At 37.7% G+C, this 72,089-nt stretch overlaps 1 long non-coding RNA gene and 1 other non-coding gene across 2 annotated transcripts; both read left to right on the top strand.

Moving 5' to 3' along the window:
- Window positions 1-31,991: 31,991 nt before the first annotated feature.
- LOC117077057 lies at window positions 31,992-32,178 on the top strand. Its single transcript, XR_004434646.1, has one exon.
- A 30,250-nt stretch (window positions 32,179-62,428) lies between these two features.
- LOC117075264 lies at window positions 62,429-66,372 on the top strand. Its single transcript, XR_004433927.1, has 4 exons — window positions 62,429-62,652; window positions 63,160-63,222; window positions 63,881-63,918; window positions 65,802-66,372. It is a non-coding gene; the product is annotated as an uncharacterized LOC117075264 (long non-coding RNA).
- The last annotated feature ends 5,717 nt before the right edge of the window (window positions 66,373-72,089 follow it).

Here is a 72,089-nt window from a genome sequence, read left to right as displayed (position 1 = left end):
TGCAGTGAACATCCTGCACAACTGTGTATGACAGCTCTGCCTTGATCTTCCTCTTTTCCCCAAACTCAATTAATTCACAAATACTGCCAAGCTTATCTCCAAAATATGTCTTGAAACCACTCTCTTTTCTTCCTCACTCCTTCCACCTTAGTTCAAGCCACCATCACGTCTCACCTTCACTACTATATAACACCATTGTAGCTGGTCACTCCATTTCTGTTCCTGCTCCCTCAATTTCCCCATAGCATGTGAAGTGATCATCTTAAGACATAAATCCAATAACATTCATCTCCTGCTGAAATTCTTTAATAGGTTCCCGTTTAACTTAGAGAAAAGTCCCAGCTCTTTACTATGAGCCACAAGACCCAGCATGATCTGATCCTATGTTTCTCATCTCATCTGTGCCACTGCCTCTTTGCTCTTCTGCTCCAGCGGCATTCATCTTATTTCAGTTTAATTAACACACCAAAGATCTTTCCTACCTCAGGCTTTTGCGCATGCTGGTCCCTTTTTGTGAATAAAAACATAATATTATAATTAATAACTAGTATTTGTTTTGTTCATGCTATGTGCCATGTACTGTTCGAAGCACCCTACAATCATTAACACGTTTTATCTTTACAATAGTTTTATGGAATAGGTAATACTGCCCTCCATATTTCACAGATGGGGAAACTAAGGCATAGAGAGGTTAAATAGGTTGCCCCAGGTCTCACAACTTGTAATCAGTGAAACCAGGATGAGCTTCTTCACATTCTTTGTACAGTAGCCTCTTCTCATCCTCCAAGTCTCAGGATATTAGTCCTGTACCTGGGGAGGCCTTTCCTGCCCACTATATGCAGGATAGGTCCCACTATCTCAGCTCCTAGCCTGTGTCTTTCATAGTGTGGACTACAACTTATTGTTATTATTTTTATTTTTCCCCATCTTCCCCACTAAAATGTAAGTTCCATGAAGACAGAAACGTGATATTCAAGCATCAATATGCCAAACACTTTAAAATATAAAATGATGAATGAGAACACCTTTTCAACATCTAGCACCCTACTTTGGACACAATAACCACTCAATAAATGTTCGCTGAATTTATAAGAGTGATATCCCTTTCCTATTCAGATATTATTGACTTGCAGAAAAATAAATGTTTTATAATTTAAAACAAAATAAAAAATGCTACTGAAATTACTCCTCGTTCAACTTAACGGGTTTTGCTAGAAACGTCCTACCTATGCTGACTCACTGTAGAGAGTATAAACCAGACAGGAAGCAATGTGTCTTGCTGTGAACTAAAGATAAGCTAATAAAATTATCTTTTAAAAATAACTAACTCACTGTTGAGATTTTTTCTGATTATGGGCCGCATTCCATGGGTTTAGTAGTAATCATTACTTTATTTCAATTGTAGATTTACTTAGGAAATAAATAGTATTTTCTTATTGATTGAATGACTTAATTTATTCTGATGTTCAGCCAGGTTTCTTATCAAAAGTGGCAGAAACTAATTGGCTAATTGAAGTGAAGGAAATTTCTTATTTTTATTTCTTGAGAAGGCTTCAGGGTCATAGAATTTAGAGGAGACTGGGGCACGGGAGGCTTGGAAATAGGCAGGAACCAAAAGGTCACCAGAGCCAAAAAGCGTGAAGCAGCCTGGAGTTACTGTGTCCTCGCTGGATGGCCTGATCAGGGTGCCACCACCACTGCTGCCACCGTCCTCCAGTCCTGGCATCACTCATACATACGAAATGCCATGAGCAACCATCTGACTCACCTCACTCATGCGTTGGGCTGCCCAAGTCTTAGTTCTCACTTTGAGACTACTCAGTTAATTCCCCACAAAGAAACTAAGTGTGTTTTACATAGGGAAAAGCGGAAACATATGTTTTCATCTTTTAAAAATAATTTTGAATTGTGTTAATGACATAGGTTTTACCCAAGCATACAGATCACAACATTAGAAGGGACTTTACTCTTCCTTTAGCCAAAACTCTTATGTCGAATTAGGCAAGCAAGAAATAAAAGTGAGTATTATCATTGAAGAGTGAAATATTAATACATGATGAACCTTTGTGAATAAGTCATGTGTGAAACAGCCTTGCAGGAATCAGAAGGTAAGAGTGCCATCCACATTCTTTGCAGAACTAGAGAAGAGTCTTGCATTCAGGTCATGCCCCAGCCGTATTTTCAATTACCTAACTAGCCTCTTCACATGATTTCCCACATCCACACATTCAATTTGGGACATTCTGAGTTTGAGCTCAAGCTCAACATGTATAAAACTGAACTCATCTCTTCCACACCTGCTACTTCTCCTGTTTTCCCAATATTGATAAATGCACCACTATCGAATCTAGTCACATAATCCAGAAACTCAGGATTCATAGATGACCATTCTATATCTCACCCTACACATGCCATCATATCACTACATTCTGTCAATTCTTCCTCCATCTTGCTTTTTGAATGTGTGCCTTCCTCCATTCCCTTTTGCTAGTATCTTGGTTCAAATTCATGGTATCTGTATTTCTCACTACCCAACTTATCTTGCAGTTTAGCTTAATTTTAGTAGGTCCCATTGTTGCCAGTAAGCCGGTTCAGGTTCTTGTTTTTGCTTCACAAAGTAATTTGAGAATGAGTCCAAAGTAAGAGTAAGCAAAGAAGTTTATTGCAAAGCAAAAGTGCACTTTGAGAGGCAGAATGGGTTGCTCTGAGGGAGCGACAGCAGTTAGTGCCTTAGGAGGAATTTCTTTTATGGGAGTAGTATATGCATATGCAAAAAATACTGGTGAGGTCAAGTATGTGAAGGTAGACCTGCAGCTGGCACATGTGCTCAATATCCACAAGCTTTAACAGGCATCACATGTAACATTAGCAAATAAAATCTCCACCTAGGGCTGTCCTTTTTACTATTAAAATGAGGAAAATGTTACTATTAATATAAGCTAAAACTTGACACTTGTTGCACATGCGGGATCCTGGAGAAGTCCCTGCCCCCAACCTCCAGGCAGGAATTTGTAGCTAATAGCTTCTTGGGCTTTTGGTGCTGATTGGCTGGAGACTGGGGAAGCTACATCAGGAATATGGGGCTTCTGTTCTCTTTCCCAGGCCATACTGGGTATCAGAAACATGTAACCATCTGGCAGTCTGCTCATATACTGTAGGATCACCTATCTTGCAAAAGAGTTAGGTGCCGATGCACGAAGGTGCAGGTGAAAAGGACCCGTGCGAAAGGTGCCTGCTAGGCTTCACACAAGGAGACAAGTCTGTATGGCCTTCTACCCTCACTTATCCTGCCTCACCATAGGATATCAAGTTTAGGCTATTAGTTACAGTGTCAGCCATATATCCCACAACTTATTCCCATTTTACCTGGACTACCTAAATTCTGAATATATCCTGCATTTTCATGTGACTTAGATTTTAATATGCTGCTGTTTAGTTAGTTAATCTTTCTACCTGCTTCAATCACTCCTGTCCTTCTTGTTTGCTTGGTAAACTTCTACTCCAAACTTCCAGTTTCAGTTTTATTGAATTTTCCCTGAAGACCTTCCCATATCAACCACCACCTTCCCAAGTAGTCTCAGGTGTTTCCTCTGAGCTCCCATAGCACCTGTACAAACTTCCCTAGATCGCTTCCTTACTCATTATTTGTTTATACGTCTGCTTTTCCTTTTGGACTGGAAGCTTCTTAAGTGCTGGGACTGTTGCTTATTTACAGTTGTGTTTTCTCCCCTTAACACATTCATTTAGTGCCTGGTTCACCACAGGCAATGAAACATATTTGTTTAATAAATGAATGAAGCATGCATCATTGAATAGAGCATGTAGACAAAGATGAGACTGTAGAAAACTCCAGAAGCCAAGCTGAGGGAGTGCCTCTGTACCCTGACTGTGTCCTGCCTTTTACCCAAGCTGCACTCAAAATGGAGGAACTTCAGGAAAGCAGCCCTTATCAATCCCAGATTATAAAACCTCTTCTCCCTTGCTTTCCCCTATTATTATTACCTCATTACATTTACCTAGAATACAAACTCTGCCTTCTGCTCCCATTTCTAGCCTAGTACTTGCCTCAAACACCTCACCATGGATTTGGTCCATTCACCTGTGAGCCTCAGTGTTCCTCTTTACACACAGTTTATTTTCTTCTTGCCATTTTGTCTCAAGTGACTACACCCTGAGCCAGCCTTTGACTCCCAGACTATGCTTCAGTGTTGGTTCTTACAGCCCACATTGCTTTGGGGGGTCAGGCCTAAAGGTTGGGAGAGATATATAAGGCAGTGCCATGATAAATATCAGCCTAACTTCACACGAGAAATAAAAGAGTCATAGGGGAGACAGTCCAGAGTACAACCCGGACAGTTTTATCTGAAAACATCTCTTTGTTTTCATGCCGCTTTTCATAGCCTAGTATACACATACCACATGAGTCCACACATGCATGCCTTCTTCCTTTCATTTACTTCTTTTGGCCTTTATTGAGCTCTTTCTGATCACCAATCACTATGCTAGGCTCTAGAATAAAATATTTTAGAATGAAGAAGTTTCCCCTGCTCTTCCGATTGCTTATCATCTGGGACGGAGGGATAGTTCCATAAGTGATCATTATAGGATAATAAAATAAAATGTCAACTGAACACAGGCCCAATAGTAACAAAGCAAAGGGAAATGCAGTCATAACGGTAACACCAAGTGCCTGACGAACCAAGAACATTAAATAGTTCATCCGAGGCTCCCCATAACCTGCCCTATCTTATCTTTTCCAACCTTAATGCTTTATATTGTTACATACTCTAAACTCCAACCAAATGTAAGACTACCATAGAAGACGCTCATTATGAAATTTAGACAGTTTATTTTTGGGATACATTTTCTTATAGTTCCATGAATACCAAAAGGGCTATGGCAACAGCTTATAATTTCTATAGTCTTGTATTTCAACGTGGCAAAGTAAGGTTGATTTATTTTGGGAAGGTCTTTTGATAGGGTAACTTTGTGTTAAATATAGTCAACCTTCTGCTAGCATTATGTATAATGACAAATAATCTAAATGTAGTTTCACAGATAATCTAAAGTCACGTGTAGATTTACGATGTATTTTCTGCTTTTCTGCTCTGCCTTCTCTCCTAGGAAGGATATCCCATAGTTTTGCCCCTTTTAAGGCTAATGTCAACAATTAAAATGTAATATTAACAAACATTTTCTAACCACATGCCACTGTTGATATGTTTCTGATGGATAATGAGGAAGGAAACTGTTTAACGACTAAACATTGTCTTGCATTATCCCTAAAAGCATAATTAGATATATGTTAAAATGACACATTTTTCTCGTGTGTGTGTGTGCAAACAACTTGCATAAAAATAGTCTAACTTCTGTACCAAAGAGGTGTACAATACATGTAACTATAGTGTTCACTTGTAGTATGTTAGAACCCACCTTTGGGTGGGGTTACATTACTGCCAACGGATTTAGTTGTTGTGGTTTATTCTAACACTTTCGGTCACTTTGAACAATCAAGGTTGTTTGATCCAACGTTAGAAGACTGCATTTCATGAGAACCAAGACAACATCTACTACAGCTGTCTGGGCCAGCAGCGTGCGTCACACCACAGACAGCCTGCCCAGCCACTTCTTTCCGGTTCCTGTTTTTGTCTGAAAATGGCAAAGTTGGGAATTAAAACTTAGTTGTAAGAGCCCCCAAATGTAATACTTTGTAATCAAATGTAATTGTTAGCAAAAGCACATTTGTTTCTGAAATCAAATATAAATGTGCATACAGTATTGATTCCTTTTTAAAATAAATTTGGATACATCTGATGAAGCAGCACAGTTACACCATTTTCCTTCTGTATTTTTAACCTTTATCAGAACACTAGCTCTCCAGACTTAGATTACAAGTGTGCTCTGTTTCCCTTTGCCTCAAACACTTTCCTTGGTAACTAACTGCACTGCTGCTTCTGTGTCCTCATTTTAATCTCATGCCTCAGCAAATGCAATCTGGCCCTGCTCTCAACAAACTGCTTAATCAAAGCTTGGCCATCTCCCAACCTCATTGGCCACTTTCAGGTCATCATTTTATCAATCTTTGTTTAAGTCTTCAACACCAACTATCTATGCACTCTTCTCTTGACTGTTGTTAACTTGCAAATATATTTCAGTCCTCTTTTCCACTCTAACTCTTAGACTTGTGCTGAATGTCTTTGACCTTTTTCTTTCCCCTCTCACTTATTTTCTTCCACAGCTTTTTTTAAGTGCTAAAATGAACTTAAAAACACAAAAGTAATGAATGTCTGTTATAACAATACAAAGAGTGCAGTAAGCTATCCAGTAACAAATGAGCAATCTTTCCTTCTTCTCATATGTATACACACGTACATTTATATATTTGTATTTACATACATGTATATCATATATTCATACATATATGTATTTACCAATCACTTTCTTCACAGAATTGGAAAAAACTACTTGAAAGTTCATATGGAACCAAAAAAGAGCATGCATTGCCAAGACAATCCTAAGCAAAAAGAACAAAGCTGAAATCATCACGCTACCTGACTTCAAACTATTCTACAAGGCTATAGTAACCAAAACAGCATGGTACTGGTACCAAAACAGAGATATAGACCAATGGAACAGAGCAGAGACCTCAGAAATAACACCACACATCTACAAGCATCTGATCTGTGACAAACCTGACGAAAACAAGCAATGGGGAAAGGATTTCCTGTATAATAAATGGCACTGGGAAAACTGGCTAGCTATATGTAGAATGCTGAAACTGCATCCCTTCCTTACACCTTATACAAAAATTAATTCAAGATGGATTAAAGACTTAAATGTTAGACCTAAAACTATAAAAACCCTAGAAGAAAACCTAGGCAATACCATTCAAGACATAGGCATGGGCAAGAACTTCATGACTAAAACACCAAAAGCAATGGCAACAAAAGCCAAAATTGACAAATGGGATCTAATTAAACTGAAGAGCTTCTGCACAGCAAAATAAACTACCGACAGAATGGGAGAAAATTTTTGCAATCTACTCACGTGACAAAGGGCTAATACCCAGAATCTATAAAGAACTTAAACAATTTTACAAGAAAAAAAATCAAACAACCTCATCTACAAGTGGGCAAAGGATATGAACAGACACTTCTCAAAAGAAGACATTTATGCAGCCAACAGACACATGAAGAAATGCTCATCATCACTGGTTATCAGAAAAATGCAAATCACAACCACAATGAGATACCATCTCACACCAGTTAGAATGGCGATCATTAAAAAGTCAGGAAACAACAGGTGCTGGAGAGGATGTGGAGAAATAGGAACACTTTTCCACTGTTGGTGGGACTGTAAACTAGTTCAACCATTGTGGAAGACAGTCTGGCGATTTCTCAAGGATCTAGAACTAAAAATACCATTTGACCCAGCCATCCCATCACTGGGTATATACCCAAAGAACTATAAATCATGCTACTATAAAGACACGTGCACATGTATGTTTATTGTGGCACTATTCACAATAGCAAAGATTTGTAACCAACCCAAATGTCCATCAGTGATAGACTGAATTAAGAAAATGTGACACATGTACACCATGGAATACTATGAAACCATAAAAAAGGATGAGTTCATGTCCTTTGTAGGGACATGGATGAAGCTGGAAACCATCATTCTCAGCAAACAATCACAAGGACAGAAAACCAAACACTGCATGTTCTCACTCATAGGTAGGAATTGAATAATGAGAACACTTGGACACAGGGTGGGGAACATCACACACCAGGGCCTGTAGTGGGGTGAGGGGAGGGGAGAGGGATAGCATTAAGAGAAATGCCTAATGTAAATGACGAGTTAATGGGTGCAGCACACCAACATGGCACATGTATACATATGTATACTTTGTGCACATGTACCCTAGAACTTAAAGTATAATAAAAAATAGGTAAATAAAAAATAAAAATAAATTCCATTTTTATCAAAGAAAAAAACATACAAAAGTAATGAATGTCTGCTGTAATAATGCAGAGTACAGCAAACTATCCAGTAAAAAAATTAACTATCTTTCCTTCTTCCCATATGTATACACACATATATTTATATATTTGTATTTACATATATGTATATCATATATTTATACATCTATGTATCTACATGTATATTTTGTTACAAAAGTTGAGTCATACTAAGTACAACTTATTTTTTCCTTTAGAGAAAATCATGAATATCTTTACTAATCAATGCATATGAAGACACCTAATTCTTTAAAAGACTGCATAGTACTATACTTCTAAATTATTTATGCTCATCTCCACATGGTTATTCCACTAGCTAATCAAACTCAACAAACAAAACTCCAAGTTAAAATTTTCATTCTAAACTGTATATCTCTAAACTATATTACATATTTAGTTAATAGTATCTCTATCCTTTGATGTATGTAACTTGAAAATGAGCACTACAATTTTCCCTAAGTCATGAGCATGGATTTCTCTGTTAGAAATGTTCCCTTGGGTGTGCCACAGATGCTTCGGGCTCTGCATTTTCCAAATTGGGTCTTCATTTGGTGGCACCATTCTCAGCCTGGTAGTTCAAGCCAAAAATCTGGGAATCAGCTGTTTCACATTCCATGTCCCTGAGTGTGTCCAGTTTTGCCACCTATCTCCTGATTTTGTTCTATCCACTCTATTATTACTGTCTTAAATAGGGATTTCATTATTATTCATCTGACTTGTTGCAGCAGTCTCTTTACCATTTTCCTCTCAATCCCACCCCCTATCCATTCACCAAGCTTTCATCAATGTGTTTCTCATCTGCCCTAAAGGGCAAAATTGCCAGCTGCCAGGCAGTTTAAAAACCTTTACTGACTCCCATTCACCCAGGGAATAAAATTCATGCTCTTTAGCTTGCAACACAAGGACTTTTTATTCCCTACTCAGCTCTCCAATTTCATTTCCCATTAGGTTCCTGTTACCTTTTGCATTTTATGCTTTTGCAATATCAAAATGCCTACATATACACATGCACATACACACACACACACGAAAAAATTTTGGGGGGATCGCTACCTGCTTACAAATATTAATTTCTTTGTGTGAGATGGCCCCCTGTACCTCCTTATCTGGACAATTCCTATTTATTTTTCAAAGTCCTGCAGAACCATCCCTTCCTCAAAGAAGTCTTCCCTCACTCTTCCCAGACAAAATACATTACTTATTTCTTTACCTTTTGTAAGCATTGTATGCACATTACTGCCTATGCATGCAGTATTATTGCATATTATTTTTATATATGTGTTATTACATACCTTTACTTGAGTGTCACCTCTAGCTGTTTGATAGTGAGGGTCAGATATTAACTCATCTTTGGATATTTAGCACCTACCAAGCTTCCGGCACAAAGTAAGTGCTCCATGAATTTTTATTGTGATAAATTGCATAGCATTTTTATTCCTTTGCCTTCCTCAGCAGCTATATCCAGCCAGTTAACATCTCTTTACAATGCTATCTCAATAGTAGTATTTCTCTTTTTCCCAAGCTGGTCTTAAACTGGGCTAGCATGATCCTCCTGCCTCAGCCTTTTGAATAGCTGGGATTACAGGCATGTGCTTCCATGCCTAGCTTCCCTCAGAGCCATCTTCATGTGATCAAACTATTATTTTTTGCCCAAAATCCTATAGCTTCCTATTTATTGCAAAATAAAAACTCACCATTTAGATTGGCAGTCAGGACTCTATGCCTTTTATATCTTATTCCACAGCTCTCCCTTCCTCCTCTACTTCCTGATTTCTTGCCCATTTGTCAAAGATTAATTAAGATAATACCTTTTTCATGAAGTCCTCCAGGATCCTTCCAGGAATAATAAGCATGTCACTTCTTTCGTTACAACATGAATGTGCATCCTGCTTTGTGCTATAATTATTTAGGTATGTATCTATCTTTATTATAAATTGGGACAAGAAAAGGATTTGAGAAGGTTTTTTTTTTTTTGACATCACAAAATGAGTACTAACAGAAATATAGTGGGCTTTGAATTTGAAGCTTATGTGTTATTCCGTGTAAAGGTTATTCTATTTTTGTATTACATAGTTCTCAATGACATTTCCATCTATGAGCCTTACAGAATCAAACACCATGATGGTAAAATTTATTTTATTTATAAAGAATATGATTATTTTATGAAATAACTTCACACCAAATATAACTTAATTCTCTAGAAAGGATTTTATTGCCTAGAGTCACAGTGGAATTACATAGCAACGAGCCTTCATTAATGAAGAGTAATCATTTTACTGTGGTAATCTCAAATGCCAAGTAGTGTTACAATTGGTATATATATTATACTTGCCAAATGAATTAATACTGCTTACCCTTCTGATTAAAAGATCAAAGATTTTTTAATCATGTCTTTGCACATTTTGCATATAATCTGCTGAATCCTGTAATAAGTGATAACAAACCTATCATTTATGTAAATGTTCAGAAGCTTGACAATAAAGTAATGAAACTTGAATTAGCTCTTATGGAAGAACGAGGAGTCCAAATATACAATCTTTGCATATGCATGCAAGGTAGGATAATTCTTTTTTTCTCCCTAGTTGAGAGCCCTTTTCTGATGCAAAAGTGATTTTACGTTGCTTTTAGATCTTTATTTGATACATTGGGCTGGAGGGCAGATTACTGGAAAGAGTTGTGGTGAAATGCAAGCAGAAACATTGGCAACTATGGAAGAACTGCATAATAGAGATTAGTTTTCCATGTATATATCAGTTAAAATTAAATAGTATTTATCTGAATACACTATATTTCTTAGTGTTAGAATTAAATATTCTGATATGATATATATTTTGTTAAAATATTTTATTTCTACATTTTATTGAGATGCAATTTGCTGTTGTAGGAAAAGGAGCATGGACTTTAGAGTCAGATAATCAACTGTGGCTTTGGGCAAGGTACTTATATTCGCTTTATTTCAGCTTCTTTTTTTTTTTTTTTTTTAATTTTGGTGATGCTGTTTTTCTTTTTTTTTTTTTTTTTTTTTTATTATACTTTAAGTTCTAGGGTACATGTGCATGACGTTTATATCATGTATAACTCCCCAATGCAATCCCTCCCTCCTCCCCCCTCCCCATGATAGGCCCCAGTGTGTGATGTTCCCCTTCCCGAGTCCAAGTGATCTCATTGTTCAGTTCCCACCTATGAGTGAGAACATGCGGTGTTTGGTTTTCTGTTCTTGTGATAGTTTGCTAAGAATGATGGTTTCCAGTTGCATCCATGTCCCTACAAAGGACGCAAACTCATCCTTTTTGATGGCTGCATAGTATTCCATGGTGTATATGTGCCACATTTTCTTAATCCAGTCTGTCACAGATGGACATTTGGGTTGATTCCAAGTCTTTGCTATTGTGAATAGTGCCGCAATAAACAAACGTGTGCATGTGTCTTTGTAGTAGAGTAATTTATAATCCTTTGGGTATATACCCAGTAGTGGGATGGCTGGGTCATATGGTACATCTAGTTCTAGATCCTTGAGGAATCGCCATACTGTTTTCCATAATGGTTGAACTAGTTTACAATCCCACCAACAGTGTAAAAGTGTTCCTATTTCTCCACATCCTCTCCAACACCTGTTGTTTCCTGACTTCTTAATGATTGCCATTCTAACTGGTGTGAGATGGTATCTCATTGTGGTTTTGATTTGCATTTCTCTGATGGCCAGTGATGATGAGCATTTTTTCATGTGTCTGTTGGCTGTATGGATGTCTTCTTTTGAGAAATGTCTGTTCATATCCTTTCCCCACTTTTTGATGGGGTTGTTTGCTTTTTTCTTGTATATTTGTTTGAGTTCTTGGTAGATTCTGGATATTAGCCCTTTGTCAGATGAGTAGGTTGCAAAAATTTTTTCCCATTCTGTAGGTTGCCTGTTCACTCTGATGGTGGTTTCTTTGGCTGTGCAAAAGCTCTTTAGTTTAATTAGATCCCATGTGTCAATTTTTGCTTTTGCTGCCGTTGCTTTTGGTGTTTTAGACATGAAGTCCTTGCCCATGCCTATGTCCTGAATGGTACTACCTAGATTTTCTTCTAGGGTTTTTATGGTATTAGGTCTAACATTTAAGTCTCTAATCCATCTTGAATTAATTTTCGTATAAGGGGTAAGGAAAGGATCCAGTTTCAGCTTTCTACTTATGGCTAGCCAATTTTCCCAGCACCATTTATTAAATAGGGAATCCTTTCCCCATTTCTTGTTTCTCTCAGGTTTGTCAAAGATCAGATGGCTGTAGATGTGTGGTATTATTTCTGAGGACTCTGTTCTGTTCCATTGGTCTATATCTCTGTTGTGGTACCAGTACCATGCTGTTTTGGTTACTGTAGCCTTGTAGTATAGTTTGAAGTCAGGTAGCGTGACGCCTCCAGCTTTGTCCTTTTGACTTAGGATTGTCTTGGCAGTGCGGGCTCTTTTTTGGTTCCATATGAACTTTAAAGCCGTTTTTTCCAATTCTGTGAAGAAAGTCATTGGTAGCTTGATGGGGATGGCATTGAATCTATAAATCACCTTGGGCAGTATGGCCATTTTCACGATATTGATTCTTCCTATCCATGAGCATGGTATGTTCTTCCATTTGTTTGTGTCCTCTTTGATTTCACTGAGCAGTGGTTTGTAGTTCTCCTTGAAGAGGTCCTTTACATCCCTTGTAAGCTGGATTCCTAGGTATTTGATTCTCTTTGAAGCAATTGTGAATGGAAGTTCATTCCTGATTTGGCTCTCTGCTTGTCTGTTACTGGTGTATAAGAATGCTTGTGATTTTTGCACATTGATTTTGTATCCTGAGACTTTGCTGAAGTTGCTTATCAGCTTAAGGAGATTTTGGGCTGAGACAATGGGGTTTTCTAAATATACAATCATGTCATCTGCAAACAGGGACAATTTGACTTCTTCTTTTCCTAACTGGATACCCTTGATTTCTTTCTCTTGCCTGATTGCCCTAGCCAGAACTTCCAACACTATGTTGAATAGGAGTGGTGAGAGAGGGCATCCCTGTCTTGTGCCAGTTTTCAAAGGGAATTTTTCCAGTTTTTGCCCATTCAGTATGATATTAGCTGTGGGTTTGTCATAAATAGCTCTTATTATTTTGAGGTACGTTCCATCAATACCAAATTTATTGAGCGTTTTTAGCATAAAGGGCTGTTGAATTTTGTCAAAAGCCTTTTCTGCATCTATTGAGCTAATCATGTGGTTCTTGTCTTTGGTTCTGTTTATATGCTGGATTACGTTTATTGATTTGCGAATGTTGAACCAGCCTTGCATCCCAGGGATGAAGCCCACTTGATCATGGTGGATAAGCTTTTTGATGTGCTGCTGAATCCGGTTTGCCAGTATTTTATTGAGGATTTTTGCATCGATGTTCATCAGGGATATTGGTCTAAAATTCTCTCTTTTTGTTGTGTCTCTGCCAGGCTTTGGTATCAGGATGATGTTGGCCTCATAAAAAGAGTTAGGGAGGATTCCCTCTTTTTCTATTGATTGAAATAGTTTCAGAAGGAATGGTACCAGCTCCACCTTGTACCTCTGGTAGAATTCAGCTGTGAATCCATCTGGTCCTGGACTTTTTTTGGTGGGTAGGCTATTAATTGTTGCCTCAATTTCAGAGCCTGCTATTGGTCTATTCAGGGATTCAACTTCTTCCTGGTTTAGTCTTGGGAGAGTGTAAGTGTCCAGGAATTATCCATTTCTTCTAGATTTTCTAGTTGATTTGCGTAGAGGCATTTATAGTATTCTCTGATGGTAGTTTGTATTTCTGTGGGGTCGGTGGTGATATCCCCTTTATCATTTTTTATTGCGTCTATTTGATTCCTCTCTCTTTTCTTCTTTATTAGTCTAGCTAGCGGTCTGTCAATTTTGTTGATCTTTTCAAAAAACCAACTCCTGGATTCATTGATTTTTTGGAGGGTTTTTTGTGTCTCTATCTCCTTCAGTTCTGCTCTGATCTTAGTTATTTCTTGCCTTCTGCTAGCTTTTGAATGTGTTTGCTCTTGCCTCTCTAGTTCTTTTAATTGTGATGTTAGAGTGTCAATTTTAGATCTCTCCTGCTTTCTCTTGTGGGCATTTAGTGCTATAAATTTCCCTCTACACACTGCTTTAAATGTGTCCCAGAGATTCTGGTATGTTGTATCTTTGTTCTCATTGGTTTCAAAGAACATCTTTATTTCTGCTTTCATTTCGTTATGTACCCAGTAGTCATTCAGGAGCAGGTTGTTCAGTTTCCATGTAGTTGAGCGGTTTGGATTGAGTTTCTTAGTCCTGAGTTCTAGTTTGATTGCACTGTGGTCTGAGAGACAGTTTGTTATAATTTCTGTTCTTGTACATTTGCTGAGGAGTGCTTTACTTCCAATTATGTGGTCAATTTTGGAATAAGTGCCATGTGGTGCTGAGAAGAATGTATATTCTGTTGATTTGGGGTGGAGAGTTCTATAGATGTCTATTAGGTCCGCTTGGTGCAGAGATGAGTTCAATTCCTGGATATCCTTGTTAACTTTCTGTCTCGTTGATCTGTCTAATGTTGACAGTGGAGTGTTGAAGTCTCCCATTATTATTGTATGGGAGTCTAAGTCTCTTTGTAGGTCTCTAAGGACTTGCTTTATGAATCTGGGTGCTCCTGTATTGGGTGCATATATATTTAGGAGAGTTAGCTCTTCCTGTTGAATTGATCCCTTTACCATGATGTAATGGCCTTCTTTGTCTCTTTTGATCTTTGATGGTTTAAAGTCTGTTTTATCAGAGACTAGGATTGCAACCCCTGCTTTTTTTTGTTCTCCATTTGCTTGGTAGATCTTCCTCCATCCCTTTATTTTGAGCCTATGTATGTCTCTGCATGTGAGATGGGTCTCCTGAATACAGCAGACTGATGGGTCTTGACTCTTGATCCAGTTTGCCAGTCTGTGTCTTTTAATTGGAGCATTTAGTCCATTGACATTTAAGGTTAATATTGTTATGTGTGAACTTGATCCTGTCATTATGATATTAACTGGTTATTTTGCTCGTTAGTTGATGCAGTTTCTTCCTAGCCTCGATGGTCTTTACATTTTGGCATGTTTTTGCAATGGCTGGTACCGCTTGTTCCTTTCCATGTTTAGGGCTTCCTTCAGGGTCTCTTGTAAGGCAGGCCTGGTGGTGACAAAATCTCTAAGCATTTGCTTATCTGTAAAGGATTTTATTTCTCCTTCACTGATGAAGCTTAGTTTGGCTGGATATGAAATTCTGGGTTGAAAATTCTTTTCTTTAAGAACGTTGAATATTGGCCCCCACTCTCTTCTGGCTTGTAGAGTTTCTGCCGAGAGGTCTGCTGTTATTCTGATGGGCTTCCCTTTGTGGGTAACCCAACCTTTCTCTCTGGCTGCCCTTAAGATTTTTTCCTTCATTTCAACTTTGGTGAATCTGGCAATTATGTGTCTTGGAGTTGCTCTTCTGGAGGAGTATCTTTGTGGCGTTCTCTGTATTTCCTGAATTTGAATGTTGGCCTGCCCTACTAGGTTGGGGAAGTTCTCCTGGATGATATCCTGAAGAGTGTTTTCCAACTTGGTTCCATTTTCCCCCTCACTTTCAGGCACCCCAATCAGACGTAGATTTGGTCTTTTTACATAATCCCATACTTCTTGCAGGCTTTGTTCATTTCTTTTTCTTCTTTTTTCTTTTGGTTTCTCTTCTCGCTTCATTTCATTCATTTGATCCTCAATCGCTGATACTCTTTCTTCCAGTTGATCGAGTCGGTTACTGAAGCTTGTGCATTTGTCACGTATTTCTCGTGTCATGGTTTTCATCTCTGTCATTTCGTTTATGATCTTCTCTGCATTAATTAATCTAGCTGTCAATTCTTCCACTTTTTTTTCAAGATTTTTAGTTTCTTTGCGCTGGGTACGTAATTCCTCCTTTAGCTCTGAGAGGTTTGATGGAGTGAAGCCTTCTTCTCTCATCTCGTCAAAGTCATTCTCTGACCAGCTTTGATCCGTTGCTGGCGATGGGCTGCGCTCCTTTGCAGGGGGAGATGCGCTCTTATTTTTTGAATTTCCAGCTTTTCTGCCCTGCTTCTTCCCCATCTTTGTGGTTTTATCTGTCTCTGGACTTTGATGATGGTGACGTACGGATGGGGTTTTGGTATAGGTGTCCTTCCTGTTCGATAGTTTTCCGTCTGACAGTCAGAAGGACTGTCTGTTGGTCTGTTGGAGATTGCTTGAGGTCCACTCCAGACCCTGTTTGCCTGGGTATCAGCAGCAGAGGTTGCCGAAGATAGAATATTGCTGAACAGCGAGTGTACCTGTCTGATTCTTTCTTTGGAAGTTTCCTCTCAGGGGTGATGCCACCCTGTAAGGTGTGGGGTGTCAGACTGCCCCTAGTGGGGGATGTCTCCCAGCTAGGCTACTCAGGGGTCAGGGACCCACCTGAGCAGGCAGTCTGTCCGTTCTCGGATCTCAACCTCCGCGTTAGGAGATCCACGGCTCTCCCCAAAGCTGTCAGACAGAGTCGTTCGCGTCTGCACCGCCCCCGCTCTTTCCCCTAATGGGCTGCAGCTGTGCGCTGTCCGCAGAGGTAGAGTCTACAGAGACAGGCAGGCTTCCTTGAGCTGCTGTGAGCTCCACCCAGTTCGAGCTTCCCAGCGGCTTTGTTTACCTACTTAAGCCTCAGCAATGGCGGGCGCCCCTCCCCCAGCCTCGCTGCTGCCTTGCGGATAGATCCCCGCAGACGGCTGTGTTAGCAGTGAGGGAGGCTCCGTGGGCGTGGGACCCTCCCGGCCAGGTGTGGGATATATTCTCCTGGTGTGCCTGTTTCCTTAAAGCGCAGTATTGGGGTGGGAGTTACCCGATTTTCCAGGTGTGTGTGTCTCAGTTCCCCTGGCTAGGAAAAAGGGATTCCTTTCCCCCTTGCGCTTCCAGGTGAGGCGATGCCTCGCCCTGCTTCAGCTCACGCTGGTCAGGCTGCAGCAGCTGACCAGCACCGATTGTCCGGCACTCCCTAGCGAGATGACCCCAGTACCTCAGTTGAAAATGCAGAAATCACCGGTCTTCTGTGTCGCTCGCGCTGGGAGTTGGAGACTGGAGCTGCTCCTATTCGGCCATCTTGCTCCGCCCCTCTCAGCTTCTTAATTTATACATCTTTAAAGGATTGTTGTGAGGATTAAATCAGATAAGATATGTAAAGCATCTAGCACAACCCTTGGCAGCACTCCTTTTCTGTTTCTATGTGTTATATACATATAAATTTTATTTGAGGGTAAGTTGCCTCTAGCCCTTATATTCTTGAATGCATATTTTCTTAGAAATAGGGATGTTCTCTTACATGAACACAGCAGTTATATGCTTCAATAAATTTGATCTTCATGTAATACTTTAATCTACCATTTGTATTCTTATTTTTTTATTTTGTAAAGACTAGGTCTCACTATGTTGCCTGGTTAGTCTTGAACTCCTGGACTCAACAGATCCTCCTGCCTTGGCCTCCCAAAGGGCTAGGATTACAGGCATGAGTCACTGCACCCGGTCTGTATTCTAATTTTGTCAATTGGTCCAGTGATGTTCTTTATAGTACTTTTTCCTCTCCAGCACAGATTCCAGCCTAAGTTCATAAAATTGAATTTAATTGTCATGTTTCTTTAGTCTCTTGTAATCTAGAGCCTTTCTACAGCTTTTGTCTTTCATAACATTAATATTTTTGAAGAATATAACTTCCCTACCCCCTTTCATAGATCGTGCCTCATTTACATGTTTTATTTCACAGATGTAAATTTCATGCCTCAAAGATCTTATCTATCCCTAGATTATAAAAATATTCAAGTATTTTTTCTAGTTTTTCTAATAGCCCATTTTGAAAGATCTTTGATTCATTAACTGATGATCAATAAACAAAATGTGGTATCTTCATATAAAAGAATATTATTCAGCCACAAAAAAGAATGAGGTACTGATACATAGTGTAACATGGGTGAACATTGAAAACGTTATGCTAAAGGAAAGAAGGCAGACAAAACATACAAGTAATGAGTCTGTGTTATAATAATACAAAGAATATAGTAACTATTCAGTAAAACATTAGCTATCTTTCCCTCTTCCCATGTGTATACGCACATACATTTATATATTTGTATGATGTGTATACAAATATATATAGGGCACATATTATGTGATTCCATTTACATGACATATACAGAATAGGTAAATCCATATAGACAGAAAGAAGATAAGTGATTACCAGAGGCTGTTGGGAGGGGAGGGACTGCTTATTCGGTACGGAGTTTCTCTTTGGGATAATAAATAGTTTCTGGTTGTGATGATTATACAACACAGTAAACTGTATACCTTAAAATGCTAAGTATTATGTTATATCTATTTAATCACACTGTATAAAAAATCTTTGGTCCATTTACAATTGGTTTAAGGAATCAGATAGGAATGAGCTTTCAGCTTCTTTTTATTTTTATTTTTGCTAGCTGACTATCCCGTCACCCCAGTGTCTAAATGATTAACCTGTTTTGATCTACTTATTGGAAATGTCTCCTTTAATCATATTATATGTTCTTATATACACTTGAATCTTTCTCTAGACATTCTTTTCTATCCCAGAGTTCCATTTGCCTCTCCCAATTCCAACACCATAGCATTTTATGCAATGTAGGTTTATATCATATATTATATATATAGATTCATATCATATGTCATGATATTTTATAGGGCCAGTTTTCTTGCTTGATTCTTCACTCCCAGAACTCTTCCTTTTCAGAATTTTCCTGAAAATTCTTCTATGTTTATTATACAAGATAAATATTATAATCTTTTATTCAAGTTCCTTGTTAAGGCTGTTTATCTTTTTTACAGAGACTTTATTTTTTATAGTAGTTTTAGGTTCACAGCAAAACTGAGCAAAAGGTATAGAGATTTCCAATATATCCCCTGCCCTACACATGTACAGCTTCCTCCATGATCAACAACCAGCACCACCGTGGTACATTTCTTACAATGAATGAACCTATACTGACACATCATTATTGCCAGGTATTTATTGTTTATGTTATGTTAGGGCTCACTCTCGGTGCTGTACATTCTGTGGATTTGGACAAACGTAGAACGATATGTATCTGGCATTGTATTATCACATGAAGCAGTTTAACAACCCTAAAAATTATCTGTGCTCTGCCTATTCATTTCTCCCTGACCTCTAATCCCTGGCAACTACTGATCTTTTTACTGTCTCCACAGTTTTTCCTTTTCCAGAATATCACGTAGTTGGAATCAGACACTGTGGAGTCTTTTCAGACTGACTTCTTTCACTTGGTAATATGCATTTAAGTTTCTTCTATGTCTTTTCCTGGCTTGATCACTCGTTTCTTTTTAATACTGAAATATTCCATGGTCTGGATGTACCACAATTTATTTATCTATCAACCTAATGAAGGACATCTTGGTTGCTTGCAAGCCTTGGCAATTATTAATAAAGCTGTTATAAATACCTGTATGTATGGGGGTTTTTGTGTGGATATAAGTTTTCGATTTATTCATTTGAGGACCACAATTGCTGGGTTGCATGGTTAAGATTATGTTTAATTTTGTAAGAAACTGCCAAACTGTCTTTCAAAGTGGCTGTGCCATTTTGCATTCCCACCAGCGATGAATGAGAGTTCCTGTTACTCCACATTCTTGCCAGCATTGGTGGTGTCAGTGTTTTGGATTCTGGCTATTCTAATAAAATGTATAATGGTCCGTTGAAATCTTGATTTCAAAGTTTATCATCTAATTTGAGGTTAGCTCTCCATTATTCAACTCTTTTATGTCTTTTAGTGGGGATTTGTAGTTTTTTCCAGTAAGTCCTGAATATTTTTGTGAAATTTATTTCTACTTATTTATATATGTATGCTACTATCAATGACACATTTTATTTCACATGTTCAAACTAATTTTGTGTCTGAGAGTCATCGATTTTTATATATTTCTTTTGTGCTAATTGCCTTATTGAACACTACTTATAGATGACATAATATATCCTCCTTCCAAGTTCGTATCTCGTATCTATATGCATTCTTGAGTACTTCTCATTCTATACACTCTTCTTCCATTTGTCATGAATCCTTCTTTTTAGCTGTGATCCTCAAACCTATTTTGCATTCCAGACTTCTCTCCAGAATTTTAGATTCGTGTATTCTTTTATTATTCCTCCAGCAAATATTTACTGGGCCCTGGCTGTGTACTAGACCCTGTTCTAGATATATCTCTTGGGAGAGAAAAACAACTAACTCCTAACAAATAAAGTTCTACTTATAAGAGAATAGCACTGCTCCTTTGTTATTATGATGGTAAGTTTTGAAAGATAAAACATTAGATAACAGAGAACTTACAGTTTTTCAAATAGTTTATTTTATAAAAGTATGCCAAAATGACATTGAACCATTATCTTGCAATGTATTTTGATGTCCCTATCACTCTTTTGATCTTAGAAGCCTATTTTTACATATTTCAATTTTACATCACAGTAAGGAACTTCGAAATGTAATGTTGTCTTACCAAAAGAATATATGGTGTTAACTGTCATGGAGATTTAAACCAGTGATCCCAAATAAATGTGTTAAATCCTTTACTTGCATGGTTAACCAAGCAGATTTTAAATTGAAGATTAAAATTTATTTTTTATATTTTTCCATTGGCTTGCTTTGATGAGTCATCTAAAGTCGGATTAGCTCATCTTCATACCTCTGTCAGAATATTAAATAACTAATATCTTTACTAAGAAAAAAAAGTGTTTAGGAAGCTGATTATAAGCTACTATGGTTATTCTGTAAGAAGAGAAAGTCAGAAAACCAAGATTTAGGATCCAGATCTACAGGGAATAGTTAGGTCATCTGGAAGAAGTTATAGCTCTTTTCTTTAGCTATAAGATGAGATTAAGTGTATATTAAGTACTTGCTCCTTTAGTGCCGAGGAAGGTTAAAAGAATAAATAAAATAATACATGAAGACCTTATGATCTCCTTGTTATTGATGAATCCTAGGAAAGGTCACCTAGTTAAGCCTTCTTTTCAGTGCAAAGAATCCCGTCTCTTGTCTTCCTAACAAGTAGATAGCAAGGCTCTCCTTGTGTATTACAGAAATCAAAGGTTATAAAGTCTTCTATTTAAAAAAAGGAGAGTTATTAATACAAATCACTTTAACGTATCCTCTAGTGGCTAGGGCTAAAATGAGGAAAATCATCTTGACTATCAATTATTTCTTTATAAAAAATATTCTGAGGGTGCATGGAATTATCTCATGTAAGACCTTCTGGAGCCAATGCCAAGTGATATGGAAAATATAAATAACACAATAGATGTCAACCTAGTTTTAGCCACTGTACACTTAGAAGGGTTTTATTTCCACAAAAACAAAGAACTTCGATTTATTAATATTTAAATTTTGGGATAATTATGGGTTATATTTAACAAATGTAACATTTTTTACTCCAGTGTAACTCAGTAAACATAAAATGTAGTAAGATTCTGAAAGCAAAATATTTGCTATCAGTGTAAGTAAAATGTGTTAAAGTTTTTGCTTTATATTCCCAAAATGAAAAAACAAAGCAACATTTAAAGTAGTCACAAAAAAAAGTGCTTAAGGTAATGAAAACATTAATAATGGCTCAGCTAATATATTATCTATCAACCACTTCTATCAGTTAAATGAGAGCATGGAACATATACTATTTTCATTATAAAAACTATTGAATAAAAACTGGAAAGCATGACTACATAGGTAAAGCTGTAGAAAAACTTGCTTTTTCTGGTTTCAGCATCACTAACATCATTCCTCCTACAATAAATAAATAGCACATTTAACTAATGAATTTTCATTGTCTCTCGCCCACAACCAAATTGGCAAACTAAAGACTCACATAAAATTCCCTTATAGTATTTTCCTTCCTCTACAAAAAATTTCAAATACAATCAGTTATTACCAAATACATCCTAAAATACTGTTTTCTTAAAATTATGCACGTTTTCTTTATAGCATTTACTAAACACAATTCTACATTCTTAGGAAGAAAGTAATGAAGCTTTATTGCTTCTTAAAATGGTTTCAGAGAAACTCTTGAAAGTTCCTTTACTATCTTTTTCTTTTCAGATGAAGTACATCCTGTCTGAAGCAGAATTACTCACAAACTGAAAGCAAGCACTTCAGGGTAACTGGATTAAAAAATATATTACATTTTAAAAGGTAGCTCTGAACATACCAGAGGAAAGCCTTTGGTATAATAATAGAAAAAAAAAAAAAAACCCTTTGAGGGCTGTGGTAAGCCACAGTCTTTTTTAAAAATACCTGTTAAACAGAAAGAGTGGCTCATACTAGTGGTCAGTGTGTGAGAAATTCAAAATGCTTAGGGTTTCAAGAAATCAAATCTCAGAATTGGTGATCACAGGTATTTTTCTCTACATGGTAACTCAATTTATAGAATTTTATCGTTTGTGATAAAGGGAATATGTTTTCTGACAAGTTTAACAAAATTATGAATCTATGCTTTATACTTTGGCAGAAGCAATAGGGAGCTTATATTGAAGAAGGTTTGCATCCCTTGGTGTTATTTCCCTAAAAATGAGACGACTCAGGGACCATTATTATCAAGGAATGGACAGAGCAGAACCCTGACACCATTTGTCACCCACACCCGAAACATGGACAACAGTGATGCTTTACCTTTCTCTTCTTCACTCCCCGAATCCAGATATTCACCGGTCTGCAAATGATGCCTATTCAGTATTTCTTGAGAGTATCCACTTTTCTCTCTCCCTGCCTCTCTAACATAAATTAGGCCACCATTGCATCTCACCTGAAATTTTGTAATAGCCTCTGGATCGCAGCCACTCTCACCTCATCCGGCCCATTCTCCTTGTGGCAAAGTGATTTTTCTAAACTGCAAATCTCCCTCATGTAAAACTTTTCAATAATTTGCAGCTGCTGTCATGAAGTCCATTCTTCCTTACATGGCTTACAAGGCCCTCCAAGATCTTAACCTCCCTGAACAAATACCTCACCAGACTCACTCCTTTACCCTCTTAATTACTAAAACTGCACTTCCTTGAATAAGTGATGTTCTTGCCTCCGAGTCTTTGCACATTTCCCTCTTGCCTCCCCAGTGTCATCTCAGCATCTCCTCGCTGGAGCATCACTCCACATGTGTCCTGAATGCATTAAATGTGTTCTGTCTCAGGGCTAAGTGTGTCTTCTCTGACTCGAATGTCCCCCCCCAACACAGTTATAAAGTATATTTATGTGACCCCGACATGTTACTCTCAACAGCTGTATGGAAAAACCGAAATGAGGAAGAGCATATACTTTGATCATATCCTGAAAACAGATTCAAAAATTCAAACTTCTAAGAAACTGTAGTGGAGAACTAGTAAACAGACTACTAGAAACGTGACAGTAGAGAGACTCTCTTTTCAGTAGCATTGAGAAAACTAAGGGGCTAAGCCAGAATGTAGACAGGTTTTTCAGGTAGTGCTAGTAGTTGCAAAACAATTTCAAATAATGAATTGCTTATATTACACTATAAGAACTTGCTCATGGTCACTGAGCTGGGATGTTCCCAGACCAGTGGGAGGAGCGGAGGTATCCTTAACCAACTAGGAAGTCTGCACAGCAATAGCCCCCGATGCTTACTCTGTCATGTTTGCCTACATCATCTCCAGACCTGTATCTCTAGTCATGTGTTGCATACCACTTCTTGGGCGGGGGTCCCACAAGCACCTCAAAAACAACCTGTCTAGAACAGAATTTGTCATCTTTGCCACAATACCTTTTCCTGTGTTCCCTCTCCTAGTTATGGCACCACCATCCACTCAAATAACCAAGCAAGAAAGCTAGATATTCATTATACCTCCCATCTTACCATTGACTTCCAACATTTTACCCTATCCTGTTGATGTGACTTTTAAAATGTCTTCATAATGCTCAAATCCATTTACTTCTCTTCATCCTCACTGCCTCTGCTTTTGCGTGAAAGCTACACTTGTCTCTGGGCAATAGCAGGTCTTAACTGGTTTCCCTCCAATCTTACCTCACCCTCATTCGTTCTCCATACTGCAGCCAGGGTGATATTTCCAAAGTTCAATCATGTTACTTTTCCTGTTTAAGACCTACAGTGATTGCCTATTACCCTCAGGATAAAGCAGTTGGCGGATATTTGCAGAGTGAATGATCAACTTTTACCTTTTCAAATCATCAGAATAACTTTAAGGTTGGACATTATTCCATTTTTCAGGTAAGGGCACTAAGGCTAAAAGAGCTTTAAGAACTTACCCCACAGTCAAATGGCCAGGTTTATCTGACTTCTGAAGCTGTGCCCTTTCTATATCACACTGCCTGTCTTTTCTATTCAAAGATGGCCTTTTCAAGCAGACGGTGAAGAAAGACTGCTGATTGCATAGTGGATTTCTGTCAGTCATGCACAAGTAAATAATCTCGGATTCCAACGATGTTGTAGCAATTGCTTTACAAAATTATCTTGCACTGCAGTAAAACTGTAATTAACCAGAATCTTCAATTAAGCAGAGTTTGTTTTAAGAGCACTCAGAGAAAAGACGTTGCAAACTTTAAGACAAAATAGCCATATTACCACCAAACACAAGCTGATAGAATTTTTTTTTTTTTTTTCTGAGACTAGGTCTCGCTCTGTTGCCCAGGCTGGAGCACAGTGGTACAAACATGGCTCACTGGAGCCTTCACCTTCCAGGCTCAAGCAATCCTCTTGCCTCTATCTCCTGAGTAGCTGGGACTACAGGCATGTACCACCACAACTGAATAACTTTTAAAGTTTTTGTAGAGATGGGGTCTCGCCATGTTGCCCAAGCTAGTCTCAAACTCCTCGGCTCAAGCCATCTTCCTGCCTCAGCCTCCTGAAAATGCTAGGATGACAGGCATGAGCCACCATGCCCAGACCACATAGGATTTTTAAGAGATGTTTCCAAGGTATAACTTTGAATTTTTATACATTGAGCTCCCTGGTTTATATTGTCTTCTATGGCATGTATAATAATCATCAAATAGAGCTTATATCAGAATAGTGCCTGGCACATAGTAGATGCTCAGTAAATTTGTGAATAATGAATAAATTAAGGAATGAGAAAAGCAAAAGCCTCAGCATTCTAAGATCCAGGATCATTTTCTTATTTATGGTTGTCATATTCTTCCCATGAAGGCAAAATAGTAAATGAATATATTTTAGCTAGGTTTTTCACAATGTGGGTCAAAATAACAACAAAAAAGAGTTTTCTTATCCTTGCTAAACTAGAAAACTCATACAACCAAAACAACTTATTTCCTAAATATACTGGTAAAATATACATATCAGCCTAGTTTTTAAAGTTTCTATTGAAGTTTAACATATACTTATATGTTATATGCATTATAGAATTCTATCATGCATTATAGAATTCTCACTATGATATATGTTATATGGTATTTATATTTAACTATGGATTTGGCCACATTGAGAAAGAAGATTGACAAAGTTGGTTGAAATGGAAGTTTTGAGCTTATTGGTAAATTATAAATATTAGAATTATCCCAGTCTACATTAAGATTTCAGATTCCTAGCCTGGCGCGGTGGCTCACACCTGTAATCCCAGCACTTTGGGATGCCAAGGCTGGCAGATCACTGGGTCAAGAGATCGAGACCCATCATGGCCAACCAACATGGTGAAACACCGTCTCTACTAAAAATACAAAAATTTAGCTGGGTGTAGTGGCACATATCTGTAGTCCTAGCTACTTGGAGGCTGAGGCAGGAGAATCACTTGAACTTGGGAGGCAGAGGTTGCAGTGAGCCGAGATGGCGCCACTGCACTCCAGCCTGGGTGACAGAGCAAGGCTCTGTCTTAAAAAAAAAAAAAAAAGATTTCAGATTCCCTCTGGGTCATCTTTTTCTTAACCCTCTTCACTGTAATATACTGTGGCATTACTTGTCATAATTTTAATCAAGTTTAATTTATTATCATATTTGTTATATCAAAACAAAAGTAGAATACTCATTTTCTGAGTGAAATGTACAATAGATCATTTTTACTCAGGGAAAAGGTACCACTGGAATTGTATACATCGCATTCTATACTTCTAGGTCTTTATTTTTACAATAAAAATTACATTTCTAATATTGTTTTCAATATTTTAATAAATGTGAAGAATTTGAAGATGCACAACTGAAGGAAATGAAATCTTATCTCTCCTTTAAAATAATCATATCATTATTTGCATTACTAGTTATAATGTCCCATCGGCTTTGGGGTCATGCTGTAAATAGGGCCAGAAAATGTGGGGGTTAGAAATCAAGTTTGAGTTTCCATTGCAATTAAGTTATGATTTGGTTATGATACATTGACAACTTGTATCATCCTTTTTTCTTTTTTTTCTCTCTTTCACCCAGGCTGGAGTACAACGGCATGGTCTCAGCTCACTGCAACCACCGCCTCCCAGGTTCAAGCGATTCTCCTGCCTCAGCCTCCAGAGTAACTGGGACTACAGGCACGTGCCACCACACCTGGCTAATTTTTGTATTTTTAGTAGAGACGGGGTTTCACTATGTTGGCCAGGCTGGTCTCAAACTCCTGACCTCGTGATACGCATGCCTCGGCCTCCCAAAGTGCTGGGATTACAGGTGAGAGCCACTGTGCCCAGCCCAGTTTGTATCAAGTTTAGTTACATCCTCATTGTTTATGAATGTAAGTCTAATATCCCACTACCTCTAAAGGAATCTGTATGGGAAATGTATATTTTTCAGCAATCTTAAAGGTTTATGATGGAAATGAATCCCATCCTGAGACATGGATGAGATTATTTTAGTACTAAAAGTTTTGATACATTTAGTAAAAAATTTTTTTCAACTATGGCACACTATTGAAAAATTTGAAAAAATCTTGGAGTGGGGTTAACAATTAGGTTAGTAGTAAAGATGATAGATTTTTCAGAACCCCTTTTTGACAAGACCTGGGCTTCCAGAGAATGCGATTACAACTGTTTGCTCATCTACCTGGCTGTGGAAGCACAGTGGCACACTATTTTTTGTTCGGGGAACCTTCTCTGATTCTTGAATCACGTCAAGAACAGCCACAGTAAGCCTGGAGTAGAAGCACATCTTCACAACAGGTTTGAGAAGAGGAGGAAGTGCTGCATGCATTGTGCATCTATGCAAATTCACATGACTCTGTGTGTGGGGCACTTTGTGCAGGAGAATCCATCTAGCGTTGCTTTCCTCCCTGAGTCTCTGAGGGTTGGGCTTCCTTCCTGCTGTAAAGTGGGGTGGGAATCTCTCTGAAACCACTCTGTTTCCCTGCCTTGTTTTTTAACTCCCTGTGAGCTACGCAATAGATCAAGCTCATTCTCTTTGTTGACATGCTCAGCTTTGCCTTCTCATGCATCTGACTTCAATGTTTTTCATAGTCTTCAAATGAACTTTGTATGAAACAGAGCAGCTGCCTGTAACAGATAACAGCAAAGCACCCGGGTCATAGACCAGTGTGGTCAGCCGCTCCTTCCTAAGCTGCAGTCTGCTTCTTTGAGGATTGCCTGAGTTCTCAACTGCCAGAGATCAAGAAAATCTAATCATGGTTTGATTCCAGGAGAGAGAAAAAAAATCAGTTTAAAATTCAAAGTATTAATGTAATCATTTATGAAAACAAGAAACCTCTAAAAGTCTGTTTCAGAGAGTTTAAAGAGGGAAGGAAGCAGGAAGGAAATCCCCTCAACAGTTTTATCTAGAAAAAAATAAAATTGTATTTATGCCATCTCCATGTTGACAAAAATAATGCAGAAGAAGAACCTGGTAGACATACTTTTAATTAGATCAGTGATGTTCACAGGATCAGGTACAAGAGCATTGGACGCAATCTATTTGATTTATACTCATTACTGCATACTTAAAAGAATTTCATACCCTGTGCTGCTCCTTCTCAGGCAGCTTAGTGGTTATTGTGAATCATGAACCACACCTTTTTGATCAGATAAAACTAAAATGTGATGATGAGGGGAGAAAAAAAGCCCTATGTTCATTACCATTGCTTATAAAAATATATAAGACATCAGATATCTGAGATGAAAATCGATTTATTAGACTTTTCATTAAGTTTGTGGCAACATTTTAAACAATAATATTGCATATCAAGTCACCTTTTATTGGGTTAAAACCTCCTGCAGCATCTAAGCTGAAAGAAGACTTCACTGATTCATGCTTACATTTGAGTTTTTAAAACACCACCTCTTCAGGTAAACTACTTTGACAGTTATTTTGCATACACCAATAAGACTTCACTTGTGCAGTGAACAATCTATATTAACATATTTGATGGTCCCCCAAATTTCCCAAAGTCCTTTTTCTTTTCTTTAAAAAAACTTTTTTTTATTTCCATAGTTTTTGGGGAACAGGTGGTATTTGGTTCCATGGAAAAGTTCTTTAGTGGGAATTTCTGAGATTTTGGTACACCCATCACTTGAGTAGTGTACATTGTACCCAATGTGTAGTCTTTTATCTCTCATCCCCCTCCCACCCTTCCCCCTCAGTCCCCAAAGTCCATTATATCATTCTTATGTCTTTGCATCCTCATAGCTTAGCTCCCACTTATAATTGAGAACATACGATGTTTGGTGCTTGGTTTTCCAATCCTGAGTTATTTCACTTAGAACAATGACCTCCAATTCCATCCAGGTTGCTGCAAATGACATTATTTCATTTCTTTTCATGGCTGAGTAGCATTCCATGGTGTGTGTGTTTGTGTGTGTATATGTGTGTGTGTGTGTGTGTATCACATTTTCTTTATCCACTCATTTGATGGGCTTTTAGACAGACTTCATATATTTGCAAATGTGAATTGTGCTGCTATAAACCAAAGTCCTTTTTCTAACCCAGCTGAAACCCTTAAACTCCTAGTATATAGAAATTTGGAAGCTACCACGGGCATCAGGTCTTTTGACTCTAGCCTTAAAAAGCTCTAGAATACCCTCCTTTTTATCCTCACCACTAATGACATATGACAAGCCTTTGAAGTCACTTTCCTATACTCTTCTAGGAAAGCTTCTAACTGATCGGATTGCCTCCTCTCTACTCTTCACATTGATGATGGAATTGTCCTTTCAAAAGTGGCACTGATAATTTCACTCTTCCTCTTAAGAATCTTCAGAAGAGTCAAAACAAAATAGGTTACAAGGGTGACATGATATTTAATCACTTTGCCTCTGAGGCACCTGGGTGGGAGAAAGCAGCCAGAACCCCAGTTAATTGCCTCTGACCTGAAGCAACTTCTATCGGTAACCCAGTATATTATCCAAATATTACTATTTTTATTTAGGTCATTACATAAGCTCCAACAGCACTGCTGTAAAGCAACAGTTCTTAACTGAGACCTGAGAACCCCTGGAGAGCAATGTATGGGCATTAAGATATTCGAGATGCTCCATAGGTTTCTAGGGAGTGGATCCATAGAAAGGATCTATTCTTGAGGGGACCATACCTGTTAAAAAGTTAAAAACAGATCCACAGTACACATTGGATTTAAGCAGTTCTATACTATCTGCACAACCTTAGCAACAACCATTTTTTCCCCATGCATCTTACATTCCAGCCACAGCAGACTACTTGGCATTCTTTTCAACCTTCAGAGGTTCTTCAGCCCCTATCCTTCGGCAGCGTTATCTCCATAGCTTCCCATTTCTTACCTTCGGCTTCAGCAGTGATGAATAGTTGCCAGTTCCCTGAAATCATTTTCAAGGGTCAATGCCCTGTCATATGCTATCAATAGCTTGGAATGTTCTTACAATCTGCCTGGCGAACCCCTCCACATCTGTCAAGACCCACCTTAAACTCCACTTCTCCGTAAAACCTCCTCTTACTCCTCCTAGAAGAATTCATTGCTCTTGTTTTCATGTTGCCACTTTATTCAACATTAATTTCACTAATTTCTGCTCATTCTAATGAACTTAATATGTTTCTCCCCACTAGACTTTATGCTACTTGAAAGCAAGGTCTCTAATTTATTCATCTTTATATGCCTAGCATATTGTTTTTAGTTGACGTTTAATATACATTTGTTAGATGGTTGTTCGTCTGTCCCCACTTCCATATGTGAAACTTGGACCTTCTTTGAAGATCTGGATAAAATCCCACTTCTGAAAAACCTCTTGACTCCCCAAGATCAGGGGCTACTCTCTCCTGTAAAACACAGTAGTTCACACACAAGTCTACTGTACCAGTTACACCAATCTCTTACCTTGCTCAGGCGTAGAATTGAGGGCCTTCAGTTTGCAGGCTCAGCCCTTCTCAGTTCCTTGGCTTAATCCTGACAAAGGAAGCAATTGCAGCAGTGATTTCAGACCCACCAGTGAAATCCATACCCTCCTCAACACCACCAATAACAACAACAACAACTCCTTTTTTTTTTTTTAAGAGCTCTCATATCTTTACCTGCCAGCCCTCTCTCTCTAGAAACTGAATCTGTATAGCCCTTATCTGGGAAGCCTATTCCAAATGAGAGGATTTTGCAGGAATCATAACATTCTATCTTTCCACTCTTAGTATTTCTACCCCACCTTAGAAATCAGTGCTCAACCAGACATTGCCTAATATTGCAGACTGAACTGCTTACCACTATGTTGAGGAAGAGTGACCTTACAGCCAGGGTAGTTTTTCTGACCAAAGCCAGCTATGTCTGTTTTCTGCTTTGTTCCTTCCCCAAAAAGCCTGGAGCTAATTGTACAGTCACAATGTTTAATAATCCATAATGCTTAACACAGTGACTTCTCATAGTAGATGCTTAACATGAGTGAATGGACAAATGAACATCCAGTTATAAATATAGAGAACTGGATATTTAAAATATATATAGTCATATATACACACATGTATATATATATGAAGTATATATACTTACATAAGCATATATATGAACTATATATGAAATATGTGTATGCATATATATATATATATATATGTGAAGTAATGGGAACTGTGGTGAAAACCTTGTTTACAGCAGACAGCTATTCCTTGGCCCTAGTCATTTCTCGACACATGAGAACATGGGACCAGGAATACCAGATTTTCCACCTTTTCAAGACAAACTGAACACTCAGATTTTTCTGTGAATTTTTTGATAGTTTGGCTGCAAGAAGCATGGTTCATGTCCAGTGCACCTGTACAGGATTCACGTGTGGTTAAGTCAGATGTTAACAAGGGTAAAACATATAGGCTGGTTATCTCTCTGTGAGTTTTAGTGCTAGCTGAGTGTCACTATTTCTGGAAAGAAGGGACAACAGCAAAAATTCCATGTACGGGAGTTATCGTGATAGAAACCAGCTTGGTTCTTTTGATACTCTGCCACTGTTCTTTTCAGCTGATGATATGCCACTGCCAAAACAAGAAGATCCAGAAAGTGAGCGACTGGTGGTATTAGCAATCTGAGACAGATAATTTGAGTGATGTTGATTGAAGAGTAACTGTGCTCTAATAAGGAGATTAGGATGATTCCTTTATTGTCTCCTGCCAATGCTTTATTAGAAGAAGAGCCTGGCACAATATGGGCTCAATAAATACTTGCTGAATGCATGAATGAGTGAATGAACAAACATAATGTTCTATATTGATGGAAATTTTCAGAAAAGAGTTCAGTGTTTTTTTTCTGTGAAAATTTTCCTTAATCAAAAGAGCCTTACCTGGTACAGTGAAGACATTATGCTAAGTGAAATAAATCAAACACAGAAGGCCAAATATTGTATGATTTCACTTACATAAAGTACTTAGAATAACCACATTTATAGAAGCAAAAAATAGAATGGCAATTACCAGGAAGTGGGAGTGTCGGTAATGGGGAGTTGTTGTTTAATGGGTAGAGTTTCAGTTTGGGAAGATGAGAACAGTCTAGTGATGGATAGCGGTGACGTATGCACAAAAAAATGTGAATATACTTAATCCTACTGAATTGTACACTTAAAAGTGGTAAAAAGGATGGCCTTGGGAAAGACTCCTGTGTTGTTGAACCTGCTTAGTTGTGGGTGCAGCCTTGCACCAGGCAGCCCAACCCTGCCCTAAAGTAAATTTCCAGGAAAAGTCTTTCCTGGGTTGTGAATCTGCAGTAACAGGTGTGCACATCCTAGCCGCAGTTTGATGATCATGGATGAAACTACAAACAGGACAAAAACAAACAAACTATACATAAATAAAATGGTTAAAATGGTAAATTCTATGTCATGTATATTTTGCCACAATAAAGAAGTGAATTATTCATAATTGTGATCTGCATTTCTGGTTTATATGGGGTTTTTGGTCAGGTTCCTTTTTGCCTTTACCCTACTTCTGCCCAAATTAATTTTTCTATCCCCTGTGTATTTGTACACACATAAAAATGATGTGTGTGTGTGTGTGTGAGAGAGATTGTGTGGGCACTTAGATAATCCAGAGACTGAAATACATGGGAAAAGTATACATTAATCTCTTTGCAATTTCACAGCTTGGTCTTTAGAGAGTCTTATTTCTCCAAATATGCTTTGTTCTAGTTCTTCATAGTTTTTTATTTATTTTTTGCTTTTTTTTGTTTGTTTGTTTTTTGAGACAGAGTCTTGCTCTGTTGCCCAGGCTGGAGTGCAGTGGCTCTGTCTCTTTTCATTACAGCCTCTGCCTCATAGGTTCAAGCGATTCTCATGCTTCAGCCTCCCAAGTAGCTGAGGTTACAGGTATATACCACCACATCTGGCTACTTTTTGTGCTTTTAGTAGGGACAGGGTTTCACCATGTTGCCCAGGCTGGTATCAAACTCCTGGTCTCAAGTGATTCGCCTGTTTGGACCTCCTAAAGTGCTGGGATTACAGGTGTGAGCCACTGCAGCTGGCCTAGTTTTAGATAGCTTTAAATATTGGTGTCATGTGGCAATTACCATGGAATGGATATTGTCTATTGGGGTTTGTTTACTGGAAGTACTGCTTCTGACTTTCAGAAGAATATGAGAAAAAAAGCATGATGTCCGCCTCTCTTTCTCCAACTTCATTTCTAATCACTCCACTTAAGTCCTATATAACTTTATGCCTAGACAATTATATTAGTGTTCTACTTTTAACTGTTAGCTCATTCAGTGTTTACTGCACTATTGAATCATATTGATTTTCTGAAACATAACCTTTTCCTAATAGATGACTTTATTTCCTATTTCACAAAGGTTATATGAAGCATGGGTGCCCTTAACTTCCTGCCCTTCCCCTACTTCTGTATACTTCTATAAACATCTCTGCATGCTGTGACCTTGCCTGCTTTCCCTGTTCCAGAAGGAGAATTTCACACTCCTACTTCCTAGCAAAGGCTAATCCAGCCACCTGTGCTCCGACTTTCATTCCCTCCCACCTTCTCCAAGACCTACAGCTATCAGCTGTCTCTTTTCTTTCCTGTGTCTTTAGCTTCTTCCTCTCTTTCAGCTCCTTCTCTCTAGCCTATAAACAAACTCCAGTCTTTTGCAGCTTGCAAAACAAACAGTGCTTTTCTCACCATCCTGAATTTCTCCTTCTATTCATTTTTAAGCCTCTTGAAAGATTGAGGTCTGTTCACTTTCTCCACTTTCTTTCCACTCTTACAGTCTCCTGCCACCCCTCAACTGAAACTGCTCTATGAATATTACCCATGGCTGCTTAGGTGCCACATCCAGTAGGCAGTTTTCATTATTTATTTATCCAACCTGTTTGCAGTTTTGACAATGTTGACCTTTAAAATCATTCTTTCCTTGGCTTCCAGGGAACCACTTCTCTTAATTCTATAATTGTTCCTTCTCCCTTTTCCTCTGTCTACCCTCAACTATTGTGCATCCTATTTTGCCCTTTGGAGTCCCTTCTCAGCCTGCACAGAGGTGACAATTCCAGGCCAATGGCATCACCATAGGCTAGTGACTCCAAAATCTCTCCCTTAGCCTCCGCATTCTCCCATTTTCTAAACTCAGTTGCAGACTGAACATGTCCACCTGGATGTGCAGTTTAATTCCCTTTACGCTGATCTACCCCCCCAACTCTGCTTTCCATAGCTTGGTACCTGGCTATCAAGTACCCATGCAGAAACATGGAAAAGATTCTATTGTCTTCCTTTTCTAAATAACTAATCCAATTAGGATTGTGTGCTGTGTGCATTTCACTAAAGTGTCTCTTTAAGACTAGTTCCCTTATTTGTCTATCCTGCATGGCTCTTTAGCTATTTAGCTAATAGTTCTTTAACTATTCACTTCCTCAAATAAGTTGGCACCACGTTAAGAATCTTATAAAATATTCTTTATTTACTATAAAACTGTCTATAGTAACTTCCAAATCTTTTTTAAGAACATCTGGAAATTTAGGCCAGAAACTTGATTTATTATAATTAAAATACAGCAATGAAATAGCACTTCACATCCATTAGGATGGCTATTTAAAAAAAAAAAGAAAGAAAATAACAAGTGCTGGCAAGCACGTGGAGAAATAGGAACCTTGTGCACTGCCAGTGGAAATGTATAATGATGCCGCCATTGTGGAATGCAAAATGGTGATTCCTCAAAAAATTTAACGTGGAATTATCATACGATTCAGTGATTCCACTTGTATGTCTATACACAAAAGAATTAAAAGTAAAGACTAGATCAGATATTTGTACACCAATATGTATGAGTATTATTCACAATAACCAAAAATGGAAATGACCCAAATAACAATGAATGGATAAATGGATCAGCAAAATGTAGTATATATGTACATACAATGCAATATTTTGGGCTTTCAGAAAATTAACATTCTGATAATACTACAACATGGATGAATCTTGAGGATATTATGCTAAGTGAAATAAGCCAGACACAAAGGACAAATGTGATTCCACTTATCTGAGGTACCTAGAATAGTCAAATTCATAGAAACAGAAAGTAGAAATAGTGGCTTCCAGGAGGTGTGGGGAAGGGATAACAAGGAACTATTTTTTACTGAGTGTAAAGTTTCTATTTGGGATGATAACAAATGTCTTCAAGGTGAATACTGGTGATATTTGCACAACAACATGAATGTATGTAACACTGTTGAATTGTACACATAAAAATGGTTAACATGGTAAATTTTATGTTATGAACCTTTTCCTACAATTAAAAACATTAAAAAATATAGAGAGAATTTTTCGAAACTTTCATTTCTTTAGCGTTCTGGAAGAATTTACTCTGTCCTAAATAACACAAAGGAATGGGAACTAACTGAAGCACATGATCTCTTGGCAAAATCAGAGATGTCAATGGGCAATTTGAAACCTCTGAATGAAAAGAAATAGAGAGCATCTATAGATGTGAGGGTGATCTGCTGCAAAACCTGTCCCTCTAGTGATTGCAGAAATCCCTTCTTTCCTTGTCTGTTTGCATCTCCCCAGATGTTTGGCAGTGGAGTGTGAGTTTCTCCGCTTGAACTGGACTCTTCCTACTTCTGTTAAAGGAAACCATGAATACAGTGCACCCAATCACAAAATAGAACTATTCCTATGAAAAAAATGTTTAAATACATACCTTTGTAGAGTAATTATAAAGCAATCCAAAGGCTGAATAACAGACAAAAGCAACTCAAGATCAGAACAAAGCTTTGGGAGGTCTAACAGGGAAATACGTGCATCATTGTTAAGCGGCAAAATAAATACAGCATGAAAACCCAAAACTGCTTATCTGTGTGGTTTTCATACTGTCAGTATATATGCAGAGTTGGTCTGACTGCACTGAAAGCCATTAAAGGTCATGGAAGTAAAAACAAAAGTCAGACCGTCTGTGTGAAACTTTGGCAAGCAAATGCCAAGTTTCTTCAACATTTTCTCAGTTCTGAAGAAGTGAGCGAGAGGTGGCAGTAATGGTCTTTCTCTTTCTCTCTCTGTCTCCCCCCTCTCTCCCTCTCTCTCTCAATTGTAAATTAAAGCATTATTTTCTTTGTGGCCCCACAAATAGAATTCAATATTACAGTGAAGGTTACCAATGAAAGAGATGATCTGTTCCTTTTAATATCTATTTATTTTCATGCATATTGCACCATAAACTGACAACTTTGTCCTTTTAAATTGACCTGCTTTGGGGAAAAAATACACACTCCCTTAGAAAAGACCTCCTCCTTGTCAAACCAAAATTGCTTCAGATCAGTGAAGACCACAGGAATACTCACTGCATCCACATAGAATCAGGATGCCAGAAATAGCAGATCACATGTTTTTCTTTAGTTGTGCAACACAGCTTTTGAGTACAGATCAGGAAGCTGCTGAAATGTTAGGTAGATATTGGTGACAAATTATATGGGTTGAAAAAGTAGCTATACTCAGTGGGATGAACATGCCTAGGTATTTACATTTACTCAGCAACTGGGTACTGGAGATAGTGTTTTGTTTTGTTTTGTTTTGTTTTGTTTTGCAGGGGAGTGGAAAAGTATGGAAAGGAAGCAATATGTCAATTCTACAAGCATTTACAGAATGATTACTATATGTGGGACACTATGCTAGGTACAGTTGTGAGTTACTTAAAGCTCAACAAGTGTTGAGTAATTTCCCGCAAGGTCTCATTGCTAATAAATAACAGAACATAGGCCTTTGTAATTCTAAAGTCCATGTTTTTAACCTCTATTCTATGTTACCGCTCAATTACATTTGTTAAAAGGGCAAGGTTCTGCATTATATGTTCTTCTATCTGGACTCCCCCTGTGACACCTGGATCAGTCTTCCCCAGTAGTTTCCCTTTCCTCAGTCCTCTTCTATGAACCAAGACATTCAAGAGGTCTTACTCATTGACCCTAAGTTCCATGTACCTCTGTTGCTGCTACTACAACTACCATTGCTACAGTTAATAGCACTAGTTCTGTTATAATGTTACTGTTACTAACCATAAGAATTGATAAAATTCATTGAGTACTTACTATATGGATGGAACTCTGATAAGAATTTTGCACTTGATCTTAGCCAAAAGTCCAAGAAGTGATTGCTAGGGATTTTGTAAACCTTATTTCATGTAACACTTTCAATGGTAGTTGGAGGTGCATGTGCTGGAAATAGACTTTTCTGGGGTTAGGTGCTAGCCTCTTTATTCATTAGCTGTGTGACCATGGGCAAGTTGTTTAACTTTCTGGACTTTTGATTTCCTCATCTATAAAAATGAAAATAATAAAAATATCTGTCTAAGAGAAGTTTGGAGAAAATTATATAATGTAATTTAAAGAAATGGCTAGCATGCTTGATAAATATTGGCTATAAGTTGTCATCACTATTAATAAAAATACAATTAATATTTTCATCCATTGGTAAAATCCCTGCCATCTTCATACTGCCTATCTATGAAGAATTTTACATTGGTTTACTTTTTATAACTTTTTTTTAAAATTTCAGTTCCCTGTCTGAAACCCTATTTTGATCCTCCGTCCAATTGTCTGGATTCTTAGCCCTCTGTTTTATTCCAGGGGACTGGATATTGTCCCTAACTGCTGCTCAGCCTCTGGCTGGGTTACTGCACATCACCCGCTTCTGCCTAACATCTCACCTAAGGTAGAGCATGCGTCATTATAGTTACAGAGGATTCAAAGATGAAAAGAAATAGTCCTGTCCTAAAACAACTTATAATCTTTCAAAAACAGAAACTATCATATCAGACATAACTTATGTCTCCTTGGATACCAGTGGCCTTGCCTCTGCTGCCTCCCAGGCCATTAGCTTCTCCTTGGAAGCCTCTGAGGTACACTTACTTTATTACTCATGCAGTTCTGCTGAATGGAGCCAACTAATTGCTTCTCCAAGAGTATCAGCCCTCCACCGTGGTTGCCACCGTGCAACCAGGTAACCAGCCATATGCCCAGAGTCTCTGGCTACTTCTGCCACTTATAGGTTCAGATGAAACACTTCACCACAGGGCATGGTTTTTGGCTTCCTGATCAGCCAGATATTACATCTGGAAGTACAGGAAAATTAACTCCCTGTGGGATCAGTTTGAGTCAAAGAAGGGAAGTAAATAATAATTCTCTCTCCTCTCTCCCTTCCAACCACAGTTTTCCAGGGTGGCTGAGCAATAAGCGTAGCAAGCGATTCAGTCTCTCTGTGGCTTATTTCAAAGCAGTGGCTAGCATGATAACCTTCTATTACTTCTCATCCTTCCCAGACTCACTTCCTTTTCCCTCACTCTCACTGCCCTGGGATTGCATCTTCCACACAAAGTTTAATCATTTAATCCATGCCTCAAGGTCTGTTTCCTAGGGAACTCAGGCTTAGAAAAACATGAGTAGAACTATTAGGCACATTCTGATAACCTCCCTAATAGGGTTACTAGAAGACTTTGGGAACCTGGAGGAGGAAGAGAAGATTAATTTAGCTGGATTTTAATACAAAGAATGGCTAATATTTACCTCTTGCTAAATGCCAGTCACTATCTAATGAGCTTCACATGTATTATGATTTTCCTCATTTTACATATGAGTAAACCAAAGCATAGCAAAGTTAAATAACTTACTCCAGGTCATACAGCCTACTGGTAGAAGTTAGGATTCAAATTTTACCATAAAGTCAATGCTCTTAATTGCTAGTCTTTGAAAAAGTTACGCAAAATGCAATGAGGGGCCGGGCTTGGTGGCTCATGCCTATAATCCCAGCACTTCAGGAGACTGAAGTGGACTGATCCTTTGGGTCTAGGAGTTCAAGACCAGCCTGGGTAACATGGTGAAACCCAGTCTCTATTTAGAAAGTTTAAAAAAAAAGGCAGTGAGGGAAGAGGATCAAGTCGAATGGACTCTGGAGCTCCAAAATTTGAAACTGGTGAGTCAAAGAATGAAGGAAGAGTCATTAGGGTTAAGATAAGAGAAGATATGGAATAAGGAGAGATCCTTATGTATCCTGGTGTTCTTTATGATCATTCCTCTTCACACAGACATCTCTCACCACACCTTTCCCCTTCTCCAACACACAACACACTAACATAACTGAACAGTTTTGTCTTCAGGGTTAGCATGTAACCCCATGTTTCCCTCCCACTAACTGTTTGCCTAAAAGGAAAAAAAAAAACATACACTTCGTAGATAAATCCTCTCATTCCACACTTAGAGATAAGGAGCTTCTAAAAGCAAATATCAGACTTCGTTTTAGCCATAAATGATGTTATCAAACTCTTTCCTGTTTTGATGGAGGGGGACAGTTAGAAGGCAAGAAAACCCTGGGTCCCTGGAAGGGGACAGAACATTCTGTAGGCCGGAAAGATGGCCTTACTAATTATACAATTTATTCATGGCTCTTCATGGTTCATCTTCATCTGAGAACAAGCAAGAAAGAGCTAGTCATAGCAGTCTTGTAGGGCCATGCTTTGACAAATCATCATGGAAACCATGATCAGATAAGAAACATAAGCAGAGATCTAATCCGTGGTAGGATATTTCTAAAAAAATGGACAGAATTCTGTTTGGAATGTCAACTGTTTTAAACATGGGAATTGTAATCAGATGCTGGGTATTATGAAACGTAATGACTGTTATAGTTCAAATTTAGTTTCAACAAATGTTTTTACAAGAAAATCCTCTATAGAAATACATCGTTTCTAAGCTTAATCTTGGAACAATAGACAATTTCGTTAAAATCATATTTGTTATATTTTATCAGTCAATAATGGATATGACTATAGAATTCATTTTATAAGGCATACCCCATATGTGTGTGAGATGCCAGTGAGGAAGATCAATAGGAAATGGCAATATTTGAAATAAAAAATTACAGTCCTCTGAAATGCCCAAAGCTTTAAAAATAAAATTTCCCGTGTGTCTTAGCCTGTTTAGACTACTATAACAAAATGCCTTAGACAGGGTAATTTATAAACAACAGAAATTTGTTGCTCATGGTTCTGGAAACTGTGAAGTTCAAAATCAAGACACCAGCAGATTCAGTGTCTGGTGATGGCTTTAGGGATGACACATTGTTCTTGTGTCCTCACATGGCAGAGGAGACAGAAGGAGTAAATAGGCTGCCTCAAGCCCTTTATAGGGGTACTAATTCCATTCATAAGGGTGAGTCTCCTCCAAGGCCCTGCCTCAATACCATCACCTTGATGGTTAGGTTTCAACATATGAATTTTGGAGGGATACAAACATTCAGACCATAGCATCATATACATTAATTTTTTAAAAAAATTTTCCTCAATTTTGCTTCGTGTCCCTGTGTGTTTGACATTCCTAGTCGTATCACCATTCTGAACAAGGACAGCAACTTATTAGTGTTGTTACCTAAGCTTGTGCATTTTGTAGTTGTTCAATACCATAAGGATCCCCATGCTAATGAATCCTTTTAATTACATCAGATTTTGCAAACATTTGTATATTGGTTTGGCTAAATTTAGTTAACTTTAGTTAACCAGTCAGGGAGACAGCACTGATGCACTTCCCTGCACTGTATGACTGTCTTCCATGAGACGAGAGAAATCTATTTCATGATGGTTAAAAGCTCCCCATGGCCCCACAAGCTAATTAAAATAAATTAGAGTCGTGCTTAGTAGCAATAGAAAATTAATATTTAATTTAAAATAACTAGTTTTAAATTACATTTTTGTGTGTTTTCCACAGTTCATTAAAATCATTTTTATATCAAATTTGAGTAACATAAAATGTTAGCTTTTCTATTTCCACTGTAAAATAATTATCACGAGTTGAGTCGGGTGCAGTGTCTCATGCCTGTAATCCCAACACTTTGGGAGGCTGGGGCGGGTTGATCACTTGAGGTCAGGAGTTCAAGACCAGCCTCGTCAATATGGCAAAACTCCTCTACTCAGAGTACAAAGATTAGTTGCGCATAGTGGTGAACACCTGTAATCCCAGCTATTCGGGAGGCTGAGGCATGAGAATTGCTTGAACCTGGGAGGTAGAGGTTGCAGTGAGCCAAGATTGTACCACTAAGCTCCATCCAGGGTGATAGAGTGAACCTCTATCTCCAAAAAAAAAAAAAAATTATCACAGGCTGCGTCCAGTGGCTCACACCTGTAATCTCAGCACTTTGGGAGATGAAGGAGGGAGGATCACTTGAGGCCAGGAATTTGAGTGCAGCCAGAGTAACAGTAGTGAGAGCCTGTTTCTACAAAAAATTAAAAAATTAGCTAGATGTGGAGGTGCACACCTGTAGTCCTAGCTTCTCAGGAGTCTGAGGCAGAAACCCCACTTAAGCCCAGGAGTTCGAAGCTGCAGTAAGCTATCATTGTGCTACTGCACTCCAGCCTGGGTGACAGAGCCAGACCCTGTCTCTAAAATAAATAAATAAATAAATAAATAAATAAATAAAAATTAGCACAAATTTAGTGGCTTAAAGTAATGCAAATTTCTTATCTCACAGTTCTACAGGCCAGAAGTCCAGTATGAGTTCCTTCCTGTTGGCTCTAGAAGAAAATCACTTCCTTGCTCATTCAGGTGTTAACAGAATCCAGTTCCATGTGGCTGAAGGACTGAGGTCCTCATTTTCTTCCTGATAGTGAACTGAGGGCCATTACTGTGGCCATTTAGAGGCCACTGTAGTCCCTGATTCATGGCCTCCTTCCACCCTAAAAGCCAGGCATGTTGGGTTGAGTCTTTGTTGCATCTCTTTCTGACCACAGCAAGAAAAAAGTTCTCTGCTTTAAAAAATGCATGTAGCTCGATTGGACTCACCTGGGTTGTCCAGGATATTCAGGACAGATAATCTGAAGGTCCATAACCTTAATCACATCTGTAAATTCCCTTTCGCCATGTAAGATGACATATTCACAAGTTCCAGAGACTAGGACAGGGGCATCTTTGGGGGCTGTTATTCTGTCTACCACACATGAAGAAGCACATGGGTGGTGGAGGGAAGAAAAATTATCTAAGAAAAAGCTATGTTTTACACATTTTTTTTTCCCGGAACATGTCTCCCAAACATTGTCCCTGTAAGTGGTTTATAACTCTTGAAATGTCACGCTTACTGGTTTACAGTGCATAATTTAATGGTTTACAGTGCAGAAGACATCCATCATGAAGCATGACACACTGGCACTGTTTTCTTTTGTTAGAAGGTCTGTTGGCCTCTCCTTTTTAGGGTATTATGCCAACCAGCATCAAGAGCCTCCTGACTTTCTGACCTCATGGTCTGATATCTGGATCTTACAAACTGCTCTAAATGTTCAAGGTGAACTGTGGCCGTTCTCCAGAAGTATATAGCCTTTCTGGAGAATCTACTCCAAACAACGGGATATGCTAATTGTGGATCTCTCGAGGGGATCAAAGTTACTTTTAGGTGAACTCCAATGAGGATCTGATTTAATCTGGTTATATCTAATAGTCTGACCGGCAGAGTTTTCCGGTGGTCTTTTCTTTTTATGTGGGTCTGGACCATCGATTTAAGTTACTAGACTATTGCGGTAGCTTTCTAATTCATCTCCCTGCTTCCAGTCTCCCCTCACAATATCTTATCCTCTATATTATCAGAACAGTGGGAATTCTCAACTTTTTAGTGTTTAACATCCCTGAGGAATCCACTACCTTTCCATTAGTAACAGTGCCTCAAAATGGCAGTACTTCTCTACACAAAGTCTGTTAGTTTATAAAAGAATCCTAGATGATTCTGAGCCCCCATTACTCACCCCCAAATAATTCTGCAACCTCCTTTTTACATACTTTAAGGGGGCATAGGATCATCATCATCATAAAATTTTTTGCCTGTAATCCCAGTGACTTGGGAGGCAGAGACAGGAGGATCACTTGAGCCCAGGAGTTTGAGGCTGCAGTGAGCCGTCATCATGCCACTGCACTCTAGCCTGGGCAACAGAGTAAGACTCTGTCTCTTAAAAAGTAACAAAAATAATAATAAACCTTTTTATTGTCATTACAATAACACACACTTCTTACCATGTGCCAGATATTGTTCTAGGTGCTTTATGTATGTTAATTACTTTAATCTGTGTTAAGTGCTCTTATTAAACCAATGTTACAGATGAGAGAAATGAGGTTAAATGACTTGTCCATAGTCATATAATTAAATTAATAAGTGAGGGACTTGTGATATAAACTCAGATTCCGTACTCTCAACCACTAAGCCAAACTATAACCCAGCACCTTCTGTTAAGAATCCAGGATTATCTATTTGCTAAAACATAAATATTATCATACCTCTACTTTTCAAAACTTTACAGATTTTATTTATTTATTTTTATTTTATTTTATTTATTTTGAGGCGTAGTCTCACTCTGTCGCCCAGGCTGGAGTGCATTGGTGCAATCTTTACTCACTGCAACCTCCACCTTCTGGGTTTAAGTGATTCTCTTGACTCAACCTCCCAAGTAGCTGGGATTACAGGCATGCACCAACACGCCTAGCTAATTTTTGTATTTTCAGTAGAGATGGCGTTTCACCATGTTGGTCAAGCTGACCTCAGGTGATCTGTGTGCCTCGGCCTCCCAGAGTGCTGGAATTACAGGCATGAACCACCACGCCCAGCCTAAAGATTTTAGCATAGCGTTCAAGACTCTTTATTATCCATATCCAACCTCAAAACTGACCCTAATGATTTCATTCTAGTATCCCATCACATTTGCTTCCATTCAGTAAACATGGATTGGGTATTTAGATCTAGGTAGAAAGGGTATAAAGATCCTACAAAGTACATCAAGAAACAAAGAAATAATGATCAGAAATAGAGAAGAGGATTTACTTATTGAGGCTTTATGTGTCAAGCACTGTGCTGTTCCATGTATTTACCCCTTACAGTTGGGATAGCAGTGGTACAACTGGGATTTAGACTCTGGCCTGTCTCCAAAGCTCATGGTTTTTCCATGATACCAGAGTTTTAAAAAATTTTTCTTTCCTGTCAAGTAACTTATTATTGAAATGGAAATAAGCCAAATAGATGACAGCAGAACTTCTCTGATTAATCAGATGGGAAGCCCAGAACCCCAACCTACCTCCATCCCCAGGTCTCTGACAGGACACCACAGAGCTCAATTTGGAAACCATGCACGCCACAATGCTGCTTTTCTTTGGTTTGGCCTTTTAATAATGTACAAAGTGCAATAGTGTAAATAGTGTAGGGTGTGCAATGCATTTTGGGAACTAAAAAATAAAAGGAGGAACCAGAACTAAATTTTATAAAAGAAAAGTAATTTCCACAGAGAAGGTTACATTTGACCCGTGTCTTAAAAATGGGTAGGGGTTTTCCAACAGGAGAGTGAAGTATGAACTCTTAAGGCAGACACAGCAATATAAATACCCTGACCACGTTTGGCATTCTCATATGTCATTGCCTTTAAAAACAAAAATGGAAACTTGGTACCTGGACAGTATAGTGTGGTCATAAGAGACTAGGTTGGAAGACAGGGGACTGGAACTGGACATACTGGACTAGCTACTTCAGTGCCTCATTCTTCATAGTTTCCATGTATGAATTCAGAGGATCTCACTAGAGACCAATAAAAGCTCCTTCAAGCCATAGAAACATCATTCTGTAGATCATGTACAATTTCTTTTCTGCTATCTTATCTGCAAATGTAGAAGAAAAACGATTACAAGTGTCATGATTAAGAGCTGGGGTATTGCTACTGACTTGCTTTATGATTCAGAGCAAGGTTCTTAACTACACTATGCTTGAATTACCCTAGTTGACTACATAAGGTTGTTGGAAAAAGTATGTTAATGGACATAAAGTACATTGCCTGCTGTATATCTAGGGTTTAATAAGTGTTAACTATAATTATATATGTGTATGCACATAATGCATATGTACATCTACATGGGTAGAAATTTTAAAAGATTCACAGGATATACAGAATACGTAGACTTCAAAAATGCAATAAAAGAAGAAAAGTATCTTTGTAATCTTAACTGGAAGTAAGTGTTTCCAACATTAAAAGTTGGACTTTTGGTTTTTAAAAAAATATTAATTTTTTTTAATTGACAAATAACGATTGTACGTATTTGGAGAATACATAGCGATGTTTGGATCCATATAATGTATAGTGATCAGATGAGAGTAATTAGCATATCTGTAATCTCACACATTTATCATTTCTTTGTGTTGGGAACATTCAATATCATCCTTCTAGCTATTTGAAACTATACATTGTTGTAAATTATAGTCATTCTACAGTGATATAGAACACTAGGACTTATTCCTCCTATCTAGCTGTAATTTTGTATCCCTTAACAAATCTCTCCCTGTTCTTCCCATTCTCTTACCTTCCCAGACTCTAGTATCCCCTGCTCTACTATTTACTAAAAAAAAGGTGGACTTTTACTTATTGCTTTGACTTTAGGTCAAAAAAGTGAAGGAATTGCATCTTCTTATCTGTCCTTTTGGTCCTTAGAAAGACTTATTTTCTTTATTATAGTTTATTTTCTAGATAGAAATAATCTATCCAAATTCTAAAACTCCATATTTAAATGTCTGTTTTGGTTTAATTCAACAAGAAAAATAAGGATAATAGCTCTCATGTTCAATTTACATGTGTGTCAAGCAATTTTAGACACTTTACTCAGATAATCTCATGTATCCTCATAACAATTTTATGAAATAAAGATTCTTATTCCCATTTTACAAATGAGCAAATAGAGGCAAAGAGGATTAAAGATTCTGCCCAGGTCATGTGACTAAGAATTGCAGAGCCAGAATTCTGTCCCAAGTCCTGCCTTGCTGGTCACGTTTGGCTTTCCCACCTGCACTGCAGGACCCAAGCTGCTTTCTAAGGAGAGCAGGGAGCTGCGCTGAGATCAACACTTGGTCCTGTTCTATCAGTACTTACGAAATATAGCTAATGATCTAAATTCTCTAGGTACCCGAATGTCCTTCAACAGATGGAAGAGTAAACTGAATGTGGCATGTCCACACAATAGAGTATTTTTTGGCCATAAAAAGGAATAAAGTACTGTGCTAATACATGCTACAACTTGGATAGACCTTGAAAACATTATGCCAAGTGAAAGAAGTCAATCAAAAAATACCACGTAATGTATGGTTCCATTCATATCAAAGTCCAGAACAGAGAAATTTATAGCGACTAAGATGATTGCTTAGAGATAGGAGGGCGGGGGACATCGCAGTAATAGCTAAAGAGGATGGAATTTCTTTCTGAGGTGATAAAAATGTTCTAAAATTGACAGTGTTGACAGTGACACATATCTGAGAAGATACTAAAAGCCATTGTATGGTATGTTTTAAATGGGTGAATTATATGGGATATGAATTATATCGCAACACAATTTTTTTTTGTTGTTGTTGCTGTTGTTGTTTTGGTTTGGTTTTGTTTTGTTTTGAGACGGAGTCTCACTCTGTTGCCCAGGCTGGAGTGCAGGTGTGCGATCTCGACTCACTGCAAACTCTGCCTCCCGGGTTCACGCCATTCTCCTGTCTCAGCCTCCCGAATAGCTGGAACCACAGGTGCCCATCACCACGCCAGGCTAATTTTTTGTATTTTTAGTGCAGACGGGGTTTCACCGCGTTAGCCAGGGTGATCTCGATCTCCCGACCTTGTGATCCGCCTCCCAAAGTGCTGGGATTACAGGCGTGAGCCACCGCGCCCGGCCAACACAATTGTTTCTAAGAAATTATCTAGGGACTTTTAAAAAATGCTGATTCCTGGTTTTGCCTCACCCCACCCATACCTCCATCTCAACTCCTACCTCTGAGTTTCCAGTTCAATAAATCTGGGCTGATTCTCTGGAAATGTGTATTTTATCAAAGGTGCCCCCAGTCATTCTTGTGATAACGCATGTTTGGCTGTTACTGTTCCAGAAATGGGTTGGGCTGGCCAAGAACTAACCCAGAAGTAGGCCAAACGTGTTGAAACCCGGAATTCCTGGGTGGACATGGCTCTTTTTAACTGGCATGATTTTCAGGGTGGCTGGTGGAATACCAAAGTCACTGAATATCAAATATCACAAAGTTGGCTTGGGCACTTATTTTCCCCGGGGAGTAAAGCAGTGTCCAGTAAAATCTGGAAGAGTATTGTTTTACTGGAACATCTTGAGATTTCTGTTGAGCAAGCTTTTTCCTTTTTGCATAATTTTGGTGATCCTCTTTGCTCCGTTGTAAATGAATTCCCAAAGTTCTTCTTCAGTTGATTTTCTATATGGCAAGTTAATAGAGTATCTTATTTCTGAGAGGTGGAGATGAATGAAAAAAATAACTTAATAGAGAGAAAGCACATCAGCTCCAGGAGAAGGAATTATGCTGAGAAAGAAGTAATGACAAAAGTTTAGTGTCTGAAATTTTACATTTTAATGACAGATTGGCTAAATGATCAGAAAATAGACTTAAGGAAATGACACTAAATTGGAAGGAGATGAAATAAAGGAGCTTCTAACTAATGTTTAACCATATTTCATGATTATAAATATTAAACCAGGTACATTTCTGGGGGTTTTACTATTCAAATATAAAAATTTGGGCCCCTGAAGAGAACAACACTACATTTTATTATTCTAAAATTACAAATGCTTTTGAGTATTTCTAGAATGTGACATACGTTTTCTGACTAAACAGCATTACCTCTTAGTTAAGGTCCAATGCTGCAATTTGACCCCTTCTGGCAAATTAAATATAATTATGCAAACTACTAGGATTTGGGCCTAATCTAATTAATACGGTACATATGAAGCCGATAACAATTTCCCTGGTGGAAAACTAGATTGTCTAATTTCATGTTTGAAATGTGGTTTAGAAAAAACATTGTATTATGTAAGAAAGATTTCATTATCTTATATATTCTGTTTACTAAGCCCCATAATGGACATGTTTAGAAAAATAAAGCCCAAACTGGAATCTTCAAATGATGACATCTCATTTCAGAAATTTAAAGTTACAAAATATGATAATCCATGAAATTAGAAAAAGAATAATTTCATTTAGAGATGATTGCTTTTTCTCTAATAAAATACAAACATAGCACTACTATAATTTTTCTCTTTATATAGCCATAAGCAGTACCAAATATGATTTAATGGAGATAATTCTGTTCATTTAAACATAAAAGTTTAAGGGCTTAAAACTGACCTAGATTAAATGCATACCAATAAATTCCAATCACAAACTTTCTGGATGATATTTATAATCCTGAGATTGAGTGCATGCTTTTTAAAATGCCTGAATCCCATTAGCATTAATCAGTGCTGTATGTGTGCACTGAGCAGAAATCAAGAAAGAATTTTTTTTAATGCCCCTTACCAAGAAAACGAAAGAAACTATCTGTTTCATATGGAAAAAAACAGGTCTTTTTTTGTTGCTTTTCTCATATGAAAGTGAATTCTATATGTAACTGAAGTCCTGGCTTAATAACATTGAATATTCTTTTTTCATCTAAAGTAAGTGCACAGGGTTTAGCGAGACAAGGAGCTTTCTCAGGCCTGTGTCATTTCCAAGTGTGTGAACACAGTCTTTGCTCATTTGTTCCTTAGCTCCTCGGGGAGACTGCCAACAAGCAGGCCAGCTCTCAAGCTGTATTGTGCAAAGATTTCTAGCCCACAGGAGTTGGGTATTTTTTCCACAGGTAAAAATGTCAATGTCATAAAGCTTTCTAACCACACGTTGGAGAACAACAACTTTTAGAAAGCCGTAGCCTGTGTTTCTTACTTATTTTTAGCAGAGAAACATCAGTTTGGTGGATAAAGAGAAAAAGTTCTGTTGAGAATTCTAATACTTTGTTTTCTACTCTGCTTCTAAACCTATAATGACAAATATATTCCTGAGAAATAAAGCAGTAGAAGCAGTGTTTGTGTTGTGAGCTTATGTTTATGTGCTATTGAACAAGCGCAAGTTTAAGTGATGCTAGCCGCTATTTTCATTGTGCCAGGGATTCCCCACCCATGGGCTACATACCTCTGGGATGGGGAAGGCGGCAGAGTTGTAGTAAAGAAGGGAGGAGGGGGCAATCATCTTCATGTTCATGTGGATTTTTAACCAACTATTATTAAAAATGCAACCACCGTAATGTGATATGGAAGGGCCCTCAAATATTTTCTATTAAGAACAAAAATAAATGATCTCATATCTTAAATTTACTTCAGAATGATCTGAAGTGGGATGAGTGAGTAAAGCACAGACAAAATAAGGTGGATCATGAGATGATAATTGTTAAAGCTGGGTGATGGACACACGGAGTTTGTCACAGTCTCTAACTTATGATTTTTAAAAAAAATTTTTCAAAATAATAAACTTAAAAATATTATGCTTAGAAAGGTCGGAGACCTCTGCTTTTATACTAAACTATCAAGTAATTTTGCTTAAACATTCTTGAACTGGGTACCCAATTGATAACAAATATGAAAGCAGTCAAGTTATTAAAGCAAAGATTAAAGTGGGTTACTGAATGCTACATAAGACATACAATGTCAATATACTTACTATAGGGGTACTGAGATCTAGTTTTTACACGTAATCTAATTTTTATCTCACACCAAATGCTGGAAAGGAACATAGCATTTGTGTACCCATAATGGGTTATAAGTTATATAGACTGAGAAAACCCTGAACATCAAAATGCATTTATCACAATTACCTGTTATGCCCTTTTTCCTTTCTCCCTCTCCTCCCCTGTCTCTATTTTGCTCTAATTCGGTGCTATTTACCTTAGTAAATAGTTTGAAGATAAACAAGTTTGAAGATAATGACCTATTTCATCATTTAAGTGGCAAACACAAATGAGAATACATCCTTTTGGGCTATTACTCACAACCATTTCGTCTGCGACAACTGTTCTACTTTTCTTTAGCCTTGGCAAGCTCTTCAGAACAACATTTCCTTCTTTTCATTCTTATGCAGGGTGATTGTTCGGTGCTGATACAACATTGACTTTTCCCATAATTTAGCTTAGAGTGTTTTACACTGGGGAGTTTCAGTGTGTTTAAATTGTAAAACTTTTTCCAAGCATTTTTGTAGCAGAACTCCATGTTCTAATAACCCTGGCAAAGTTGTTTTCAATATTTTTTCTCCACACATTTTCATGAAGGTTTAATTCCATTTTACCTTTGTCAATTTTCCCCAAAAATAAATTAAGACACGCAGAGAGATTGTCATTTCCTGTCTAAAGTCTCATTCCTGTGTACAATGGCAGTCTTTTTTATTTAGGCCTACGCCATTCCATCAGGGTAAGTAACTTTCTAACTAGTCATTAAAAGCAACTTCTGGGAAATTGTGATGCAATCCCACATGTCAGCCAGGTGAGTTACGTTGGGATCAAAGATTATGTGATCATATGTATGTGCGTTCCTTTGTCATATATATTATACTCTGGCTTATCACTGCATGATAACTTTACATCAACTTCCCACATTCTTATCTCTTGAATGATACATATGGTGAGCTGACCAGTGGGTTTTAAGATGTAGTAGCAGAAGAATCCAACAGACTACTGTGGATATTTTAGCTGTGATAGGAATTTTTAGGTTGGTCATATTGGCTTTGGGGATGAATTGCCATGATTCTGGGCTCTCAAGGTATTGTATTCTGCTTTCTTCAATAGGTTTTGGAGACACTTTCAGAAACGTCTGCATTTCTTGTGAAAACACTAGAGATAGTGATGTGTTCCTGTAGCATAGTGGGCTTTAAATTTTCCTGCTCACGTACAGCCTAATAGAATTTTGAAAAATTTGGTGTGTCCCCCTTGCACATTGTTAACAGCTGAAAACTTTTCTTGTTAAGTTCAAATAGTCACAGAGGATGTGATTTCCCTGGTGTTGTAAATACTCCCTTTAAAGATACAACTGTTACATCACTTTTTAAGTAATAACTAATGTAATCCAAATATTATGGCAATTCAATACCCCTACTATCCATTTAAAAACACATTATACACATTATTAAGGTTTCTTTAATAGATATTTACATCATTTTTTCCCTTAAACTCGTTTCCATTCCACTTTGCCAAAGAATTTTCTTCCGATATAAGTTTATGCTTGAACAAATTGATGACCCTATGTTTCACTTCAATAAAAGGATTTACATAAATAAAAATTCATGTAAATTTGCTTCCCTGTAATCATAACACCCAAACTTCTAGAGGACTCACATTACAGTTATTAGCAGTATATAATTGATCCAAATGATTTTAAATATTGACAACAAGAGTTAATGTAAGTAAACATTTACTTAAAAAGTAAATGTAATTTTACTAGAAATACATCTGTTAGTGAGATAAATGTGCAGGAAATTGGGCTTTTTAATTTTTAAAAATTCTGCTTCTTTTATTTTCTGTTGTTTTAGGACTTGTTTTGCTTGACAATCACTTTATGTGTATCTCTTCATGAATAGTTATTGCTTATTGCTGGAATGAGATAATTTCAGCATTGACACAGTCCCTACTTTTTATTTTTATACATGCATGTATAAAAATACAGAGGTTGCAGTGAGCCAAGATCGTGCCACTGCACTCCAGCCTGGATGACAGAGTGAGATTCTGCCTCAAAATAATAATAATAATAATAATAATAATAATAATAATTTGGAGATCTATCAGTGCACAACTTCATGAAGTCTCACACTTGGCTACTACTTCCTACTGCCTTTCTTCTAGAGCCTCGTAAGTGAGAAACATATCTCAAATGTTTCACCAAGACCTCCCAGGCCCCATGCTACTCTTAGCCTGAATGCAGTTCGTTTCACTGCTTCTTCTCTGAATAGCGCCAGTGGGCAGGTGGTCCACAAGCAACACATTCACAGACTGGCTCCTCTAACTGGAGAGGGGACTCTGCCCCAGCACAGAGCCATAGGTGCTTCTCAGTAACTAGATGAGTGGAAGCCAAGCCCTAGATGCTGTCGTACGGTGGCGTCACATTCCCCTGCCCTATCCTCATCTGTTAGATATGGATTACTATTAAAGGCAACCTCTTTGGGTTAATTCAGTGTTGCACTGAGATGCTATATGTAAAACTTTAAAAGGTTACGTGAATGTTAGTAGCCCCATGTTGAGGATGTTTGAATATGATCTGTCCCAATCTTGTTGATCTCCTCATTAGATAAACTGGGTCTACTCATAGAACATGATGTTAAGACACATGCAAAAATGCGGCCCAGCCATTTGGACCTGCATTTTATTCTCTAGCCACTTGGTTTCCCAGCAAGGATCTCATTAACCACCTAGGTCCCCCTTGTTTAGATGAGCATTTGGACGCTGAGAGGTTGTTACCTCAGCAGTGTTTCCTTCAGGTAACCTTTGATGCTTTCCCTCTTGTTCCACACATTATGTGGTATTGGGCAGGAGACACTCCTATTTTCTTTCTTGGCCTCTTTTAAGCTGGACTAATCCCAGACAAGCCCTCACGGTAGATGGGGAATTGGATAAATATGAACACAACTGGAGATACAATGAAGAAGAGAATTCAAATAACTCAGCCTGTTCACTAAATAAATCTAGATAAAATTAAGTACTTAAAATAACAAAGCTTAAGGGAAAGTGACAAAACAGATTTAACAAGGTACACAGCTTTCGTTGGGGCAATAATGGTTTACTTTTGTTTTTATAAAAATATCTATTAACAGTGTTTACATAGTGAAAAATTAGACAAAGAATAAAATATTTAACAAAAGCTTTATTGTATCTTTTTCTGTTTTTCTTTCTTCAGTTTTCATTTTGAAAGCTTTCAATTTGTTGATCAGAAGTTTGCCTCAAATCAATGCTACACAGCAACTGCTGAAGTAATTTGAGATATGTGGTATTAAGTTAAAAATTCCCCTCTAAACTTCATGTTCAATCAACTTTCACTGTGAAATAGGATTTGATGACATTTAATGCTGACTCTCTTGATAGAAAGGGTTGGGAAAAGGTCACTGAGTCAGTTGACATTTGCTGTGTACTCACTGAGAGTGTGACACTGTAGTAAGTATTACTATGTAGTAAGTATTAAGTATGAGGCACTTCATGGATCTGAAGGACTCCTCGAAAGTGAGACTTATTCAGTGAAAAAGAAACTTTTATATGCTTCCTACTCAAACTCTGGTGAATCTTTTCACCTTTATTTATACTTGGATCAGAGGGAGCTGTGACATCAAGGCAGTGATAAAGAAATAAGCCAGGGACATAAAGAATGGTATGATAGGAGAACACATGTAATTAAATATAGGTAGCTCCAAATTAACTAGCACAGTGCTAACAATCTTCTGAATGCTCAGTTAATATTTATTGATGAGGCCATTCACACACGCATGTCCTTTCTTTCCCCAAATCCCTTTGCAGGCAGCACACTGGAGGTTGTCTGGGCTCTGAAGTTCATCTTATAATATTCTCTCTGCATTAAAATAAATACACTCTGAGATCTGAGACAGTTCGAGAACTTTCAAACTCTTTTTTAACTTTTATAGTCCCCATATAATTTAACTTTTCTAAAAGTTTATAGACATGTTCATTTTCTTTGATTTTTTTTCTTATTTCTTTGTTTATTGTGGTAAATACACATCATGTAAAATTTACCATTTAACAATCTTAAAGTATATAATTCAGTGGCATTAAGTACATTCACAATATTGCATTGCTTTTTTTCTAGCTGAATAGGATTCTCAATGTCCCTGTGACAGAGATGAATGAAGTATCAGCTGAGAAACAATTGTAGTCAGCTTAAAGGACATTCCATAATCACAGAATACTCAGTAGGGGACACAAATACACATCACATAGCAATTGAGTAGATCCCAAATACCATCCAAGGAGGCAGGAAAGCCCCATGACTGTTGTGTAATGGGCAGCATCAGACCTTTGTTGGAACAGATTGTCTTATAGCAGGCCAATAAAAAATTGGCATTGCTGCATAATTAATGAACTGAAAAATGGATGAATGAGATTTTGCTCTAATTAATGTGCCCCTAATATCTGGCATGAAAGCAAAGCTGTATTAATTCGTAGAGTGGTTATTGTGTGTATATGATTGTGTGTGGATGTGGCGTGTCTGACTGTAGGCATAGTTTGCCATATTTTATTCGCAGCCTGTTTCTTTCTCTGCTTTCATCCTTCTTCCTCATTCCCACCCTCTCATCACTCCTTTTGTTCTTCTCAGAACTGCCATTATGTTTTTATATGTGGATGAGGGAGAAGGATGACAGATTGAATGATTCAATTTTTAGATGGATGTCTGAGCATACATGAATTAATCAATATTTCATAATCTAGGTGATGAAAGCCCCTCCTTTTTTAAAGCATGAGGACATTATGCTTTGTGTGTGCAGCTTAACTACTATTAAGGTAAATGGAGATCAGGCAGGCAAAGCCCCTTTCTTGAGTTGATAGCATGCACTAGTGTGCATCATTGTCAATTATACATCAGCTCTTAATCATCTTGGGAGGGAGGAGAGGTAAATCCTGCTGCTGAGCCAAAGCACCTCATGTAAGGATTATTGGCCAGCATTAGGATCTGAACTTAAAATCTTAATTATTTTCTTTCTAACTTATTCTTCTACTGTTAATTAAGTCAAATATTCCCCTAGGAAGTGAGTGAATGTGTATGCTTGCAAATGGGGTGGGAAGGAGGTAAAAATAAAGAAACGCTGAAGGCAAGAGGAAGAATATTTTTGCATTCATATTTTAGGACTACTAAAATGTGTAGTTCACTTTTCTAAAATCTTGAATCTGAATATTTGTCTGCATATATAATGTCTTCCATTAGGTGTATAGTTCTTGTATTTTTAGCTCCAGGCATGAAATAATCTCTATTGAAAGATTTACTCCCCATTTGGCTAGACATTTCTTCATTCAACAGATATTTATGAAATCTATTATATGCCAGGTAGTAAGTGCTGCAGAGATAATTAAGCTTTTACCATCAAGGAGCTCCTTGACTAATGAGAAAAACTGACATGTAAACAGGCATTTAAAAATGTACGAGAATTCAGCTTCCTAGAGCTTAAGTTCAAGCTCAAGACTGATGAAAGGAGAGGCTGGAGATCTAGGGAGAGACCACGCTGTGGAAAGCCAGTTCGGTGAAGATGCTGTAATGAACAATGGTTTGAAATAATAAAAATGGAGTTCACACTCCTGGACAGTTTAGCACAAGTCTTCCAGCCTGTGGCTGTACCTAGAGCACTGAGTCTTCTGCTAGATCTCCTGCATTTGCCTACATCCTGGAGAAGAGGGGGAGGAGTTAGGCCTGAGTCCACCCTGGAGTGGCACACATCAGTTCTTCCGTGGTGATCACATGGCCCAGTTTATGCCTGAATTCTCAGCACAACAAGAAATAGTGTCCTTTTTCACTCTTAACAGTGTCTTGGTTTGGACAATAAATTATCTGATCACACTAATTTCTCCCATATTCCATGGGTAAGAGTTCAATCACCTGGTCACATCTAACTTCAAGGCATGCTGGGAAATCTACGTGATCAAGAGGAGAAGGCAACGGATATTGTAGAATGCAAGGCACTTTCTGTTGCACGTGTCAAGGGGTTTAAAACTTTATTCTCCATATCCATTGCCTTTTGAACATGCTCACCTAAATATGAATATTTCTTTGAAGTCTTCCAGTGTATTTTGAAATTCATAGGGATCATGCATCCTGCTCCATATACATGTGTTTTTCTTAAAATAAAATAATGTACTTTCTTTCTTCAAAAATCTTTACAAATAAGTAATGCTCCAGGAATATTTTCCATTCTTTGTGGAAGAAATTCTTTGCAGGTGTGTGCAAATCATGTATCTGCATATATAGAGATATCTAGAAGACTTTCAATAAAATATTAAAACATGCTTATTTCTGATGGCAGAATTGGCGATGACTTCCTTTTTCTCTGCATTTTTCCATACCATTTTGGAATTTTAAAATAGTTTTTATTAGTTTTATTAGTTACATTAGTTTTTATTTTAGTTTTTTTTCATTTTTATGAAGAGCCACCTCCTATAGCATTGGCTATATGAATATCCAACTTGGAACACACAGCACTGAACAAACCGTCAGGTAGAAGAATGACCTGGCCAGATTTTCATTTTAAATAGGACATTCTGACAGGTGCATGGAATGTAGTTTCCAAAAGACAGAGACTGGGAACAGGGAGACCAATCCAGACTGTTATAGGTATCTAGATAAAAGATGATAGAGTCTGATCTAGGTTGGTGATAGTAGGAATGTTTGGAAATTAAATCAGTAGATTTAAACCAAAAAAGAATTATTGATAAATTTGACTAGGTAAACACTAAAGGTTTTGCTTCTTCAAAACATCATAAAATTAAGTTTAAAAAGCAAGGGACAAACTGTAAAAAACACTTGTGAGATATGAATGATATGAAAGATGGGAAAGGTTGGCATCCTGAATATAGTAAGAGCTCTTAACAATAAGAGAAAAGCATTCTAATATAAAAATGAACACAGCAATTTATCAAAGAATAAATATGGCTTCCAAAATGTTAAAACCTGACCAAAGATAAAAAAAATACTGGAAATAAAAATGCAGTCTTCATTATCATATTAGTGAAGATAGTCACAGAATAAAGCACAGATATATGCACAAAGTATTCATCTTGGAACTGTTAAAAACAATGAAAATTGAGAAAATAATTCTTTCAATGAAAGGTTTGTTAATAAATTATTATAGATCCCCCTACTGGAATATTAGGTAATAATTAAAAACTATTGCATAGATCTACAATATTGAAATAGAAAGTTGTTTGTGCATCACAATGCCTGTGACCTATTATTAAGTAAAAACTGGTTAGCAAACTTCAAGCATAACGTGCCAAATTTATGTAAAATTCTGTGTGTGTGTGTATGTGTGTGTGTGTATGCAAAACATGTATCTGCATATATAGGGATACCTAGAAGACTTTCAATAAAATATTAAAACATGCTTATTTCTGGATGGTAGAATTGGAGATAGCTTTTCCTTTTTCTCTGTATTTTTCCATATCATTTTGGAATTTCAAAATGGACACCATGCACTATTTATATAATTTTTAAGTAAACAAAGCCTTATTATTTGGGGAAAAAACAAAACCCAGTAGGTATTTGTTACTCCAAGGGTGTAACAATTAAGGAGATTGATTGGTTATAGAGAGCAAATGCAAAGGATTGGGCAAGGATGACTTTCAATTCTCTCATTCTTTGTAATAATTCACTGGCACTGAATGAAAGACAGTTACCCTCTCTCCTATCCCTTTACCCTGTTGTCATTCTTTTTGCTTTGCAACTACTTATCCAGATTCTTCTCCTCCTAACGCTGTCCCTGGACTCCCTGAAATGCTTGTTCCAACTCTAACAGCCCCTCTGCATCCATTACCTTATTTCAGAATACTTTCTCCGTATGTTTTCCCTAACTGAATGGCGGAGGATTAGAGATGAGACATTGGTGCTGGAAATGACTGATACAAATATTCTTATACCAGTACACGCTGTTTTGATGGCAGCATCCTATAATGAGGATCCCAACCTAGCATCAGAGAAGATGGGAGATGAACAAATTTAAGAGGGACACAGTACCAAGTAGACATGTCTCAGGGTGTTCAAAGTAGCTGGGAGGTCCAGGGACAGGATAAACATTGCCAACAGATTGTGAAGTCTGCTAAGGAGAAAGGCAGCCCTCATACTTGTCTGAGCTGATTGTTCAGGGCAGGAGAGGAGGCACAATAATGAAAGTAATGGCCAGTCCTAGTTAACAATCTACGAGGAACTGCCAACTCATTATTTTTCTTTATCACAGTTTGCTTTGCAAACCAACAAGCAAAAATACCAAGCTATTCATATACAAGCGTAAATGCCATCTGTGTAAATATAAATATTAAACACAAGAGCTTTCCAATGATCAAGAGACATTAAAGATTGATGTCTGATATATGTCCACTTCTTGAATCTTATTCTTTAGGGCCACCAGTCCCCAGACACCATCTTTGTCTTTTTGTCATCATTGAGATTTTTGCCATTCGAGGCTAACTCATCCCAGTGTTCAAGAGCCATGCATTCTTCCTCTCCTCCTCCTCCTTCCTCCTCCTCCTCCTTCCTCCTCCTCCTTCCTCCTCCTCCTCCTCCTCCTCCTCCTCTCCTCCTCCTCCTCTTCTTCTTCTTCTTCTTCTTCTTCTTCTTCTTCTTCTTCTTCTTCTTCTTCTTCTTCACTTTAACTTCCGGAATACATGTGCAGAACATGCAGGTTTGTTACATAGGTATCCATGTGCCATGGTGGTTTGCTGCACCCATCAACCTGTCAACTACATTACGTATTTCTCCTAATGCTATCCCTCCCCTACCCGCCAAACCCCAACAGACCTTAGTGTCTGATGTTCCCCTCCCTGTGTCCACGTGTTCTCATTGTTCAGCTCCCACTTATGAGTGAGACTATGTGGTGTTTGGTTTTCTGTTTTCTTGTTAGTTTGCTGAGAATGATGGCCTACAGCTTCATCCATGTCCCTGAAAAGGACATGAACTCATCCTTTTCGTGACTGCATAGTATTAGATGGTGTATATGTGCCACATTTTCTTTATCCAGTCTATCATTGATGGGCATTTGGGCTGGTTCCAAGTCTTTGCTATTGTGCATAGCGGTGCAATAAACATACATGTGCATGTGTCTTTATAGTAGAATGGTTTATAATCCTTTTGGTATAGACCCAGTAATGAGATTGCTGGGTCAAATGGTATTTCTGGTTCTAGGTCCTTGAGGAGTTGCCATACTGTCTTTCACAGTAGTTTAACTAATTTACACTCCCACCAACACTGTAAAGGAGTCCCTATTTCTCCACATACTCTCCTGACTTTGTAATGGTCACCATTGTAATTGGCATGAGATGGTATCTCATTGTGGTTTTGGTTTGCACTTCTCTAATGACCAGTGATAATGAGCTTTTTTCCATATGTTTGTTGGCCACATAAATGTCTTCTTTTGAGAAGTGTCTGTTCATATCCTCCGCCCACTTTTTGATAGCGTTGTTTGCTTTTTTTCTTGTAAATGTGTTTAAGTTTCTTGTAGATTCTGGATAACAGCCATTGTCAGATAGATAGAGTACCAAAATTTTCTCCCATTCTGTAGGTGGCTTGTTCACTCTGATGATAGTTTCTTTTGCTGTACAGAAGCTCTTTAGTTTAATTAAATCCCATTTGTCAAGTTTGGCTTTTGTTGCCATTGCTTTTGGTGTTTTAGTCATGAAGCCTTTGCCCATGCCTATGTCCTGAATGGTATTGCCTAGGTTTTCTTCTAGGATTGTTCTTGTTTCAGGTCTTACATTTAAGTCTTTAATACATCTTGAGTTAATTTTTGTATAAGGTGTAAGGAAGGGGTCCAGTTTCCAGTAAGAAGTCAAATCCCTGAAAAGACCAATAACAAGTTCTGAAATTGGGGCAGTAATTAATAGCCTACCAACCAAAAAAAAAAAAAAAAAAAAAAAAAAGCACAGGACCAGAAGGATTCACAGCCAAATTCTACCAGAGGTACAAAGAGGAGCTGGTACAATTTCTTCTGAAATTATTCCAAACAATATAGAAAGAGGGACTCTGCTCTAACTCATTTTACGAGGCCAACATCATCCTTATACCAAAACCTGTCAGAGACACAACAACAACAACAACAACAACAACAAAGAAAACTTCAGGCCAATATCCCTGATGAACATCTATGTGAAAAATCCTCAGTAAAGTACTGGCAAACCGAATCCAGCCCCACATCCAAAAGCTTATTCACTATGATCAACTCTGCTTCATCCCTGGGATGCAAGGCTGGTTCAACATATGCAAATCAATAAGCATAATCCATCACATAAACAGAACTAATGGAAAAAAAAACACATGATTATCTCAATAGATGTAGAAAAGTCCTTCGATAAAATTCAACACCCTTTCATGCTAAAAACTCTCAATAAACTAGGTATTGATGGAACATATCTCAAAATAATAAGATCTTTATGACAAACCCACAGCCAGTATCATACTAAATGGGCAAAAGCTGGAAGCATTCCCTTTGAAAACCAGCACAAGACAAGTATGCCCTCTCTCACCACTCCTATTCAACATAGCATTAGAAGTTCTGGCCAGGGCAATCAGGCAAGAGAAAGAAATAAAGAGTATTCAAATAGGGAGGAAGGAATTTAAATTGTCTCTGTTTGCAGATGACACGTATATTTAGAAAACCCCATCCTCTCAGCCCAAAATCTTCTGAAGCTGATAAGCAACTTCAGCAAAGTCTCAGGATACAAAATCAATGTGCAAAAATCACAAACATTCCTTTACACCGATAACAGACAAACAGAGAGACAAATCATGAGTGAACTCCCACTTACAATTGCTACAAAGACAATAAAATACCTAGGAATCCAATTTACAAGGGATGTGAAGGACCTCTTCAAGGAGAACTGCAAACCACTGCTCAAAGAAATAAAAAAGGACACAAATAAATGGAAAAAACATTCCATGCTCATGGATAGGAAGAATCAATATAGTGAAAATGGCCATATTGCCCAAAGTAATTTATAGATCAATGCTATCCCCATTAAGCTACCATTGACTTTCTTAACAGGATTAGAAAAAACTACTTTAAATTTCATATGGGACCAAAAAAGAGCCTATATAGCCAAGACAATCCTAAACAAAAAGACCATATCTGGAGGCATCACACTACCTGCCTTCCAACTATACTGCAAGACTACAGTAACCAAAACAACATGGTACTTGGTACCAAAACCAACATATAGACCAATGGAACAGAACAGAGGCCTTGGAAATAATGCCACACATCTACAACCATCTGATCTTGACAAACCTGACAAAAACAATCAATGGGGAAAGGATTCCCTATTTAATAAATGTTGTTGGAAAAACTGGCTAGCCATAAGCAGAGCCAGTCATTTCTTCGTATGCATTGAACTCATGCCAAACTATTGTTTCTCACTATTATTGTCTAAAAGACAACGTGTACTAGAAATGTGAGACAGGAAATGTCCATCTGACCTTACTACGGTAGAAGGAATTTTCCAGAGTCCATATGCTGATGCAATTATTTTAAGAATTATTTTTATTTTTTAAAGTGGTAGATTCTTAGAACAATTGTCTTTGCTGTCACTGGCATAGCACATGGCTTATCATCTCCCATTTGGAGGAATAGAGCACTGTAATAGCTGCAATCAGGTTTTATATTATTTTCTAATTAGGTTTTAGGAGTTCTTTTTATTTGCTTGGTTTATTTGTGTGTGTGAAATGTAACATATATATTTGTATGTCTTAACCTTTACTTCCTTTGGAAGGTCCTTAATTTATTTTACATAGAAAGTTTTTCCTTTTTCCACAAAGCTATGACCATAAAATTTACTTCCTTCTGTTCCAGTATTGTACTTTATATAATAATTTCCTGTAAACAGCAGCAAACAACTTCAGTATACACTGGCTGTTTGTTCAGTGTTCTTGCAGTACTTACAATGGACATTTCTCAGCATAATTAATCTCTTTTTAAAATTTGGCCCTATTCTTATCAGCACCAATACTATACTTTGAAATGAATGGAAATGCTGTAGTCATTGAAAGGATACGGATTAAATCTTAAACTGGGTCTAGGGATGAGGTGACGAGGGAAAGAACCCTCACAAACCTGGTGCTTTGTTTCTCCTTTGTGAAGTGAAAAGCAATGAGCTATACTCTGTGAAAGAAAGGAAATGGTACTGACCAGCTTTTCCCCAAACGCTGTCCACCTGTGGTTCAGAACTAGCAGAAGTCAATTAGTTATTTAGTTCTCTAGCACATTTAAGTGTGATATTTGATTTATATGAGCATCAAGAACTAGATATTCAGGCATAATTCAGGTCCTTTTTCTCTTTCATTATAATGAGTAACTTTAATTCTTGTTTTATATTTGCTTGAATCCATGATCTGTTTTTAATCCTATATCTTCTGTATCTGACAGGCTCCATTTCATCCGTTTTTTAGTTGTCCTTTTTTTCCACATAGTTTTATAGAATCCCGCAAATCCTTTTCTCCAGTTAAAATGCTATCACTAGTAGTACTATTTCTAATGCCAATTTAAATCTTTTTATTCTAGCATACTTTGTGCAGAATGAATTAAGTGTATCTGGAGAGAATGAATGATTGGTATTCAGCCAAACTTTGCCTGTGTCTTTCCATGACCAAAAACAAGTCAGGTGAAAAGGAAAAAGAAATCAGTGAGTCTGTTGTTTCATCTTTAGGACTCTGAACAACCTGTTTGTATATTTTGGGAAAAGTTTTTCTCATTGAATCACTGTGTATATTTATCGTGTACACCGATAGTTGAATTTTCATTATATAGCTATATGGTAAAAAGTTTTGAATGAGAAACTACTTTTAATAGCCATTTCAGAAACAAGTGAGGTCAGTGAGCATCTTGTTTTAGGAAGGGGGGATGGTGGGGACACTGGACTGAAAGGAAGTCCTATGTCAGAGGGCTCTGTGCACATTTTCCTGAAGTACCTCAGCTATGCTTAAATGTAATCTGTTATTTTAACCAATCATAATGGTTGCATTTTGCCTTTTCTCACATTAAATTATAAAATTGATGACTTATAAATATGGCAAAAGTTTATTTTTCAGGATGCCTCTCCCTTCTCTAACTCGAACAAATTGAATTTTGTTTCCAAAGACTTCAAAAGCAACCAGATTATTGTGAAAGGAGAAACTGTTTTCGAGGGCTGCTGATAATGCCTATTAGCCAGAAGAAAGAGCCTGAATCATTCAAAGGTTTTCCACCTGGCAAAGAAATGTGGTAAAAATCTTGCCCAGATCTGCATGTGTTAAGCATCCAGGTAAGTTGGAGTGTCATATTAATGGCACACAGTGAAGAAATGAAAGGTAAAACTATAATGCAATGTATTTCTGTGCCTCATGTTGAAACTTCATATTTAAAGGGTAAAGGGACTTCATTCTTCTTCCCCAGCTTGTGTATCGCAGTCTTGTATTGAAATGTTCTCTGGATTCATAAAATATTTAGTGACTACCTAAAGAAGAAAGACTTTAGAATCAAAGGCAAGGTTCACCTAACACAACTTCTGTTAGAAGAAACTAGGAAATCAGGATCTATCAAAGGCCCAGTGTTAATCGGTACCAGTTTCTCACTGTGTTTTGATTAGAAGAACATTGAACAGCAAACATTTAAGGATTTGTTTGACTGAATATCGACTTAAAGTTCTGATCTCTAGTAATGTCAGAGGTATTGCCTTGGTAAATTGTACAGGTGAATTGTTAAAGATGAAAACATAACATATATTTATTGTTTGAATAACTTTAGAGAAAAAATGCTATTTATTTTTCAGAATCAAGTGTAATTACTATATCAAAAATCCACAGAATGTCAAAGTATAAAGGAAAACTATCAGGTGAGACTCAATTATTTTTATTTCAAAGATATAGGTAAAAATGTGAACAGATCGGGAGGCTAAGGCAGGATAATCACTTGAACCCAGGAGGTGGAGATTGCAGTGAGCCAAGACTGAGCCATTGGACTCCAGCTTGGGCAACAGCACGAGAGTCTGTCTCAAAAAAAAAGCAAAAATGTGAACAGATATATTGACATAAAATTCATAAAACATATGAATACATTAAAAACTAGGAAGCCTGGTTGCCTCTGAGGATAAGAGTTGAGGATATATGTGTCAAGAATACTTTGCACGACTTATACTATTGCAGTATTTGAATTTTTTTCTTGTACATGTATAACTTTTTTAAAAAGAATGAGAAATGTTGTACAAGTGTAACTGTTTTTACTGTAAGTTTTTATTTCCATAAAACTATAATTAAGTGTGTGGTCAATAGATCCTGTTATATAGCTTTGATATCCTTTGAATTTGTATACCTGGTAACACTAGCTCATGTTTGTAAATCCTTTGGAACTCTTAAAACGATTTTACGTACATTACCTAATTTGTAAGATTACAAAACTATTACATTAGCTTTTCTGGTTTTCTTGTCTTAATATGTGATTATCATATTAAACTGCAGTGTTGTTTTTTTTTCATCATGTCACACACAAAATAGGAAACCAGCAGTTGCGATTTTCTTCAGCAATTCTTAATGTAAGTTTTTAATAGTTTAGTACTTTTCTTTTATAAGTATTAGACCAAGCTGTAATGGAATTATATGACTCATGCTTTCAGAACAGAGCCTTCTGTTACTCGTGTGTTTATCCTGATGGCCATATGACCATGTGAAGTTCCGTCACGATGCTAAGGGATGTTACATTTGTCTTATCCACTGAATTCAAGCCAGGGTGTTGGAGAATTCAGTAGCTGAGTCTGAGGGTAAATTAAAATACCAGTCAAAATTAAAAGGACTGTGTGAAAGGGGAGTGAGCCTACAGGCTATTATGAGATTTGTCCTGCCCAGTTTAATACAACCCCTTCTCTGCTGAAGGGTAAGTAGGATGACTTTTCATGCAAATAGAAGACCAGGTCAGAAAAAAGATCCACTCGCTTTCCTTCTGCTTCGCTTACTGGACTTGTAGGCAGACCTAGGTTTTCCTATTTTATTAATGGTTATGGAGCTGAATTTCTTTCCAACAGAAGTTGTTATTTGAGTTTAGCAACATTGATAAAATTGGCACATCAAACCACTTTATATTGAAAAGGGCTTCATGGACAGTGACCTGCTGTGAGTTGGCTGACAGCTGAAATGATGAACAATGCTGTTTAGTTCTGCTCTTTATGCCTGCCAGAGACTAAGAATAACTTGACCAATAAGGAGGGCGGATCTTTGTTAGCCTTTCTGCATTATTTCTTCCAATTTAGTATTTAACCTCAGGAAAGAATCAATCACATGTGGGTGGCTATTTGTTGTAATATTTAAAGGAAAAGTAGCACAGTGGTCAAGGGTGAAGGCTAGGAGTCAAAGAGACTTGAATTCAAATTCCAACTCCACCCTTTACCACACATGGGAACATGGGCAAGTTACTTCACTTCTTTTTTTTTTTTTTTGAGACGGAGTCTCGCTCTATCGCCGGGGCTGGAGTGCAGTGGCCGGATCTCTCAGCTCACTGCAAGCTCCGCCTCCCGGGTTCCCGCCATTCTCCTGCCTCAGCCTCCTGAGTAGCTGGGACTACAGGCGCCCGCCACCTCGCCCGGCTAGATTTTTGTATTTTTTTGGTAGAGACGGGGTTTCACCGTGTTAGCCAGGATGGTCTCGATCTCCTGACCTCGTGATCTGCCCATCTCGGCCTCCCAAAGTGCTGGGATTACAGGCTTGAGCCACCGCGCCCGGCCTACTTCACTTCTTTAACCATCGGTTTCCTCATTTCTAAGATAAATCTTGTTGGAATGATTTTTTTCAAAATGAATTAAGTGTATGTATAGTAGAGGGCCTATAGTTTTATATGGTTTATATAATTACTAAAATTTTTTGTGTATGATTATAATAACTACATACAAAATTTCATGGCAAATGCATAAAAACTGACTATTGACTATGCCATCCCCCACTCCACCCCCTACCATTCATTCTTAAGCCCACTCCAGTCAGGCAATCGCCATTCCACTGATACTACACTTGACAAGGTCACCAATGACATTTACACTGCTAAATGCAGTGGCCAGTTCTCAGTCTTCATCAGAGTTTAGCGTTCAGCAGCCTTTGGAAAAGTTAATCTTGCATTCCACTGCCTGCCTTTTTTTGTTTTCCTAATCTCTAATCATTGGAGGGCTCCAGTGCTCCATCCTCTGGCCTCTTCTCTACCCATAACCCCTCCCCTGGTGACCTCATCTAATCTTGAAGATTTGCTATCATGTAGATGCTACTGACTTCTCAAATATATATTTCCAGTTCACATCTCCCCCATGACTTCCAGGCTTCTTTGTCCAACTGCCTGTTCAATTTCTACTTGAATGTCTTAGGTGGTTTCTCAAACTTCACATGTGAAAAACTAAACACCTTGATCTTCCTAAAAATCTGTTTCTCTATCATTTAGTTGCTCAGCTAAAAACTTTGGAGTTACACATATGGACAGCCCACCCCAAGGAAAGAATCAGAGGAGAAGGTACACGAGACCCCAGAAACACATGAAGCGCCTTAATATGCGTGCTGCATCTCTCTAAAATGGTGGAACCTGTTTACCTGCTCTGGAGAATGGCTGCCTGTGGCAGACATAGGAGTTGTTCTTACGCTGTGCTTCCTATGTTCCACAGTAATTGAATTGTAGCTGCAATGCAGTTACGAACCAGATATACAATTTCTCAGCCCCACATCTTGCATCTACAGCTAAGTGTGGACATATGACCAGTTTTCATCAATTAAGTGTCAATAGAAACAAAGTGTACCACCTTAAAGTGGAGACTTTGAAGAAGCAGGACAGCCATCCCTTGTTCTCTTTCCCTTTGTGCTGGTGGGATATAGATGACAATAAGGCCATGGGTTTTGAGGTAGCCACAATATGCAAAATGCCTCAGACCTGAGTCACAATGTGGAAAAGAGAAGCCTACTTACCTGGAACACCCAGCCTGGTCTATAGATGACCAAGAAATAAACTTCTATTATGTTTGAACATTACAGATTTTGTTCTGTTATAGTAGTTTATCTCACCCTGACTAAACTGTTGCATATCTTTCAAGATAGGCCCTCCTTCCCAGAAAGTGGCTTCTTCATACATGTAATCTATATTTTAATTCATATTCTCCAAAGCATATCTACATCTATTCAACTATTTTCATGTGTTCCATCAACAGAAACTTCATATAAATAAATATATATGAAGGGTTTTTTTGTTTTTGTTTTGTTTTTAAAAAGACACTTTGGAGTTATCCTTGACTCTTTCCTCTTTTCTCACACCCATATCCAAACTATCGAGAAATCTTGTTGACTCAACCTTCAAAATCTATCCAGGATTTAACCACTAATCAACCCCTTCTCCTCTGTCAGTTTGTCCCCCTACATTTCATCTTGATCATCCTTAGAAACTCCTAACCAGTCTTATTGCTTTCACCATTGTACTTCCATACTATTCTCAAATGGCAGCCAGTCAATGAGATCCTGCTGCACTTCTGCTCAAAACCTGCAAATGGCTTCCTACCTCACTTAGGGTATAACCAAATGAGCCCTGCACAATCTGGCCTCACCTTCTAGTGTTTTCCTCCTTGCTCATTCTGCCCAGTCACACTGCTCTTCTTGCTTTCCCATGAGTGTGCTAGACACACTCTCATGTTTGGGCTTTTGCTCTTGTTTCCCTTCCCAGAATACTCTCCTCAAGGATACGCATATATCCAGCCGCTCATCTCCTTCAAATTTTAGTTCAGATACCACTTTCTCAATGAGGGTTTTCTGACCAGCCTATTTAAACTTAGAGTCTCCCCTTATCTAAAGCCTTGTCTTCCTTCCTGCTTCACTTTTCTTCATAGTAATTACCACCATCTGACTTTTATTTGCTTGCCTTTCTTGTTGATCTTCTGTTTTCCCCACTCAAATGTAGTCCACAAGGGAAGAGATTGTTGTTTCATTTGTTCACTTCTCTATCCCCTGGGCCTGAGCTTGGCTTTGGGTAGACACCCAGTAAATGTTTGTTCAAATGAATAAATGAATGAGTGGCATTTACTACCTTATATGGTACTATAATATAAAAGCATATGATGCAGAGAATTAGGAATCTAGAAACTAGTTTTGACTGAGCCTCCTATGAACAAGGTTATGTAGACAAGTCATTTCACCTCTCTGAGCCTCATTTTTCTAATATTTAAAATCTATCCTCCAGAGCTGTAAAGTGTTCAAATATAGATTATCTTAGGGAGTGCAGTCTCATGCTTGAACAATGAAAGAAGTTAATTTCTACATACCTTCCATGTACCCAAAATCAATGTTTTATGTAAACCTTGCCTCAGGAAAATTAAGTTCTGTATGAGCAGATTTTCAAAAAATTGTCACTGAAATAAATATCCAATTAAGCCAAAATCTTCTCTAGAGACAGGATGCAATGGAGAAGCTCTAGCAGAATTAAGTTCCGTCATCTTTTAGGGTGCATGAGAAGGAAATGAGAAAGGCACATTCGATGCCTTCTTTATATCCTTGCACTCATATTAGAGTTTGAATTAAAGAACAAGAAACAAAACAGACTTTGCATTTTTCATCTTTAGCCAAGCTCCTCTGGTTTGAATAGTCATAATATAATTCAAATGATCACTTTTGGAGTTTTGATTTTTAGTGCTCTTTTTCTCAGCTAGGAGAAATGAATATCTGATGCTTTGTTTTACCAAATTGTAGTATGAAAACTGAGTAATGCTATAAAGCTTTTTAGATATTTTAGAGGTATAGCAAGTGAACTATTTTATAAGTTTCTGGGATTTTTGGAAATTTATTTTTATTTTTTATTGAGACAGGGTCTTGCTGTGTTGCCCAGGCTGGAGTGCAATGGTGTGATCTTGGCTCACTGCAACCTCTGCTGCCCAGGTTCAAGCGATTCTCATGCCTCAGCCTCCCAAGTAGTTGGGACTACAGTCCTGCGCCACCTCACCTGGATAATTTTTTTTTTTTTTTTTGTATTTTTAGTAGAGATGAGGTTTCGCCATGCTAGCCAGTCTGGTCTCGAACTCCTGACCTCAAGTGACCCGCCCACCTCAGTCTCCCAAAGGGCTGGGATTACAGGTGTGAGCCACTGCGCTCAGCCTGAACATATTTTTCATGTTCAATATAATGATAACTACCTAGTAAAATCTTACTTGTTCAAATTCCCTTGATTCATTTTCTAACAAATACCTCAATATTTCTCCTATATGCTGGTCACTTATCAAATAGATTCCCAGTGAACCCTTTTGATTGATTAATGTATAACTTGAACAGGTACTGAATTTACATTTGTTTAGTGAGGCCTACCTTGAAAAATAGTGCAAATGATTTATTCAGATTAGATAAGGAGAAAGAAATCATACAAATACTAAAAACAAACTTTAGAAGTGGCTGTTAATATGTAAGATTTTCGAGGCCCATGATAAAGGGATGCTAGTTCTAGATCTGCTTTCCACATTCTTCAATTCCAAGGGACATCTTCAGCATAAGCTACTGACTGACCTGGCTAATGTTCCATGCAACCTTTCTTGAGCTTTAGCGTTTGTCCTGTTTGCCCCTCAATCCTCATAAGGTCTCCTTGTGCATGTGTCCCCTCCCTGAATTTGTGTGTGAGTTGCTGTCTCATTCCTGGTATATGTTCCTTATGTTTTTATTTCCTATCTTTTAGTATGTAAGTAGGTAGATTGATTGATGACCGATTGATAGAAATAGATATACAATTTATTTTCCAGTGGGTGGATTTTTAAGGTTTTCAGGCATGGAAGTAAAATAACCACCCTATCCCTCTTTGTGGTGGGATAGGGTAGAGTATGGCTGTGGCCAGAGAGACCAACAGAACAGTATAAGAAAGTATAAAAGTCTTGACCTATAGCATAGATGTGCAAGAAATAAATGAAGACATTGCAGTTTAATGTGCTATTTGCAAGTTTTAAAAGTCTGTCAGTGGGAGAATTGAATAGGCAAATAAAGTTTCCATTGTTAATTTTGTAACGATAAGTTTCTGATCTCTGTAACACAACAATAAAGTAAGAAAGCTCAAAAGTATTCTCAAATTTCCCCATCAGGGAATAATTTCTTCCTGAATATCACTCACAGCTCCCTGGAATAATAATACAGTATAACCTTTTTATTTAATTGACATCTATGAGCCAATTTCTATTGTCTTTCCGCCAACCCTCCTACTCTTCACCAGTCTGGTTTGGCACTGTATCTACGTATTCACATACATAGTATTCTTTTCTTATATCTATCCTAGAATATGTATGTGTAACACCATAATACAAGTCTACTGTCTCTTATCTGCAATCACAAATCCATATAGCTCTGAAAACCAGAAGTTTGTTTTATGATTGGTGCCAAAATTTATTTTGCAGCAAAACCTGGCTTGAACAGACATGAGGTTTGCTAGCTGATATGCCCCACTAGATGGGGAGCTTTATGGAGGCAGTCTTGATTCCTCCTGTCTGCCTAGTATCTAGTATATCTCAACAAATATCAAATATTTGGAATAAGCAAATGAGTATTTTCCATCAATTTAATATATTTGAATTTATTAGTCTTCCTCTGTTGTTCTTATTTATTTATTTGTTTTTTGAGACAGAGTCTCACTCTGTTACCCAGGCTGGAGAGCAGTGGCATGATCACAGCTCACCGCAGCCTCAAACTCTCAGGCTCCAACAATCGTCCTGCCTCAGCCTCCTGAGTAGCTGGGACTACAGGCACGCATCACCACACTGGGCTAATTTTTGTATTTTTTGTAGAGATGGGGTTTTGCCATGTTGGCCAGGCTGGTCTTGAACTAGGCTCAAGGGAACCACCCACCTCGGCCTCTCTAAGTGTTGGGATTACAGATATGAGCCACTGCGCCTGGCCTCTGTTCTTATTTTTTAAATGTTAAAACTTTGAGAAAACAAGAGTTAGGGCTAATAGGTGCTTTTCCAAAATTTATTTTTAAACTGAAAATAAAAACATTTGGTTAGACTGAAAAATCAATGACAGAACCAAGAATAATATCATGTTTCCTGGGTTTTAGATTAGTATTTTCTTACCTAGATAAGACTAGTATTATGAATGCCAGATAACTCCAAGGCCAAGAAAAACGACTTTCTTTAAAATCTATTAAAATCTTATGAGTGAAAATGATGAAAATAATGTTATTTTACTCCCGTGCCTGAAAACACTTAAGGGCTCCCCATTGGGGAAAAAAATACGAATCAATATCTATGTATGTATATATTTACTTATATACATATTATACCACTAAAAAATCAGAAATAAGAATGTAGGGCAGATAGATCAAGAATGAGATAGCAACTTATATACGAACTTGTAAATGTTCGTAGGAGAACTTGTAAATGTATTCTGAATATTTGATGCTTCTCCAAATTCTTTCACCTTTTCTTTATACATGCTTTTATGTGGGTTTACACATATAAAAATTATGTATATTGTACACAAGTTCGTATTTTTTTCTACATTTTGAGGAAATTTTGAGGAAGTAAACTTCTGCTTTATGAAACATCCACTCATGATATCAATAATTGCCAAACAGAATCTTTTTCATAAAACACTCATGACCTAAATTGAAGAACACAAAAATTTTATTGAAGTTATAAATGTCAGTACACAAGTACTATTATCAAATATTAGAATTATGATATACCCTAACATCTATTATTCTGCCTTGCATTATCATTCTAAATTTTGTAAATATTTCTTGGGTCATAAAGGAAGAAATTTCTCTTTGAGCCATCTAACTTTCTTCCTTCTAACATTCAATTTATTGAATAGGATGCCATTCTATTTCATTTGATGAATTCTCATCTGATGTCCGTTTGCAGTTCGCCCTTAAAAAACATGGATTTGAACTGCATGGGTCCATTTATACGTGAATTTTTTTTAGTAAATATATTGAAAAAATTTTGGAGATTTGCGACAATTTGAAAAAACTTGCAGACAAACCGTATAGCATAGAAATACTTTTTAAAAAACTTTTTGGCCAAGTGCGGTGGCTCAGGCCTGTAATCCCAGCACTTTGGGAGTTCGAGGTGGGCAGATCACTTGAGCTCGGGAGTTCGAGACCAGCCTGGACAACATGGTGAAACCTCGTCTCTACTAAAAATACAAAACTTAGCCGGGCGTGGTGGTGGGAGCCTGTAGTCCCAGCTACTTGGGAGGCTGAGGCACGAGAATCACTTGAACTCGGGAGGCGGAGGTTGTAGTAAGCCAAGATTGCACCACTGCACTCCAGCCTGGGTGACAGAGCCAGACTCCATCTCAAAATAAATAAATAAATTTTAAAGTTAGGGCCAGGCATGGTGGTTCACTCTTGTAATCCCAACACTTTGGGAGGCTGAAGCAGAAGGATCACTGGAGCCCAGGAGTTTGAGACCAGCCTGAGCAACATAGTGGTATCCCATCACTACAAAAAAAAAAAAAAAAGTAAAAAGTTAGTAAGTTGTGGTGGCACTCCTGAAGTCCCAGCTACTCAGGAGTGGGAGGATCACTTGAGCGTGGAAGGTTGAGGCTGCAGTGAGCCTTGATAGCAAACACTGTACTCTAGCCTGGGTGACAGAGTGAGACCCTGTCTCCAAAAAAAAAAAAAAGAAAAAGAAAAAAGGAAAAAAAACCCCATAGAAATAGAAATAGAAAAAGTCGGATATGACATGAGTGCATAAATGCATAAATATATGTAGCTACTAGTCTA

Source organism: Trachypithecus francoisi, unplaced genomic scaffold, assembly GCF_009764315.1.
Source record: "Trachypithecus francoisi isolate TF-2019V2 unplaced genomic scaffold, Tfra_2.0 Lachesis_group5, whole genome shotgun sequence".
Lineage (NCBI taxonomy): Eukaryota > Metazoa > Chordata > Mammalia > Primates > Cercopithecidae > Trachypithecus > Trachypithecus francoisi.
The sequence above is the reverse complement of the archived record's forward strand: the minus strand, read 5'-3'. Positions and strand labels throughout refer to the sequence as shown.